At 43.2% G+C, this 72089-nt stretch overlaps 2 protein-coding genes, 1 long non-coding RNA gene and 1 pseudogene across 6 annotated transcripts; all 4 read left to right on the forward strand.

The window, feature by feature from the left end:
- The first annotated feature begins 2482 nt into the window (after positions 1 to 2482).
- Positions 2483 to 28700, forward strand: LOC310786413 (GRAM domain-containing protein 2B). 3 transcript variants are annotated; one of them, XM_083647620.1, is made up of 13 exons: positions 2483 to 2613; positions 18168 to 18347; positions 19332 to 19395; positions 20073 to 20145; positions 20581 to 20684; positions 20861 to 20959; positions 21189 to 21260; positions 21514 to 21582; positions 22101 to 22197; positions 22914 to 23003; positions 23692 to 23791; positions 24760 to 24867; positions 26412 to 28700. In XM_083647620.1, exons 1-13 carry the CDS (start codon positions 2522 to 2524, stop codon positions 26425 to 26427), a joined length of 1164 nt encoding a protein of 387 aa, XP_083503746.1. In that variant the 5' UTR covers positions 2483 to 2521; the 3' UTR covers positions 26428 to 28700. The 3 variants fall into 3 exon arrangements, with proteins under 3 accessions (XP_083503746.1, XP_083503747.1, XP_083503748.1); XM_083647621.1 differs by lacking the exon at positions 2483 to 2613 and adding an exon at positions 11456 to 11546; XM_083647622.1 differs by lacking the exon at positions 2483 to 2613 and adding an exon at positions 16780 to 16872.
- A 3223-nt stretch (positions 28701 to 31923) lies between these two features.
- LOC310786548 (limb region 1 protein homolog pseudogene) lies at positions 31924 to 33402 on the forward strand (annotated as a pseudogene). The gene has a single exon. The product of its transcript is annotated as a limb region 1 protein homolog pseudogene (transcript).
- A 5263-nt stretch (positions 33403 to 38665) lies between these two features.
- lim2.2 (lens intrinsic membrane protein 2.2) lies at positions 38666 to 41970 on the forward strand (the record flags this gene model as incomplete). The annotated part of the gene is made up of 4 exons (XM_083647752.1): positions 38666 to 38843; positions 39240 to 39380; positions 40463 to 40597; positions 41900 to 41970. The coding sequence occupies 4 exons, from the start codon at positions 38666 to 38668 to the stop codon at positions 41968 to 41970; spliced, it is 525 nt and encodes a 174-aa protein (XP_083503878.1).
- A 16748-nt stretch (positions 41971 to 58718) lies between these two features.
- LOC310785986 lies at positions 58719 to 61339 on the forward strand. Its single transcript, XR_014553202.1, has 3 exons — positions 58719 to 59131; positions 59781 to 59890; positions 60451 to 61339. It is a non-coding gene; the product is annotated as an uncharacterized lncRNA (long non-coding RNA).
- Positions 61340 to 72089: the final 10750 nt, after the last annotated feature.

Consider the following 72089-nt stretch of genomic DNA (forward strand, 5'->3'; position numbering starts at 1 on the left):
GTGGTGGTCCTCCATGCTTCAAAACATACAGCTTCAACTGCTTTGTCTGTCCTTTGTATGACACTTCCACTTTCAGTTTGCCTTCTGGCTTCACCTTTTCGCCTGTGTAGGTCTTGAGCCGTACTGATGTGTTTAACAACTGCAGCTTAGGGAACAGCTTTTTGTAGTCAGCTTGTGAAATGACAGATACAGCTGATCCTGTGTCGAGCTCCATTCTCAGTTTTACTCCAGACACCTCTGGGGTGAGCCAGATTATTTTCCTGTCTTCCTCTTCAGTTATGCTGTGTAACTCTAAAGAAGCCAGTCCGTTGTCAGACTCTGATTCTGATCCGCTCTTATCTTCGGCAACACAGTATGCATGTTTAGCTTTGTGCTTAAACTTTTTATCTTTGTATGGCTTCTCTTTTTGTTTTTGTCTGTCAGGCTTCTGTCTGCACACTCTCTCTATGTGTCCTGGCCTGTTACACCTTCTGCAGGTTTTGTCTTTAAACCAGCAGTCATTGGCATCATGCGAGGTTTTGCCACATCTGTAACATGCTTTGTGACCTTTAGCATCATTCATTGACATTTTATGTAAACCACTGTCCACACTCTTTTTCTGTAACTCCAAAGCGTCCCTGGATGCTGTTTCCATTGATACTGCAATGGCTAATGCCTTTTCCAACGTGAGATCTTTTTCTGATAGCAGCCTTTTTTGTGTGCTTTGACAATGCATGCCACATACCAGTCTATCACGCAGTGCATCAGAGAGTCCCGCTCTAAATTCACAGAACTGGGTGAGTTTGCGCAGCTCAGCAATGTATTCTGAGATACTTTCATCCTTTGACTGGTTCCTGTTGTGAAAACGAAATCTCTCTGCTATCACCAGGGGTTTGGGGCTCAGGTGGTTCTTTAATGTGTTCACAATGGCGGCAAATGTCTTTGTAGCAGGCTTTTCAGGAGCTAGCAAGTTGCGCAGCAGCTGGTACGTTTTAGCTCCCATTAAACTGAGAAGAGTGGGCACTCTCAATGCGTCATCTACGCTATTTGCAGCGAAATAGAGTTCAATTCTCTCAATATATGACTCCCAGTCTTCATGTGCACTGTCGAACTCTTCTACTTTTCCGACAAACGCCATCTTACGTCCAGGTTTGTTGTTAGCTCCGCTTGCTAGTTCCGGTTAGCAAGTAACGTTAACTCACTGTTTTGATTTGCGTGCGCGGCCGATCTGTCTCTCTTTCTTTTCCTCCGAGCTCCGCTGTCATCTCTCTCAACCGTCTGTGCAGCTGGTGACTTTATCTTGCGTCTCGGTTCGTGACTCTCGTCGCCAATTTGTTGTGTTTGTAACAACTACATAAATAAATAAGAGGCGGACTCGGAGCTTCAATTGACAGTCTTTACTTCTGGACGACGTACTGTTACAGAGCGCGGTATTCATCCGCGTAACACCTAGTGGCTATGTTGTGGAACACAGGGGGTGTATTACTACGCTAAATAATATAGGTCCATACACTACAGGACGAATCAGCGTGATGTCACTTGCCACCCAGAAATGCGGAACCCCGCAGCAGTTAATAGTATGAGTTGTGTCAAACAAACGTTAATATCTCAAAAACCATACATCACATCGCTTATATTTTGACATTCTGAGTGAGAGCAGAATTAGCTCAAGAGTTTGATGTATAATATATGCATGTCGTGTTAAAGTTGTGTGAACTGTCGCAGTTTTTAAAATGTAAACAGAGTCAAGCGGCTAGAGCAGACACTCACGCCTCGCGCCACTTGGGCTCCATAGGGTTCCATTGCCGTTGCCACCCAGTGGCGCGGTTTGTTTACCAAAATGCTGCTCAGCTGTTCCCTCATATAGGTTTATCAATGTTTTTGTTTTTATTATTATTATTAGGCTATTATTAATATTATTGCTGTTGTTGTTGTTGTTGTTGTTGTTGTTGTTATGATGATGATGATGATGATGATGATGATGATGGTGGTGGTGATTATGATTGTGGAACATTTGCTTGGGAAATAAATAACATTGTGTTTCCCTACTTACTTACACAGAATGTTTTGGAGCCAGATAGGGTAGAATGTGATGTCACACATGAACTAAAACATTGCTGTTAAACTAACATGTGTTTCCCCTCATGTTGTCCATACTACCACGTCACGTGTAAGAAGATTACCATGTAAATCATTTATTAAAACGACCTGCTAATAATAATACACGTCGTGCGTGCCCCACCCTCTGATATATAGCATGAATTGAACGGGCAACACATGGGTATCCCATATAAGGCAATGGGCGTTAACTGGAAGCAAAGTACCGCGTTCTGATTGGAGGAACAGTCTGACATGACCGCTTTTTTCTAAGTCGTCGCCGACGCTCATTGGTCGTCCGACTTGGTCCGATTTAGCTCATTATCCTAATCAGCCGTGGATGAAGCGAGTGGGGGAAAAGCAGAAGCCAAACAATCCAGAAGAAGAGACAGACAGACAGAGTTGGCGTGAATGATCGCACCGACCGCCACCGGCTGAGGGAAGAATGCTTGAAAACAAGAGAGAGAGGTTGAAAACCTTCCTCAGGAAGATTGACGAGAAGGCCATTGTCAGAATCAAGCACTTCATGAAAGAAAGGTAAGCTGCTGAATACAACGTTAGCGGAGCCGCTATCTGCCGGGGGAGCATCACCAGAAGGCTGGGTGCTAACAGCTAGCTAGCATTTCACTGCTATTAACCATCTCTCCGAGGGGGTTGAATTCGCGTATCTTATGCGAATGTGTGTCACCTAACCCAGAGCCAAGCAAATGGTTTTCTTTAGCTATATTTCATTTGAATAATACAATGTATGTGGAACATTGGGTGTTTCTCTGCGAGTCTGTTTAATGGGTGGATCTCTTTCCACAGTCTTATGATGGGGTGGATAGCTAGCATGTTAGCTGTGCTGTGCAGTGTGCAGCCCCTGCTGCTGTTTCAATCATGTTAGCATAAGCTATAGCATCGCCATTTATTTAGTTGTTAACGTTATGTCATCGTGGATAACAACCGAGAAAATGATGTTGCCTGCTGGATAGGTGTTATCAGACTGCTTGGAGGACAAGCTTCTTGTGGAGTAAAAGAAAGTGTCCTGCTGTAGGTTTGTTATTTTGAAATGCCAAACGCGAGGCTTCTTACTTTCTATACGTGTTTGTACCCCGGAAGATGTATAAATACAGAGAAGGGAGTTTGTTTGCAATGTTGTGTTCAGTAATGTTACTCTCTCAAAACCTGACCATACACATGATCTCTATGAAGTGCTATACATTTGTGTATGTGTAGTAGTTGGCTAATCTATTCCAGGGCAGGCAATGCAAATAAACAGCTTTACATGTCGTGTTGCACAACGTTGGAAAGCTAGTCCAGAGATCTGGTCCGTTCTAATCTCTCCTGCTCGGAAACCATGACTTCATCCAGCGGCCTATGTGGGTCAGCTCGACAGACACCACTGTTTGTTATGCCTTCATGATCATGGATGATCCAGCTCTGTGAAGATCCAGGGTGGACCAGCCTGGGAGTAGACTATACACAGACATGTACTTATCTCACTGATTCTCACACACCCTCTCTCTCTTGTCTACACACAACTCACTCATTCTCACACTGTCTGTCCTCAGAGAAATGCCTCACACTGACACTTGTCACTCAAGGGATGTGCCAAGGCTGTGTTGTCTCTGAACAGTCTATTTTTAACTCTCACGGGTTGAACACAGGTGGTACATGCCATTCTGTTATATAAATGCTCCCACTATCTCACTGTAGTACTCCCTTGTCCAGTAGCCAATAGAGTACAGTCCAGTAGGCATCGCCTTTCACTTTCCTCCACATAGATGGCAGTTCACTTGAAAACAAGCGCCCTGCCAATCAAACCTGGCCTGCTGTCCTTTTTACTGATAGGCTAGCCAGCTTTGCTATGTGTCACATTAGCCGTTTTCACACATGCGCTTTTTACTGCTAAATGACCGGAAAGCGGTCTAATGCCTTAATGTGTGAAAGTTGTTTTCCGGTATAAGCGTTCCCCCGTCATCGCGGACATTTCACCAGTTTCGAGCCAGTCAGAAGAGCGGTATGCCGCGATAAGGGACACAAGTTTGAAACGGGTCCAGTCATTTGCCGGTCCTTCTCTCATGGGCGAGGTGTACACACGTTGCTTAACGTTCACTTCCAGCGTGCATCATCTAATCATTCGCGCACATCAAAGCAAACTACTTCCACATTTTGCTTCGTGCATTTGCTTTCTCTACATACATACAAGCGTTGGGCAGCTTGCAAGCCGCTGCCATTCTCGCTGTGTCTGTCCTGTGTCGGGCTGCTGCGAAGTGCGGAGGACTGAAGGACTGGCCTCTCTCGAGCAGAGAGGGGAGGGGGGAAATCGGCTGTGTTTATTACGCTGGCTTGACGCTGCCTGGATACTACTCTGCACTGCAGCCCATGAGCGAATGTGAAGGATACAACATACTCTTAAGTCAAACGAGTGTGATTTATTGTGTGACAAGCGAACTTATTTCACCATCTGAGTTTTGCCGACCCCCAAAATAAGCCAAATTCCGTGATTCCGTCCGTGTTTTCTGCATTGCAGAAATCATATGGCCCTACTTACTGTAAGTCACAGGACCGGGTTCAATCCCCACTCCAGGCTATGTCAGTCGACAACCACATTCTTGACAGTGAACACGTTGCTAGCTCAATGCACGTCGCTCTGCCTAACGAGCATCAGTTAAAGTGTACACAGTGCAGGAAGAAGAACCAGATAGAGTGGGATGCTGATATATAGTTAAAGAGCTTTTAGCGTTGGAGGATCCTGAAATAGGCAGGGCGGGGCAGCTGTGCAGGCGTCCAGTTGGCTCTGGGAAGATGTTTGCAGGAAAGCGTCTCCCAGCCGGCGGTGGGCAGGGGGGGACGGTCCAGTGGCTTTAAATGATGAGATGAGCTGCAGGCTTAGAGGAGTAGCCCCAGTTAGACGGAGAACACCACATCTGCAGCGAGGCTTCTGGCTAAATGACGGGTTGTAGACTAAAGAGGAACACATACTGGTGCGTCCGCCTCGACTTGGAGCCTGGTCAGCGGCAACTAGTCCCACATAACTCGAACTAGGGGTGTCAAAAATAATCGATTATAAGATGCATCGCAATGCGGACGTGCACGATTCTGCATCGATTCACAAATATCAAAAATCGATTATTATTTATTTATTTATTTATTTTTAATAATCAAATAAAATAGAATGGAAGTACATGCAGTTGTTTATTTTAATTATGGATCATAATACAATGCAATTCCAAATGCACTTTTATTTTAAAAGTAGCCACACAGTGAGAAAAAAGAAAGTGAGAAAAAATAAATCATGTATTGCGGAAAAAAGTGATGCATCGATTTAAGATGCATCGAGATGCATCGATAATCGTAATCGAATCGTAGCCCTCTGAATCGTAATCGAATCGTGAGGCCAGTGAAGATTCACAGCCCTAACTCGAACGTCAGCTTGACGAGGGGTTGCTGGGGAGTCCCCCAACAAAATGAGTCAATTGTGTGATTTCACTAGGATTTCAATGACTAGAAGTTAGCCCAAGGAGAGAATGTAGTGCATATATACTTGGTAATAGCTTCACTCTTGTAGACTACCGTAACCGTCTTCTGCAGCAGGGCTTCTCGTTAAACGAGGGGTTGTAGACTACCTAACTGTCCTCTCAGGCTACTGCTAATGACCACTGCCAAGCCCTGGTGGTCACAGAGCCAAGAGAGAGGCTGTTTTCTTCTCAGCTGTTTCACCTTCAGCTCCTCACACAGGCCTGCGGAATTCCACCAGCATATTTCACATAACACAATCTCCTTCCAAACACACGGGCCTTTGTGAAAGTTTGTGTCAAAGCGAGAGTTAACGATAACGGGGACATTTATGGATAACGTTTGGTACCTTCCAATGCCGAGCTAAGGCAGCACACTGACTGTGCCTTCTCTGTTCATAATTCAAATCAGCTTTTTGAAGTGGATCTTGATTTTCAGATCAGCTTAGCCCTTTGGCACTGGCTTGGGTTTATTGCATCAATGAGAGCTACTCATTGCAGTGTCTGTATGTCTTCTTCACTTAGAAAAGGTTTGCAAAGTCGGTCTCTGCTACAGCATTTTGGTGAATTTTTTAAATATCCATACAAAGCCAATATACCCCCCCCCCCAATCCTTTCTTATATGAAATTGTGCCTTGGATGTTTTTCTTTTCCCCTACAGAGCCTAGCTCTTTGCGCTGTGTGAATATGCAGCAGTACCACCACGTCGATCCAAATCACACTGACTCCAGCAGGGTATGCAAGCAATATTTGAATGTATTGAACCTATACCTGCAAGGCAGTATTTCAATTGCAAATGGGACTGTACTCAGCTCCCAGGGGTGTCTGTGGCACACGTTCAGTATAGCGCAGTGTCTCTTCTCAGCAGTGTGAATGAGCTGCTGTCTGTCCTGAGGGCCAGACCTCAGCATGGCTGTACACTGTCCATTCAACACCACGAGGCCTGCTGTGTACAGAGCTTGTATACAGTAAGAGTCTACATTGACTTTGCACCAGCGTCAGGTGTCCCCCAGGCCCCCAGCCCGTGCTGCTGAAAGCACCATGAGACACAGCTAAGAAAGAGCCTCTCTGTCCCGGCTGGGCCCCGTTAGCATGGAGGAAGTGGAGGGAGAAGCTGCATGTACATAGACCACATGACTTCCCTCTCAAACACACACTTCTGTCTGTAACACACCCTTACTGTTCTGCTTCACACGCACAGACACACACACACACACACACACACACACACACACACACACACACACACACACAGCAGATTGAGCCCTGGCAGGATGCCACAGGCTGCTTGTTGTTATTTGGCCATGACCACTGGCCCGCTGCCCTGCCCTTCCTGACTGCTCTGCCACACACACACACGCACGCACACAACCAGTCCTTTTACGATTATTATTACTACTTATTTTTTCTAATTTGCTCAACATTGCTAATTGTTTGCTTTCTGATTTTAATTAGTACTTGGTGGTTTTGCAGCATGCCGTGTCTATACCCCCTTGAACAGTGGAATCACTTGAATTGATCTAGTGCACTTTGCACACGCTAGATGAGTGGTTCTCAAAGTGGGGTCCGGGGACCGCCTGGGTAGGGCTGCTTGCTATGCAAAAAATATCAATATAGAGCAAGAGAAAAGCCCCACTGCAGTCGTCATTGGAAGAAACCGATTTTGATTGGTGTGGCAGAATCAGCAGTTGACATGACAGCAATTGTCTACAGTTGCCCAGTAGGTGGTGCTGCAACACCATCTGGTTCTGCTTGTTCTCTGTTGGAACACTGGGAGTTTTCATGCATGATGTGAGACTCTTGTCAGCCCTCACATAGGAACCTTGTGCACATTTTGTTACGCCACTAATGTTGGCCGTGGGAATGTTTAGACGGACGCATTCCATGCAGAAGCAGTTTAGTCAGAGGGAGTTAGCCTTGGCGCAGTCAGAACAGCTGACGTATGGCTGACGTCTGCAGCGGACCTCCAGGGATCATCTGATCATCTCAGGCAGCTAATGAAACGACCAATAACTCTGTACCCCAAGAAGGAGCCCGTTCAGTTAGAACGTGCTGTTCTGTCACACCGTGGAGCCCGTTCAGTTAGAACGTGCTGTTCTGTCACACCGTGGAGCCCGTTCAGTTAGAACGTGCTATTCTGTCACACCGTGGAGCCTGGAAGATGCCCCCCACCCCCTTTTGCTCAAAACGTCTCTGCTTACAACCGGGGAATTCACACCCTTCACCATCCAAACCTGTGACTTCCACACTTGCATAATCCAAGCAACTTTGGCAGGCGGACGGCCATCTTTATAGAAGTCCAACGTAATGCAATTATTACACTTCAATTAAAAATTAGAAATAGAAATTTGGAATCCAGTAGGCACCGATGGTTGGATGGGAGAAAGTGTGTCCCTACCCTGTTTATAACCAATACGCATGCCCTCCAACAACCAACACTAGGGGTATCACGATACACTAATTTCACGAAACGATACGATACACGATATTGGGTTCACGATAACGATACGATACGATATTTTAACAATATATTTTTTAACAAAAGTTTTTTTTTTTTTTTTTTTTTTTTTAATCATTTATTTAACCATGTGAGTCCCGTTGAAATCGAAACCTCTTTTCAAGGGAGCCCTGGGAAAATACTGGAAAAATAGTCTTTCATTTGAAATACACAAAATACAAAACAAATGCTGTTTTTGGAAATTGTTATTATAATAACTAGAAAACAACATGGAAGATAATGCTTCTCTTGCAATAGAATGTGTCACACTGTCACAAACTAAATGTTTGTTGCATGGTGAAAGAAAAATAAAGTATACAATCTATTTCTTAAATAACTCATGCTCAATGGTCCCTAAACTTATGTAATCTTATGTACCCCTTGAGCTGTTTTGCCATGCCAGTAGTAGTCTGCCCCCTCACTCATGCGTGTTGATTCTGCTAAATTTGTTCTATTATTATTCAGGAGCAAAACAATTTTTTTTTTTTTTTTTTTTTTTACAATATCATTTTTTTCTGACGATACGCATATCGTGACGTTTCGATATCGCGATATATCGTGCGACGAAATATCGTGACAGCCCTAACCAACACTGACACCCCCCAACACCGACTTGCTTTAGCCAACACCGGCTCCATAACACCACAGAGAGACTCAGCCGTGTTCTGTCCAAAGTGATGTTAATAGCCGTTTTGTAAAGCTAATAGGGGTGCTCCGATCCGGCTAAGCCACGATCCGATCCGATTCCGATTCCTGGGGTCACAATCCGATTCCAGAATCGATTCTCGATCCCAACGATTCTCGATTCCAGAATCTAGAATCGATTCTCAATTATGTCGTTTTATATTGCAATAACACACAAAGGTAAATCTAAGACAAAAAATGACAAATGTATTAATGCTGAACTTCAAATTCAACTTCTGAAGTATTACAGTCAGGGCCTAAATTCATTTTGCAATATAAGTGCGTTAATTTAAGCGTAAGTATCAGTAAGTGGCACGAGATTCTCAAAGCCTGTGTTGAGGGTCATACGAACAAAAATGCACTCTTGAAGCTAAAAAAAAATCCAAAACCAACAAGTTAATTATTTACATTTTTACTTCAATGTAGAACAGTCATTTCTTACACATGAGATTACTTTTAGCCTTTTAGTCATCATAACGATTATTGAAAGTTATTCCATATTCCAGACTGAAATGTTATAACAGAAGTGGAGTATTGGCCAGAATGACATGAACATTTGGACACTTATTCAGTCGGTATCTTGCATGTTGCGTTCAGGTGCACTTTTTTTTTTTTTTACACAATACGAAGAATCGATTCTTGGGAGTTTGGAATCGATCCAGGAATCGTGGCATTAAGAATCGCGATCCTTTCAAGAATCGATTTTTTTGGAGCACCCCTAAAAGCTAACCCCACTGGTCTGCTCACATCTCAAAGCTCTCGCATTATACAACCACTGGTAACCGGTTTGATACCAGGAAGTGTATTTTAAATCCACAAGTGGTTTTCAGGAATCAAGAAGACAAACAACCAGCACGATAATTCACCTCTCACCTCCTTGTTTAGCCATAGCAATCATTGTGGTGGCCTTATCTGCAGATAACATGCAGAGTAAGAAGCACAGGGCAGAAGTGACCAGGTAGGGTGTGTGTACACAGGTAAATGCAGGTTTAATTTACACTATGAGGTGAATGAATAGCAGCCACCTTTTGCCCACTTGGCTACATTAGGATGCAGATGTTTGATTTGTTCACACTGTATTCACTAGTTATCGAAGTTATATTCAGGGTAGATCGGTCTTCGTTTGAGAAAGGATTCTTAATTGGTTCCCTGTGCCAGGCCTTACTGCATCTGACACTGCATGTCTTCAGAGTAACTGTCCTGTGCCAGGCCTTACTGCATCTGACACTGCATGTCTTCAGAGTAACTGTCCTGTGCCAGGCCTTACTGCATCTGACACTGCATGTCTTCAGAGTAACTGTCCCAGCCAAAAATAATTAAATGGCAAACTAAATTTAGATTTTCTTAAAGAGGTGACGAGAGTTGGCGTGCATGTGTGTGCATGCGTGGTGTGTCGTCTGTGACTAAAGACGGGGTTTGTCCGTCTGGTTTCATTTCCAACTGACCCCCGTAGCCTTTTGGAGAAGTCCTGCCCTCCTCCAGGCGTTACGTGACTTTGTCGTAAACGCCGGCTAAAATTAAGGCGAGATGTAAATGAGATGTTGTGGAATCTGGTGACTGTTGGAGATTTAGGAAGGAACCGTGACCAATGACCATGTGGTATCAGGAATAAGATGGGAGGCTGGGTTAAGTTAAGGATGAATCTCACCATTGGCCTATCGCTTATTCCATTAACCGCAAGAGAGCGGCTGCACTGAACCGTGTACGTTTAAGGTATTTAGCTGATGGTCTTGTCCAGAGCAACTTAGAGTGAGTGAGTAAGGATTTCTGTCATGCTCCAGGACTCTTGAAGAGGGGAACATGGCTGTAGCGGGGAACGACCCCGTGACCTTTTCGGTTCCCGTATGTTCTCTCTAACACAGTTATCCCTGCAACTCTGCCACAAGTGGTTTGCTATGAAAACACGGTGGTTGGTTAGACAGGAAAGGTATGGATTAAGATGACTAAATTGACAGTAAATACGTCACATGCGTGTCGTGTAGTTGGACTTTGTCTGATTGGCTTTCCTGGATGGTGAGGTCATGCGTACAGAAAAAGCACATGATGAACAGCGGCCCTCAACTAAGGCTTTTGAATGAAACGTCAAGGGGCTTCCTACATTTAAGACACATTGAATTAACCTATTGATTTCCTCTTGTTTTCATCCCCTCCCAAGCTTTCTGTCCCCACACCCCCACCATCCACTGTTTGTTCTCATGTATGCTGGACTGGCCCCCCTTAAATCCAGAGGATGAGCTAACCATTGACATGCACATTATAACAATTGCTTTGTAAGCCACTCCCCCTTTGCTATTGAGTCCATGCTTCTATTGAGTGGCGTTGTTGGGGGCTTTTTAACCTGAGAATACACCATCCACCTCCTACTGTTCTCTTACTGTCAGCCGTTTCCACAGTGACAGCAGCCCAGGGGACACACTGCCCTCCAGGAGGACAGAGCTTGAGGGGCATTTCGGGTTTGAAACCCAACCCTCTTTGTTTTCCTTTAGTGCTCTTTCTCACGCTATCTCCAGGGAACACGGTCCACAGCTCCGGATGTTTTCAAACACCGCAGTCAAACGGAACTTTGCACCCGTGGCGTCGTCCGTTACCCCGCGTCGCTCGGGGTCGAAGTGCAAACGGTACAACCTGTTCCATACTGACACACTGGGCTGTGCGGAGCAGTGTGTCGTCTGAGAGCTTTTCAGAGGACGTGGAGAAAACGCTCGGCTCGTCATGGAGAGAAGGAAAAGCTCGTTGAACCAGCAGGGTGCTGCTGCGGCAGATCCTCCGTACTCTGGGGGTCTGGGGAGGTAAGGCGAGAAAACCTATCCAGTTACTATGCCTGCCAATAATACTCAAAACGGTGTCTCAGCGAAGGCAGTGCTGACGTCATCTACATTTGTGAGTGAATTCAGGCCTATTGTTTAGCTGAAAAGAAAGAATCTGAAATATTCCAAGCTTTGAGTGAGCTCCTTCTGCTGACATAAGGCTTCTGAATGGATTCCAGTCTCGTATTTATATTTGTGCTAAAAGTTTGGCATTTGCTTTTTATGAGCAACAGCAAGTAGGCTATGCCTGCATGCTGCATCAAATTCACCCAATTTGTCATGTTTCCAAAGAAGCCTCTTTGAGCGCCTGGGAAAAGCCTATGTTTTGAGCTTGAGCTTGTTGCACAGAAATGCATCAAAGCATTATGTTGTGGTCAGTTAATTGGTTTGCTTTGGTAATTGGTTTCATGGAGCATATACATTTGGTCAAACACGTGAGGTTGATGCTCGCGTGTAGTAATAGCTTTTGCACACCAAGTCCGTATCTCCGTCCGAAATTGACGCACGAAAAAAAGAGCGAATACGACCTCATTTGTGTCGATCATCATTGACACACCGAGTCCGACAATTACGTCCGTCGTCCGTCATTTAAGTTTTCGGACGAGGTTCGATTTTCTGCGTTTTTCGCCTCAGTCAATAGATTTTTGCGAGCTGAGACCCGTCTGTGTTTTCAGATGACGGATTAAAAAACACGCATGCGAAAACAATCGGACCGTGTGTGCAAAGACCTTTACTGTCCCCATGACAACTCCATAGCCAGTCCAGATATACACGGTCCAATTTCAGTTGTGTTGGTACGCCTCTCTGGTGAGTCTATTGTGTTGTTGCACACTTGTTGTCTTTGGAAAACGGGCCTGGCATTGATTGTGTCAGGTGGTGAGACACGGCCCTCCACAATGGGAGTGGGTCAGAGTTTAAGGCCGCAGCCTGGGCAGTAACACAGTAACACACCCACTGCAGATTCACAATCAGGCCACCGCCACCTCCTGCTTTGCAAATGTGGAGTGATGTAGGGCGGCAACTAACGAGTGTTTTCATTGTCGATTAATCTTGGATATTTTATCAATTAATCGCTGAGTTGTTTGGTCAATAAGATGTCAGAAAGGGCTGGAAAAATATCACCAGTGTTTCCCAAAGCCCAAGATGACATCCTCAAATGGCTTGTTTTCTCCACAACCCAAAGATATTCAGTTTACGCTCATAGAGAAGTAAAGAAACCAGAAAGCGTTCACATTTAAGAAGCTGGAATCAGAGAATTTCAACTTTTTTTCTTTTCTTAAAAAATTACTCTTGACAATAAATCAATTATCAAAATAAGTGGCGATTTAATTTAGTAGTTGACAACTAATCGATTAATGGTTGCAACTCTAGAGCGATTATTAAGAAACATAACTTTTTATCCGGTATATACAGTAGAGGGTCATTTCAAAATCAGATTTTTCTCTTCTAGCAGTTTGTAACCGTTGCATGCTGTTGGCACCAGGCTACATGCTAACCTGTTTACTGCCCACACACATTTCTGCCCTTGATTCTTCAGCCTTGAACGCTGTTTTATAGCAGGTTCGATCCCTTCACCAGATTAACATACATTTTGCTCAACTTGCTACGGAAGTCTTCTTGCCACAGTCTTATTGCACCAACATGGAAGTTATATTGCAAGAAAGTCTTTCCTGGAACGTGCAATAAACCGCAGAACTGAGCAGCTGGCTGGCTGCCAAACTCTGTGTGTGTGTGTGTGTACATTTTGTCCCCATGTTCAGCTTGTGCCTCGCCAACTTTTCTGTTTTGTCAGTCCTTTCACAACTTTCATAACTCACTGGGCCTGTTGTAACATCCTCATATCTGCCTTTTTCAATAAAGACATGAACATGACTCTGTGCTCTTAGGTGAGATCTATAGAACCGTTCTGTGGCTGTTCTATGGGCTATCAGAGAATTAGCAGGACTTACACTGCAGTGACATTATTCCCAAAATGTATTTTACTAAACTGAAAAATGTCAGATCATAGGAGCAACCTTATGTAAGAAAATAATAATGATAATAATAATAATAATAACAACAACAAATATTCAAATGCCCAACCTTAATTTTATTTTTATTTTATTTTATTATTATTTTTGCACAACATACCCTACGAACAAACATGTCTAGGTGATCTTTGTTGTTATCATTTTGCCTCCAAGTAATCTAAATGTCACAGGAAGTGCTTCAACATGACCTAGTTAATGCTTAGGTTGGTCATGAACAATAACAGGAAGTCATTGTGAAATTCAAACAGATCAAAGGGCTTTGAAATGAGTGTCCATTTCCCTGTCACTTTAACCCCCCCGCCTTGTAGAAGAAACCAGGGCAGAACATTTAGAATACCGTAAATTCCGGACTATAAGGCGCACCGGTGTATAAGCCGCACCTTCAAAGTTGACTATTTTTTTCTTATATAAGCCGCACCGGACTATAAGCCGCGGGTGTTTTAATGGTATTTTTTGTTTTTTTTACAGTGCACACAGTGTCCGCGGTGTGGTGAAAAGAGGGCAAGAGAGGAAATTAAAACAGAAGTGGATTTATAGTTAGAAAGAGTGCTAAAGAAGAGAGAATTCCGTTTTTTATTTTTTTATTTTAGTTACTCACAGTACTATTGACCAGTCCAACTCAAAAGATATTTGGCAGTTTCACTTTGAGCTCTTGTTCCGCCGCTGTCCATCAATGGTTATGACGAGTCTCGCTGGGTACAGTACGCCAAAGCGATATCCATTGACTTTAACCTTTTCGATGATGCTGTTGTATGTTGCGCGTTTCTGTTGCACCAACGCGGAGAGGTCCTGCCGGACGAAAAAGCGCGTACCCTCCCAGGTGAGGGGCTTCTTCCCCGCAGCCTGGAGGATGAGTTGACGGTCGGGCCAGCGGAGTAGGCAGATGAAGATGGCCCTCGGTGGCAGGCCGGGGTCTGGACGTGGCCGAGGCGCCCGGTGTGCCCTGTCCACCTCTGGTGGTTTCTCGCCTTCCTTCACGTCCAGGATGTAACACAGGATTTTGCCACGAAAGCGTCCATGTCACCAATCTCAGCTCCCTCTTTTACATTGATCAGGCGAATGTTATTTCTTTTACTCCTGCTGATTAAGTCATCAACCTGCGTGTGCAGCGTTTCGATGTTTTTGCATTTTATCCACTTTCGGACTCACTGTGTTGTTTTTGTCCTCCAGTGCGCTGATGCGCTTTTCCGCATTAGAAACTCTGTTCACGGTTGCATTATTTTCTTTAGTGAGTGAGTGGATGGACTTCTGCACGTTTTCAAACTTGTTTTCAAGCTGCTCAAACCTCTGAGCGATGTCGGACTTAATCGATAGTGTTTCACGGAGTAAAAGTTTAGCCCAAGCCGTGTATCTCCAGCCTCCAGCAGGTGAGTCATTTCCTCATTCATGGCGTGATTGCTTCGTCTTTTTCTTTCTGCTTACCTGTGTTGTGTTATGTTATGTTATGTTATGTTGTTAAAAGAGGGCAAGAGAGGAAATTAAAACAGAAGTGGATTTATAGTTAGAAAGAGTGCTAAAAAAGAGAGATTTTTTTTTTTTTTGGGGAAAAAATCCATAGATAAGCCGCACCGTTATATAAGCCGCAGGGGCCAAAAAAGGCCAAAAAACGGGAAAAAAGCCGCGGCTTATAGTCCGGAATTTACGGTAGATCATTTACGTTGCCAGATACAGCTGATGGTTTCCAGCCAAAAGATGCCCAAGCAACTGCAGGTCTATGGAAGCAAGTGACTGTCCACCCCCCCCCCCAAGAGCGTTTCTCCCCCACACACTTTGCCAGCAGTACCTTGCCTACTTCTGTCCATGGTTCACGGTGGCTGCTTTGCCCACAGAAGTCCTCAGACAGACAACTCCATTTTGGAATACAATAGGACTTGTGATTAGGGCTGGTTACCTGCCAGCCTGTCTGGACTCTGGAGAAGATCATCTTACAAGCTGGTGTCAATTTGCCACCAGATGAATATTTGAAAGCAGGCCAGCTCACGTCTGGTCTGTCTAAAACCTGCTTTAAGATTGTAAAACCTCGTGAGGATATTCCAGCAGGCCGGCCGTTAAACCGTATTAAAAGGCTTTTACAAGTAGCCTTTGCTGTTAGGAGCTTAAGTGCTGCTGGCCACTGTTTGACCATCACAGTACGACTTAATGAGAGGCTAGGTAACTGAACTGACAGGTCTGCTTCATGCTTTTTTTTTAAACTGACCTTTGCCCCAATTTTCCAGTTGACCTTTCGTAGGAATCCTTCAGAATCACCGGCGGTTACTGTTGAGTAATAGAACCAATCCTTGTTCATTGTGGGAGTCTTTTTCTAGCTCAAATAGCTTGAAGTACTCGATCAAGTCATAACTCCAATCAAGTCCGCTAGGTCTTAAACTAATCAGTTAAGGCTTGCTAGGCCTGGACTACACCAAAATGTCCAAATTGCTCTTATGTGTATATATCCCTTTCCATATATGTTTTAATATTGTGCTGTCAGACATTTTTTTCCCAGTAGTTGGGAGTTCTCATCTTCTCGTAACTAAGCGATTCCTGACTAAGCTAAAGGAAGATTTGTTTTCCCTGTGTGTGTGTGTGTGTGGGGGGGGGGTTCTGTTGTTGTCTCCTCGTCTCGTTGGTTTAGCCTGAAGGGGAGAGTGGTGTCCAATGTACCATTCCTTGAGCAGGCCAGACGGGCCGGTCTGAGCACTTCTCCGGTGTCTTCCTCCACACATCTGGTAGAACATCTCTGGTCCTTCATGACCACGTAGAACAAATCCCAACAAGACAGGATCTGTATTGTGTGATCATTCTCCAGCGGGACATTTTCCTTCAACTTGTCGGCACCTGAGCTTCGTTGCAGACTCACTCTGTGTGTGTGTGTGTGTGTGTGTGTGCGTGCGTGCGTGCGTGTGTGTGTGTTCTTGCATGCCTGTTTGGCTGGGGGAGTGGCAGAGTGTGACGTCACTCACTACGGAGTGTCACACCATTCTCACACAGAGCCGCTTCCTCTGAAACGGCAGCATTCAGACGACAGCAGCTTTCTCTTGACAGGATGTGTCCGTCTTAACCAGCGCACAACATCCATCCATTACAACTCTGTGTTGTTTCCTTCATCAGCTTGTGTTGGGATCGTATCTTTCTTCTCTCTCTCCTGCGTTTTAGAGACGAGCCATGATGGCATGATGAGCCCAGTGATTGCAGCCTAAGTGGATTTTGTGCGTTTTGTTTTTTTTTAAAGGAAAGGAAATGCCTACTGTAAGTAGGTACATGAGTTTTCGCTCGTCAAAGAGATTTAATTTTAACCGGTAAGTTGGGTCTTTTATTTTGCTGGAGGTTTTCATGGGATTTGAGGCTTAACGTTTTGTCTTTGTTATTCCACCTTTTTGAAATGTCGTCTGGTTTTTGTTTACTTGAGTCGGAGGTTTTGGGACAACTGTCGGTTTGGTCTGCTTTGTCTCGTCTTGTCACCACTGGCATCATTTTCAAGTTGACATTAACATCATTGGCCTTTCTCCAGTGCCTCCTTCAGTGACTGGGTTTGGTGCCCGGTCAAGGACGGGCCAAACGGCAGTTGAAGGACACATTGGCTGTTATGAAACCTGTGACCTTCCATTTACACGATGCCGTATTAAAACACTAAAGTTTGTTCAGCAGCTTATTAAAAACCGGCGTGATTGTTCGGGCATGTCATTTTACAGCATGATCAGCTCATAAAGCAGCCAGGAGGAGGTGTCATTTTACGACCATGGTTTGACGTGTGAGCATTGACGCAACGTTTTGGTCAAACTTCCTGATGGGAAAACGGGTAGCCCTATCTAACATAACACAAAGATAAGCCCACGCTGCTCTGCCAGAGCTCCATCCAGCCATCACACAGCCTGTATTACCAGAGGAGAAATAAAAGGACAAATAAATTCATTATACCTCCGTTGATCATTTACAAAACATGACATTCTTTTTTTTTATTTGTTTTTGTCTACAGGTTGAGTACATGCCAAAGTGGTTTGCAGAGAAGAATAATCATTTTAAAAAGGCACATTTGGCTGTTGTTGTTGTTGTTGTTGTTGTTGATTTCCCATTCTGGCTTTCACACTGATGTTTGTAATACATTTCCATCATTAGCCGACATATGGCTCCTATTCGTAATCTGATTGGAAGTATCAGCAAGTTTCTTTGTGAAAGCAATCTTTTCGATTGCTTGGCAGTCAGTGGGCACATTAAGAACATGTTCTTGCAGGAACAAGGCGTTGTGGGGATAGGGTGTGTTCTGCTATTCTTAGCTGCCAGTCAGAATGTCCTGTGAGTTTGATTAATACCGAGGTGATGGTGCAATACCAGTCCTGAATCTAAAACATATTTGATCAGAAGTTACTTTCTTGGATGTGACTTTTTGTTCTCATAAGAATCAGTAGTTGCATTAGTCGTATATATAGTGGCGTGGTGGTGAAATTGCAAGCAGATCTGTGTTGCTGCATGTGCTCGTGTTGTCTGTGGACCTGCACTTGTAAACGCTGCCAAGACACATTCCTGCACGTTGATTGTACACGCCTGACTTACACGCCTGACTTGAAGGTCTGCTTCTTCTTCTCTTGTGTTGCAGCAGCTACCCAGCAGAGAGCGGTGGCGGCGGCCTGCCGGCCAAAGTGAAGAAGAGCAAGAGCAGCATCAGCAATGGCAGCCTGAAGAAGAAGGTGGAGCCCAGGAAAGCCCTCAGCCTGGACGAGGCCCAGCTGGAGATACAGCAGCAGCACAAAACCCTCACCAGACAAGTGTCCCTCAGGTAGGACCCCCTGGAAAACACATCTCGAGGCGTCTGCAGCTTCTGAAAGTCAGTAAAAACCTGATCCTACAGTCATTTTACTAACTGAAACCTGCAGACACCCTAAAGCCCCCCTCCAGTAACTTAACTTTGTGCTCAAGTTCAAAAATCTTAAGTTCATTGCTAAAATGGGACATTTACATATGACTATTAGTGGAACTATAGTCATATATACGTATGTTATTTGATTCTGACTGAGGACGAGCTAGCATGTTAACTAGCTAGCTAGCTGTTGGCTACGTTAGATTAGCCTGCTGCTGCTATGTTGGGCTCAAAACGCCTCTTGACATGACTGAAACACTAGCTCGTTAACAATTACGAGTCACGCCGATTTCAACGGTGCCACCCGTTTTGAAATCCGTTCCCCCGGTTGTTGAGAACTCTGCAAAGTAGCGCGGCTATGTCTTTCGGCTAAGCTGCGGAGGGGCGTCTCTGAATAGCATTTCCAGCTGGCGTAGCACAGAATCAGATGATGTGCGAGTATATAGCAGGCGCTCACACAGTGTTTTAGAAAGAACATAGGCTCATTTCACAGCAACCTTTTGAGGTGGTAAAGCAGGAAATAACGCAGGTCTAATCATTAGCATTAATGGGGGCACCACCTGGCACTGGAACACCTAAACAGAATGGAAGCTTTACTTCCTGCTTTTACCACCTCAAAAGGGTTGCTGTGAAATGGGTCCATTAACCGTTAAACTGGCTAGAGGGGGCTTAAGTCTTGATAGATGTGGGGGGGAATATTGTTGCTCAGTCCCAAAACACATACGCTTCCATATTTTATGTTTAGGGCAAAGTCTAAGAGGTACTCGCTTGTTTACTCTTGCTGAAAGCACATAGCACTGAAGGGGGAAGTCCTTTAGTGTCTTTGTGTTGATCTCCTGGCACCGACCTGCTGAAACCACAGACCTTCTTGAAACTGACAGCTTGGCTCTTTGGTCCCTGCAGGTCACAGACGTTTGACGTGGACAGCAGAGGCTTGGAGAGGACGGAGGGCACCGGCGCACAAAGTGTAAGTCCACCATAACTGACTTTAACACGCTTAAAAAAAAACATCTGTCATCTTTAGCACATGCGTGTGTCCGTTTGTGATACTATTCACCTCAATATATAATGTTTTTGACCAAAACGTGTGCGGTTTCAATTTCAAACTACGGTAGACGCATGGATGTGTTGAAAATCACACATTTTTAAGAGTTGATCTTGAACCAAGGCAGCCCAATACTGCCTAAAGTTTCTGATTTGTGAAGATACAAATGGGAGCGCTGCATTGGGTCAAGACATCAATATAGGTTAGCAGAGTAAAAAATCAGGTGCTCTTCCAGGATGGGGCATATATAGATACAAGATAAAAAAGAGGTAGCTGTCCAATGTGGTTGCAGGAAATTCCCCAGGTGTTGAAGGCAGCAAAAGGAGACATCCGAGGCACTCTGAATTATATTAAAAATCCCTTATTCTAGCAGGGATACCAAGCGTTTTGACTCAAAGAGTCTTCATCAGGGGATGTCTCCTTTTGCTGCCTTCAACACCTGGGGAATTTCCTGCAACCACATTGGACAGCTACCTCTTTTTTATCGTGTTACTGCCAAAAGTTTATTTCAAATTCCTACCTAATTTCTTCTTTCTTGTTTCTGAATATTAATTTTAATAATATTAATTTCCATGGCATATTTTATCTTCTGTTTTCAGAGTTTCACAAAGCACAACAAGACATTCCACAAGCTTTTTCCAGACATTCCAGAGAGTGAGGACTTGTTACATGGTAGGTGAACACGCGCACACACATGTAGTAATTGCATGGCTATCGTGTGGGTCCCTAGTGTCATTTTTCGTATACTGCGCATTTATACTTTCAGAGCTTCTTTAGCTGTGTTCAAAATGGGTGTTGTCCAGAAATAGGCTGGTTTTGCCAGCTTTCTTTCTTTTTTTGTTTTTTTTAAATTGGTCTTAAGTGTAAAAAGTTTTGAAAATCTAAAATATGGCTTTAGGAAATCTGCAGATATATTCTTTTGTTTAGATTCCTCAAAACAAGTTCATAATATTTACAGCCCGCAAATGGATCACAAACCGATCATAGAACATATTTCCCAGGTTCTGTTTGTTGACCCCCTTCGCACACACTTGACACACCCACAGCTCTGAAGCTACTGGGCTAGTATGTCACTTTAACGGTGCCTGTGCTCCCCTGCTTTCCCAGCATACATCTGTGCCCTGCAGAAGGAAGTGCCCTATCATGGCCGGCTGTACATCACAGACAGCCACGCCTGTTTCTACTCCTCGGTTCTGCTCAAGGACACTAAGGTAGGCGACAACCTACCGCATTCCTAAATTTGGAAATGTCAGCAATTTTTCTCAAGCTGCACTTAAGCGGATTAGGATCCAGGATCGAAAAAATAAATTCCGCCAAAGCTAAGCTAAAATGAAGAATGTTTGTCCAAAACAACAGCAGATTGACACGTCTTCCGTGTGTGTCACAGGTGGTGATCCTCATCTCCAGCATCCACATAGTGAAGAAGCAGAACACGGCGTTGCTGGTGCCCAACGCTCTGTCCATCCGCACCACAGACGGAGACAAGGTCAGTTAATCTTAATACACCGCTGATAAGGCTGGCATGAAGTAGTCTCTCAATACAGACTCTTTAGCTTGCTCTTTACCACTTTACCACCACTCTTTACCACACACTTTGGCTCTCACATAACCACTTGGAACTCTTTTTGCAATCTGATCAGTGAGTGAGTGAAGGTTTGCCAGCCAGCCAGTCAGACAGCAGCTAACGTGTCTTGTTTTGTGTGTATTTTTTTCAGTTCCTGTTTGTTTCTCTGCGGAATAGAGAGTCGTGTTATCAACTGCTGCGATCAGTGTGTCCTCAACTAGAGGTGAGTTAGGCCACAAGATGGCGCCTTGCACAGGGTTCCTGTGCAGGTCTGGGACTTTTTTTGATAATTTCAAAGTATTGGAACAGAATATTAAAAGCATCGATAAGCTTAAGAATATAATGAGAATTTCTTATTAGTTTCAGAGCATTCACATTCTGAAAAGTTAAGATTTTCTCTAGTGGAATTTGATTATGCTAAATCAGAATGTTTTCTTCCATACAATCAATGAAAGTATTTCTCTCTGGTCGTACAGGATGGCAGCACCAACAGCAGCCCCATCTTCTCCTCAGCCGAAAACAGCTTTGATAAGAGCAAAGTAGTGGTGAGAAACCTTTCCTGTATATTACAATGATATGTTGTGATTGATCACGGACATCACAGTCCTTAATAATTCTCTCTCTCTCTCTCTCTCTGTGTCTCTCTCTCTCTCTGTCTGTCTCTCTCTCTGTCTCTCTCTCTCTCTCTCTCTCTCTCTGTCTCTCTCTGTCTCTCTGTCTCTCTGTCTCTCACTCTCTCTCTCTCTCTGTCTGAATTTGGCTTTTACTAGTTTTCCAGATAACTTATAAAATAATTGCATGTAGTTCTTGTTTTTACAAACCTGTCTTCTTGTCATGCCAACCGGTGATTTCTCTCACTTGAAGTTGCACATAAACTTTTTTTTTTGTGGCTGGTAACTTAGCAGTGTACTCCACCAGCCGACTTTGTCAGCCAGTTTTCAATGAAAGTGTGCATATGGCTGAATGTTTGGGATGTACCTGCCCTGCCATTGTGATGAGTGGACAAAACAGCTTAGTTCCCTCCCCTGTATAAGTGTCTGAAGTTGTTTCTGATGGTCAACAGAACTCCAGCCAGTCCAGTCTGGATGACAGCTTTGACCATTACGATGGTCCCGACCCACGATCTCTGCTGGACTCTCCTCTGCACAGGCCACACAGAGGTGAGAGGTCACCAGGAGCTTCTCCTCCTACGTTTGACATTACACTGACCTTTTAGTTGACACAGTAGAGGAGAATAAGATTACATTCCCAGCTAATCAGCATTACAATCAATAAATAGTGAGGAGCAGAAGGGGTCAGAGATACAATTCATGTCATCGATATGATCTATGTCCCTAGTAGAATGATCAGGTGTGACAGAAGTGTTGGAGAAAGAAAGACGAACCAGCGCGTAAGGGAGCACCCTAGGGTGCTAGGGGATAGGAGGTCAAGTGGTTGATGGTCAAAGCTACAATGTCCTGATGACAGATACACACACACACACACACACACACACACACACACACACACACACACCTGGCGTAGAGTAGGTGAAACATTTCTAGACATTAGTACCTCTTGTAATATTTGTAATGAAACAAGTGCTGTTATTAACCCATTGATACCTGATGCAGCATTTGCGTGTATATCCCTCATTTGTGTGCGTATCCCTTTAAGACCGTGGTCTTAAAGGGATACACACACAAATTAACACTGCAGCCCAGCGTAGACAGATCTAAAGGGTTTACAGTGTTTTTAGCAGCCAAGCGTAGACGGATAAAAAGGGTTTACAGTGCTTTGGTCTATCTATCTATCTATCGCCGTGTGTCCCCGTTGCTGTCCCAGCAAGCAGACGTGCAAAGTCCAGTGCTCACACGGATGTTCTTTCCTCCTGCAGAGACGGTGCCTCATGGAAATGACTCCTCTTTCAGGAGCCTGCACACACAGAGCAGTGACAGCTCGTCCTCAGAGGAGCTCTCAGTATCAGGTAATACACACACACACACACACACACACACACACACACACAGAGCAGTGACAGCTCGTCTTCAGAGGAGCTCTCAGTATCAGGTAACACACACACACACACACACACATACACACACACACACACACACACACACACACACAGAGCAGTGACAGCTCGTCCTCAGAGGAGCTGTCAGTATCAGGTAACACACACACACACAAACAGACGCACACAAAGACGCACAGAGCCCTGCAGCAAATTACCACCAGCTAGTAGCAAAATGCTGCCAGTTTGTGGCTGTGGCTGGTAGAGGAGAGAACCAACTCTTAATTTGGAGGCTCTATTCTGGTAATGTTGTTTAAATGGCTGGTGCATTTGCAGATGCTGAGACAGACAGACACATTTCAGACCTTAAGACGCGTAGATGAAAATATGAAGTTGGAATATGTCTATGCTGGAAATCCTACATAGTTGCAAAGAAATCCACCCATCCACTGTTTTTACGAGGTGATATGGGTAACGCTGATGGCTCACCTGCTTAGATCATTTCATTTAAGGAGTAAGTGTCTCCAGTGTCAAGCTAAGAATTTGTTTGCACATTTCTTTTGCATTTCATCTAGCAACCATCCACTAAACATGCAACATAATGTAGATGTTATTAATGCTGACATTCATGTCATGTTGACCCTTCCTCTTCCTGGCCCAGGTGGATCGTGGGTATGGAGTGTGACAGAGAAGGCCAGATCCCTGCTGGTTCAGAGAGAGGCCAGCACCCTCAACACCCTCCTCTTCATATACTTGATTTTGTGAGTAGCTCTCCTCTCCTCCCTCTTAATCCCATGCTGAGTGTTCCACTCAGGAAGTGTTCCACTCAGGAAGTCACCATCCTTAAAGGGGAGGGTTCACCATCCTTAAAGGGGAGGGTTCAGGAATTTTACAAGCCTATCTCAGTAATTACTAAGCCATCGCTCTCTTGAGGACATTCAAAAAGTTTTTACACCTGCTTTTTATTTTTGAGAAGTTGGCCAAAGCCTGCTGAGGTTTGTTAGCAGTTAGGGCAAGACAGTTACTCCTTAGTAGTATGCTGATTTTTTGCTTCTTTTGTTACTACCCCAATTTCTTAAAAACAAAAATCCTAGTGCGATAACTTTTTGAGTGTTGTGAACAAATTTGTGATTATGCTGAAGCTTCCCTTTTTTTATGGTCTTGTACTGGCCTCAAAGTGAAAGCTGCCTCATGCTGCTGCTGATATGATATACTGTAGCTCATATGATATATCTGTTACTGTAGGACTGGGTATCAGAGCAGTACTAGGTGCTATCTATCACTATTTATTTTGAAGTGATGAAAAGCTTCCAAAAGTTAATTTCTTCAAATTAAAACTCAGGTTTTCTTGTTTATGGGAATTTGTGCACATTTTAAGCAGACGAAATGCACCAATTTTGCTTCATGATATGTGCCATCATTCAATAAAGCTTTAATTGAAATGCTTCCTATGATGCCCGGCTCTGTAGTCATCTTATCTGGTCATAGTGGCCGGTTCAGATTATGTAAGAAGTGAATGTGCTGAAATGAGATGAAGGGGAAATAGCGATACATTGTTAGCAATGTATCGATTCATACAAACTGCAGCGTCAAACTCCCCGGCTGTTCTGAATGTTCTGTTCTCTTTGAAGATAACCAGACGCTCTAGGAAATATGGCCTGTGGGAGGAGCACGGCTGGGTGTTGAAAAGGCAGCGAGTGTGACCCGGGGTGTGTTTTGTCTGTTGCAGGGTGGTGCTGCTGCTGCTGTCTTCAGGGTACATCGGCATGCGCATTGTGGCTCTGGAAGAGCAGCTGACGTCCCTGGGTGCCCTGCCTGAGTTCGCCCTACAGAGCGGGTAAACAAAAACTACTTTGCTCCGTCCTTCTCCTCATCTCTCTGAGGCCATGTCTACATCAGGCCGTTTTGTATGGATTGGCACTTCTTTTGCACCTGTTGTCCACACCTCTCCTATTGTTTTGAGCCCCAAAGAGCGGGAGTGTGCGAGTGTGGATAGGCAGTCCGAAGACAATGCAAAGAACCTACTTGGTACTTCTTGTTTTTTTTGGCCAGGAAAGTGAAACTTAAGGAAATCACACACCCGTCTCTCTCTCTCTCTCTCTCTCTCTCTCTCTCTCACTCTCACTCTCACTCTCACTCTCACTCTCACTCTCACTCTCTCTCTCACTCTCTCTCTCTCTCTCTCTCTCTCTCTCTCTCTGTGTGTGGTCAGGAAAGTGAAACTTAAAGTTGAACTGAACCCGTTCGTCGCGTGCGTCTGAGTCCGTTTCAGACTGAAAACATAATTTGTCTGAGATGACAGGTTGAGAGGCGGGTCTTAGTATCATGTCGAGTGGGATTCAGCGTGTTGAGGCGCTCCCCTCGGGAAGAGCCTGCTGACGCGAGGTTAGTGGCTGAGTGGAGCTCAGCGAGCCGCAGGCAGCCAGCTGCCTTTGTGTTGCCGAGCGGAGAGTGCAGCCCGTCGGCCTGGAATCTCCGAGGGGCGACCCCTGACAACCAGCCTGTCATGCCTTTATCGCTATAAATGTAAATACGTTATTCCTGGAATGCGCGTTTTAATGAGCCAGTTACATTTCTTTGCATTCTTAGACATTACCGTTTTTGTTTTTGTTCATGTTTCATACAATTGGCCAAGTTAGTAGTTAATTTATGGGATAGGAATTCCGCCAGATGAGAGGCACTAGGCGCCATTTTCTCTTTCTTTTGGAAGAGAAAATTATCCTGAAATGAAGATTTGATTGACAGCTGCCATGTCGTGATATGATTGGTTGAAATGGGGTAGAAATTTGATAGTACTAGGTGACGTCAGCGTGTTATCAATGAAATCTTGAAAAATGAACTTTTGAAGTGTGGAAAAACTAAAGAAATTCGATTTTTGTGATTTTTTTGCATACATGATTAAATAGGTGCACTGCATACCCAGGTATTTGAACTAAAAGAAAAGTCATTTTTGGATTCAGCTCGACTAAGGAAATGTGGAAAAGAGTTTATTCTGCTCTGTTCATGCAGTTTCTTTCTCTCTCACTCACATGGCTGTCATATTTTGCACTATACCACAGTACAGAATGCATCATTTCAAATTCCTTCTGGGTCTTATTTTGAATAAATTAAAGGGTTTGCAAAGCTATTCATTGCAGGAATATCACTAACGTTATGTATTGGTGATGTATTGTTTTGATTGGATGTGACTGTCATTTCACACTCTAGCTATCTAGGAGATGATAGCTATTCCCTTTATGTGATGAGCACACTCGCACAATTGGCTTTGTTTTGAGGAAACAGGCCTTCGTAGGTGCAGCGTGCCATGACACTAAACAAGTAGGACGTGTTTGTTGTTGTCATGCCATACTCAACTGCTTCTGTCTCTTTTCTTTGTCTTAGGTACCAAGACACATAGCCCTCATTGGCTGAAGGAGAGACTGGCTGACTGATGATTGGAGGATGTTTTTGGCCTCTTCCCAGCAGAGCCCAACAGGAGAATGTGAATCTGCTCAGATTGTGCTCCTCACGGCCCAGAGGAAGAGCGGCCAAACCTGTGCAATTTCAGAGACGTCTGGCTGACTTGAGACAGTGGGCCAACTTGAAGGGCTATACCGCCTCCTTCTCGTGCAGTAGACCAAGGACATGCCACGACTTAGTCGCACAGAGCCAAGCCAACACACACACACACACACACACTGCCTGGTTGCAGTGTGGTTCAAACCAAAGCCAAACGGCCCACGCTGGCCAAGTTGAGGGGCAGTTGTCTTGACAAAAATGTCCCACAGCTGTGAACTTGTGTTATCATCTACCTTCATACATATTCTCCTTCTCCTGAACAGGGCTATACCAATCAACATTAGCCCTGCTCTAGTGCTTTTCTTGACTGCACCACCACAGCGGAGACATAGCGCTATGCATAGCCAAAGATGCACAGTGCACGTCTTTTGCACGAGTGCACAGACATGACCCGTAATGCTATTCTGTCTCCTATTTACCCTCCCAACCACCTGCCGCATTTTATCAGGGTTATATGCACATCTGTATTTTGATCTTTCCACTCGGGTACTTCTCTTTGATCGGTTCCAATCTTCGTACTCAGCAGCTGTGGGTTGAAAGATAGCTGAAATCTAAAATTCGGATCAGCCCGCAGAGGCGGCCATGTTGTACTTGATACTCTCCTGTCTCATCCTCTCTCGCTCTTTCTCTTCTCCAATCATCACTGATTGCAGTATTAATTCCCCGGCATTCAGCATGATTTAAACCTGTTTAATGATCAGTGCTCGGTGGTAATTTTCCCTCCAGTCGCAACTGGATCAATGCACAAATATCGAGTATAAGGCTGTCATCTGCTAGGCGCTAATTGTTTTTCTATCTGCAGATTTTCTATTACTTTGGTCTAAAGTAGATTTGCTATATGGATACTCTGGTTCAGATATCTTGTCAATGTACGGTCTACCAGGAAAAGAAATGTTGACGATGTTGTGTTAAAGCAAACTAAGTACTCTTGTCCTTGACCGGCCTCTCAAGGAACAAGTGATATTTCTAGCTGTTTCCGGTGATTTCAAGTCGCACCAACCAGTGTTTGTAATGTTCATGCATGTGTCTAGAACATCGACACTTGACATCTGATATATGCACACACATTCTAGTCACCTTATGAGAACCTTTTACGGCTATTAACTAAAAACCACACTGTTACTGTAAGGTCCAAGTTTCAACCGCAACAAAACAGTGGTCCAAAAAAAGAAATTTCAATATGCAACAAATTATTATGCATGGCAAAAAAAGTAGTAATATTGTAGATTTATTTTTGTTGTGTTTTTAAAATGGAGTTTGTTTGTGGGGAGGAAATGATGTAAAAGAAAAAAGTGAAAGTAAAAACTCGAGCGAGCGCACTTTAAAAAGATGTGATGTGCCTGACTCTCACAATCCAAACGCATCACATTTGGATCGAGAAGGAGGGGCAAAGCCGGCGTTCTGTGGTATCTGAAGGTGCTAAGACCTTTATTTTTTATTCTTCTCACTCAGGGGTGGTGGGCGTTACCCGCCACGTGGTTTTAGGTTCACGACTCACGCTCTTTCCTTTTGTCATTTCAAAGTCTAGTGCTCGGCGTGATGTTCACAGACATCTTTGGAGTTTCTCAAAGGTCCCTCCATTTTCCATTGAGAATCACAAACCTGACTTTAAACTTTTGTCAGTCTCGGTGATTGATGTGACTGAATTCAGCTTTCTCAGAATGCTTGTTTCTCCCCCTCTCATGGTCTCACTAACCTAACATGTCCACACTGCATCTCAATGACTTAACATCACCCTTGTTGTGGAACTTCTCCTGGTCCGTTTTAACAAGGTGTAGCAAGTGTTATGCTACCATTTCAGGGGAGCAGCATTCAAATTTTAAGCCAAGGTTTTTGTCAACACACCATACACAGTACTGTCAGTTGTTCTAATCCCCCAACAGGGGGCAGCGCACACAAACCCACTGTCCTCGAAAGGACTCGATGCAAGAATCTCAATGATGAGGGCAGTATTTGTGTGGTTTTGCACTATTCAAAGTGTTGTAAATAATTTTTGTATCAATTGTTAATGTCCTTAATTCAACTATGGTCCTATATATTTATTTGCATTCTGTGTAATTCAAAGTAGTCTCTGTGAGATGGCTTTGCTATTGTTTAAAAATAAATCAAACTGTTGCAAGGAGTAAATTATGCTTTTCTTGTTTTCTGTGTTGTTGCCGTGTTTGTAATTAGGTTCCTACACCAAGTATATCAAGTTAAATAGTTGCACAGGTTCTCTGGAAAAGTGTAAAAAAAGAAATCCCAATACACAACCTACATCATGTAGCCTAGCTATAGACCTACATTAATTGTACACACTGAGATTTTGAGATTTGTTTTGTGGTTTGTCTTCAGTGCTATGTGGCCTAGCCCAGCCACCATATCAGCACAAATGCGGAGAACCAACTCATTGTCAAAGTCGGTCATCTGTAATTTTGGAATGGGGAAAAAAGGAATCCTATTGTTACAGCATTTCCAGTGTAGATTATCCATGGTTGGGCTAAAGCCTACTGCGAATGTGAGTGTAGACAGATTGGGGAAATCCTTTAGACTCAACAAGGAATCAAAAAGTCAAACGAAACTTATCGTCCAAAAAAGCCTCCTTTTACTCTTCTATTGTGTTGTGCCTCCTGTATGTGGAGTAAGACCACCATCTAGTGGAGAATCTCAAATGTACAAAAATTGAGATTTTAATTATTTTTAATCCAGCTCAGTGCCCCTAACCTGATGTTGCCAGATGGTTGTCATGTGATCGTGAGCTCATGATCTTGTTCAAATCCAGCTGCTTCGCAAGGTTACAGTGCCCCCCACAGGCTTTTAAATGCAGATGCAGATCTCAGCACAATTAGTGAGTGGTTTAGTCAGTTATTTCATTTACTGGAAATTATTATTATATATAATTATTATGAATAGAATATAGCTTACTAATGACTTTTTTAACTGAGGCTTCACAATTTCCACTGTTATCTCCACACCTCCACAAATATCTCCTGAAATGGATGTCCATGGACGTGGTACACAAAGCAATGGGGGGTCTATCCAGGGGTGTAGTGGTCAGTACAGGGTCAGCCCTATGTTCCCTCAGCCCTGTGAATGTTTTTCCAAATGATGCCCTATGTTCCCTCGGCATCAGGGTTAGAACATAGATATATCTAAGGGTTAGAAGGTAGGGTTAGGTACACACAATTTATTTTCCCATGATGGCAAAGGCATGATCCACCTTACTCTGCCTCTGATTGGGTTAGTTTAGGCATGAGGAGTGATGATTGGTTAGGTTTAGGCATGGGGAGTGATGATTGGTTAGGTTTAGGCATGGGGAGTGATGATTGGTTAGGTTTAGGCATGGGGAGTGATGATTAGTTAGGTTTAGGCATAAGGAGTGATAATTGATTCAAGGAACACTCAGCCGATTTTCAACCAGCTTTATATCATTACAAAATCAGTAGTATATTCGAAAACGGCATTCATTTAGTTTGATAGTTATTTATTGAGAGTTGATTTGAGTTAAGTTGTGGACCAGTGATGTCATTCATGCACAAATGAGGGTAAAATATCAGGGTAAACCAATCAGAGGCAGAGTAGGGTGGGTCATGCCTTTGCTATTGTGGGAAAAGAAATATCGCTTTAGGTACTGATCTGAGGGAACATTATGTTTGAGGGAATATAGGCCTGAGAGAACATAGGGCTGAGGGAACATAGCCACGCTCCTGCTACTGTATTTACCTTATGATTCAATACAATTTGAGTTGCGTTACAGATTATTGTGGTGATTTGGTTGAATAATGTGCTACCTTGTCCTCAGCCACCTCAAAGAAACTGGATGCCCTTGGAAAGGAGAGGGAATAGGGTTACCACCTTTCATGCAGAAAAATAAGAGATGCCCCCCGCACCAGGGGCCCTACTCCTCGGGACCACCACCACCACAGGGCCGAGGGTGGGGTGCGGTGCCTGTGGTAGTAAATCATAACTTAAATCATTGTATCAAGAAAGCATTTAGACTATCTAAATTTTAGAGAGTCAGCATAACTTAGCAGTGGGGCAGTGGCGTGCCTGACCAAGTTGGTGCCCTAGGCAAGATTTTTTGCTGGTGACCCCCCCCCCCCCCCCCCCCTCCCCCAAAGAAAATATAATAAAAATTATATCGCAGCTAATTCCAGCACTGCAGTGCAGGCTCAGAATTGCCCTTCCCCAGTGCGGGCAGCGCCGAAGAAAATTTGACGTTTTTTGGACTTTCATCCATGTTTAGAAGAATATTTAATTTTAAATTAACATTAGGATTATACTGTTGTGATGTCATTATTCAGTATCTTCTCCTTTTCTCACTCACTTTCATGTAAGCACCTGCTCTCCCTTTAGTCGTTTTACACTACAACAGACAGCAACACAGGCATAAACACTGAACTTATTATTATTATTATGGAAAACCAGATTATGATGAAAATCAAACACTTTTGAAGAGAGGGCGTATGAAATAAGATTAGAGATGGGAAGCACAAACTGTTTTTTAATGCATCTTGTTGGTGGTATAAACACAAGACAGCCAAATCCAACAATTTCGAAATTCCCATTTCTTGCCACCAGGGGGTGCTGCAGCACCCTCAGCACCCACCTTCCAGCTCCCTTCTCCCACTCTGGGAAAAAGCTCCGAGCAGGTAGAAGGGGGCGTGGCCGCGCAGGGGGTGGGGTGGTATGGATTAGGGACCATGGTGAAAGTGCTTGACTTAAGATGTTGTTCTGCTTATTTTACTACTATTGTAAAATAATAGTAGGCCTATTATCATGAAAAAGTATTTATAAAAAAAAAAAAAGATTACCCTCTCTGGCGCCCCTAACGGCTCAAGCGCCCCTAGCATTTGCCTAGTTCGCCTAATGGACGGCATGCCACTGCAGTGGGGACACTGGAGTTGTTACTGCCATTTGTACGAGCTCCTACTACTATAATTGGAGAGCTGTGTGTGCATCCGTTCATCCGTCCGGAGTTGCAAGGTGCACCGTTGCCCGATCAAAAAAAAACTTTTCAGTGGTCTGGCATGAATCTGGTGCGGAGGGTGCAGGTGGGGGGATGCTACAGTCATATTTTTAGACCAATCACAGCTCACGCTGCTATGACACCATCTTACATAGACCAATCACAGCTCATGGTGCTATGACATCACTGATTAGGTCATAAATCGCTGCTGATGTCATACAGTTCTACATCACTGATGACATCACTGGTGACATCACAATTGCTTGAGTGACATCAGGCCACTTTGTTTTTAGAATTTGAGCGTGTGAAGCTCGGGTTCATCATCTCCAGAGTCTCCACCCTCGAATTGAGCGCACGTAGCACGCACAATTCTATTCCATATGAAGAATGGAAGAAGACGATGTTACTATCAGAGAGCAGAATTTCCACAGCCAAGTTCGAGAGTACATAATTTGCCTCCTACTGTTTGCCATACTCTACATGGTGTCATACTGCATAATAACCAGATACAAGAGGAAAGGTGATGACCAGGAGGAAGAAGATGCTGTCGTCAATAGAATATCGTTGTACCTGTGCACCTTCACCCTGGCAGTGTCGGGTGGTGCCGTCTTCCTCCTGCCCATCTCTATCATTAATAACGAGATCCTCCTCTCCTTCCCCAAAAATTATTACATTCAGTGGCTCAATGGCTCCCTCATCCACGGGCTGTGGAACCTTGTGTCGCTGTTCTCCAACCTCTGCCTCTTTGTCCTGATGCCCTTCGCCTATTTCTTCTTGGAGTCTGAGGGATTCGCTGGGTCAAAAAATGGAATCCGGGCACGTATCCGAGAGACCTTTGTGATGCTCTTTCTTCTGGCTTTGCTCATCCTGAGCATAGTGTGGGTGGCATCAGCACTCATTGACAATGATGCAGCCAGTACGGAGTCACTCTATGATCTCTGGGACTTCTACCTACCGTACCTCTACTCCTGTATATCTCTGATGGGGGGGCTGCTTTTGCTAATGTGTACTCCTGTGGGACTCTCTAGGATGTTCACTGTCATGGGCCGGTTACTAGTGAAGCCAACAATCCTGGAGGACCTGGATGAGCAGATTTACTGCATCCATTTGCAAGAGGAGGTCCTTCAAAGGAGCTTACATGGATCATCCTCACACGCTTTTACTCTGGGAGGCTCTGTTCACCAACTGAACAAAGAACTGGACAACATTCGGAGTCAGAGAAATGAATTGGAGAGGAGGAAGAAAGCATCAGGATGGGAGAAGAACTTGTTGTATCCCATAGTGATGCTGATACTGCTCACAGGAACGATAATCTCAGTTCTGATGGTGGTATTGAATATTCTCTACCTTCTAGTGGATGAGTCTGCCATGCCCAATGGATCTGCAGATCGAGGCATTGGGAACACCTCGTTGTCCACATTGGGCGTGGCCCGGGCAGCGCTGGAGATCATTCTCATGTTCTACTTGATGGTATCCTCGGTCGTGGGCTTCTACAGCGTGCGTGTCTTTAAGGGCCTCACACCCAGGAAGGACGACACAACCATGACAACGATCATCGGTTGCTGTGTGTCACTCTTGGTGCTGAGTTCAGCCCTGCCAGTGATGTCGAGAACACTGGGGATCACCAGGTTTGATCTCCTGGGAGACTTTGGGAGATTTAATTGGCTGGGCAACTTCTACATTGTCCTTTCATACAACATGCTGTTTGCAGTTGTGACAACACTCTGTCTTGTGAGAAAATTCACCTCAGCGGTTCGAGAAGAGCTCCTAAAGGCCTTAGGTCTGGAAAAGGTGCAACTGCCAAACAGCCCCACGGACCCGAAGTCTGAGAATCTCTTGGCCAACGGGCATCAGAAAACTCTGTGAAAGATCTACTACACACTCTGGTAGATATCAACACACACACACACACACACACACACACACACACACACACACACACACACACACACACACACACAGAGATAGATCAACACACACCAGTGTCTGACGGATGCTTCATGACGACCTGTTATTCTTCTACAGCCTCTTCGCGACCTTGCCAATGCACTGACTAGACAAAAGCTAGGCGGTTCAGCAGGTGAAACGATGAACATTCCGCGGTGGCCGAAGAGCTACTTCTGTTTTCTGTCCGTCTTGCTGTTCACGTCTTACTGTACATCAAAGTACAAACAGATGGTTACTTTCCAATTTGTGCAATTAAAAATATATATTTCGTTACACGGTATTACTAAAAGCTGCAGCAGATGTTTGATGTGGTGGTGTCTGTAGGAATGGACACAACAATGAAATTCACAACCTGGAATATTTACATTACTTTGAACTGACGGAAGAATAGGATTATTATTGTTGGCTACTTGTACCTCTGAGAACTGAAAGCACTCTGCGATGCATTCTATAAATATGTTTCTCTAGTGTTCATACTTTTATGAGCAACAGCTTTTATGAACACATTGTAGCCTTACTATAAACTGCCCTTAAAAACAACATTGATGACATGCTCTCTGCCCTTTTTGATCCCATGAGTACACGTTATGTTTGTCAATGTAAAAGATAACTGCAAGTCGAGAAAGTCGCAGTTTGTGGTCAAACTGTGGCTCTATAAGTTATAAATCAGAAAGACTACGCACAACCAGTCGCATAAGTGACGTCTCTCCCGCCAGTCCATGTTGTTGATGGTGTGACGTATAATGTGCGACACGAGATGTAGTTGATTCACAAAACTAAACCTTACGTTTCAGTTTCAGGACAAACTGTGACTTTCTTGACATGCATAGTTGTCTTTTAAATTGACCAAATTTAACATGTGTACTCCCGTGGCACAATTAAAACGGGATGAAAAAAGCATTGTCTCTCATCGTTCATCACCATTCATATTCATACGCTGGTGCCCAGAGAAAGAGCAGGAAGTGACGTTCACTTTGGCTCTCTATAAACACCCTTGAATTTGTCCATCTGTCTCTCAGTCTGTCTCTGCTTGAGTCCAAGTCCAATCCAAACAATTGAAATGATGTAGTTTATGTGTTTATATGTGGGATCAGAAGTGGTCACTCGAGAGTCATGTGGAGAGCAGCCAGGTGCGTGAAGAGCTGGACAGTGTGGTTGAATATGGTTCAACCCCGTCGCTGGCGCAACTCAACCATTGAGGGGGTCGTGACCTTTGACACGAAAGAGTCCCATGACACACTTGCATGGTGCCAGGCCTGATCAGCTATACCAGGGATACTCAACTCGCTTTGCCCGGGGGCCACTTTCGTGAAATGATAGGAGGCCAGGGGCCAGTTAATAAACAAACAATATAATTTTATTTGTAGCGGATTGCAGGTTTTTGGGGTGTCAGCCGGAGTTTAGTCTGACAATGTTGTGCACACTGGATAGTTAGTTAAGTTAGTTAGGTTAAGTACATACATAAGTGCCTGGGTAGCGAGCAGACAGCGGTATTTGACAATTTAGCTGGAGCTCAGTCAAACTTTATTTCACGTTAGTTTTTTATTGTGAATTAGATTCTAATTCACAATGAAAACTAACGTGAAATTATTAGAAAATGGTCGGGGGGCCACTCTGCACCCTGTCGCGGGCCGCATCTGGCCCCCGGGCCGCAATTTGAGTATCACTGAGCTATACCTTCGAGGAAAGATGGAGAGGAGTGAGAAAATAGAGGAGATGAGAAGAATCTCAGTCAAGCAGGAGATACAGAGAGTTAGTGAAAGAGGATGGGAGGGCAGGAGAGTATGGGGGTGACACAGGGATGCAGAGCAAGGGAACTAGAGAGCGAGGGGGGATTATTCACATGTTGCGCTCGATGATTCCCACTATTGTCAGATGGACAATGACAGGCAGGGCTACAGGGCTTAAAAAGGATAGGCACACTCTGACAGCCAGAGACCCTGGAGGGATCAAGAGAGCAACACTAACCAACACAGAGGTACCAGAAAAGAAAACAACTTTCTTATTTCTTTGGACTTGAAAAAGAGCTTCCAAAACTGTGGTTACTATATCGCCAAGAAGATACAATTTGGTTAGCAGTGTGGTATGTTTTTGCTGAGTTTTAAGAGGCATGCAGCAGCTAAAAACATGCTTTTGAAGAACATGCAGAACTAACCTTACCAAGGGAATGAATAGATGAAGGTTGGAAAGCCATTTATTTGGTGTCTGGGCGAATGATATCTTTCGAGATTACAAACTAGGCCTAGGTCAAGTGCTCTGTTGATTGTGTTTTATGGATGGACATTAGTCTGTGAATTCTCTCCTCAAACACTATTTAGAAGGCAATGATGACTCATAACTATAATCATTTGCATTTGCGAAGTGGTCTGGCGATGTCAGGCTAAGATGTTTGTATATCTTGACAAAAATGTCTGAGTTGAGATGTTGAGATGCTTTTGGATTTAGGGTTTTGTGAGAGCTGTGGTGACACACGAGTTGAAATCATTGTATGAGACGATCACATGGCCTAACTGCCCGGGTGAGACGATCACATAGCCTAACTGCCTGGGTGAGACGATCACATAGCCTAACTGCCCGGGTGAGACGATCACATAGCCTAACTGCCCGGGTGAGATGATCACATGGCCTAACTGCCCGGGTGAGATGATCACATGGCCTAACTGCCCGGGTGAGACGATCACATAGCCTAACTGCCCGGGTGAGATGATCACATGGCCTAACTGCCCGGGTGAGATGATCACATGGCCTAACTGCCCGGGTGAGACGATCACATAGCCTAACTGCCCGGGTGAGATGATCACATGGCCTAACTGCCCGGGTGAGATGATCACATGGCCTAACTGCCCGGGTGAGATGATCACATAGCCTAACTGCCCGGGTGAGACGATCACATAGCCTAACTGCCTGGGTGAGACGATCACATAGCCTAACTGCCTGGGTGAGACGATCACATAGCCTAACTGCCCGGGTGAGACGATCACATGGCCTAACTGCCCGGGTGAGACGATCACATAGCCTAACTGCCCGGGTGAGACGATCACATAGCCTAACTGCCCGGGTGAGACGATCACATAGCCTAACTGCCCGGGTGAGACGATCACATAGCCTAACTGCCCGGGTGAGATGATCACATAGCCTAACTGCCCGGGTGAGAGAGCAACAATGCTGACAGTTGTATTGCTCAGCATTAGAAGATTAGTGTGTGATGCACAGGGGGAATTTGTGGTGAACAATGACTCTGAATTGCCTGATCAGCACTTCCATTGTCAAACAGCTGTTTTGGGTCAAGTGCTTTGTTGATAGTGTTTTATGGATGGCTCTCAGGTTCTGATCTGATTTGGGGACATTTGTACATTAGTTTCTGAATTCTAATCCTCAACAATAGACTATTCAGAAGGCAAAAGAAGTAGTAGAAGAGGCCTCATGATGACTCTAACAATGGTGTGATGTACTTTCATGCCAGCAATTATATTGTAAGAGTGAGCATCAGTATTCCCACTGGTTTTAGAGAACATTATACATTTGGCAATGTGGACTCTATCTGTTTCTTTGTTTCAAGAATTTTGGCCGGCCACAGCTATGCCGTTTTACGTGCGATCGGGCTGAAACTTTCAGGAAGTGTAAAGAGCACCCGTGCGGGTGACCTGGCGGGGCCGGATTTTAAAATTAGGACAGATAATTGCCCTAAGGCTGATTGCCCTAAGGCTGAGGCTATAGTTCAGTGATGATATCATCAGTGTTGAGGCCATCAGTGATGTCATCAGTCTGAGGCTATATAAGTGATGGGAATATAAGTAGGTAGAATCGGGGAGGAACCAGACGGAGACGATGGCTTCTGCCCCTGGGCTATGCGGGTGACCTGACGGAGTTTTTAATTAGGTGATTCCTCTAATTGTCATCAGTGATGTCATCCGGGATGTCATAGAGCAGGCGAGGCCATGACGTGCAGTGGTCATCAGTGATGTCATAAGAGCATGGCGCCGCGCAGCGGCCGAGCTGCGTATGCGAGCTGCAGGGCCAGCTCGGCGAGCTGCATGGCGGGCGAGCCCGCAACCCATGTTAAGGGCTTGCCCAGGGGGCAGAGCGGGTTTCCATCCACCGACCTCCCGCTTCCAAAGTGCACGCGCTAACCACTACTCCAAGAGAGCTAAGCTCCCTTGGCAGAGCTGGTTAACAGGTCTTTATGGGGAGTGAGTTTAACCAACCTATTCCAGTCGAGACTCATGAGGACTCAGTCATTCGGTTATACTGGGACCTTCCATCACAGATGTTTGGTTGACTAACATGTCCAGGAGGCTCCACATAAAATGTTGACATCTCATAGCCTTCCACCTCTTGCAGACGGCAGGGTATAGGAGAGAGGGTAGTCTAGCATTAGGCTAGTGCATGAGACTGGCCATGACTTATCAATTGGCTCTCCTGGTTTGATGGATGTTTTTGTTCAAAAGTACCCGATGGATACTCTTGTGCAAATCACATTACAGTACTGCATGCATTTTTTGTTTAGAATCGGCGGTATTCTTTGCTCAGCAGTGCACACCAGATTTTTTTTTTTAAATATATTTTCAGAAAATATTGAACCAATTTTACAATAAGAGATCGTTTGAATGGTTTGACTGAAATCAATGTAAAGAACAATATGCAAATATTAGGTTTGTCTAATAAGAATTAATTAGTTAGTAGAATTAGAGTTAGTAGAATTCATTAATAAGAAACAAATATGTTTTCTTAAGTCTGTGTAGCCTATGGTCTCTGCAGGACATCTCTGCAGCTATATTTCACTTTTGTATTGTACACAATTGTATTTTGACACATTTCACCTTTAACAAATAGTTCCCTCGGTTCAGTTCAGTTCATTTATGTTTTTTTTATAGCACCTTATCACACAAGCATGTCCCAAAGGGCTTTACATACTGTAGCATCATCACAGTATCTATACACAACATACATCATATACAGTACTACATATTTTGACTAGATACTACTAGACATTTTAACTAGATTTTCCCATTTGAACATTTCAGTAGGGCATATTGTGATTTTAATAAAAATGTTGATCAATTGTTCAGCCCGAATCGCCACTATTAAGTGTAATTGATCTGTCTTTTTCCCCTTCCACCCTCTCTTCCCCAAACAGCTGTCAAGTGTTAAGGAGGACAGTGCTACCCCCAGCTTCTCCTCGATGCTGTACACTTTAGCAGGAGGAGGCACACTCTGTGGTGTGGCCGCCCTCGTGCTCCTCATCGTTTCCACAGCAACAGACTTCTGGATGCAGTACCGCTACTCGGGCAGCTCAGCCAATCAGGGACTCTGGAGGTTCTGCATCAACCACAAATGCCACGCCCACACCATGACTGTAGGTGAGGACCATAGACATATATATAAATGGGACAAAACTAGGGTTCCACCAATATGGGCTTTTGAAGGCAAATATCAATACCAGTACAGTATGTTTTGGTATCAATAGGCAAAAAGAGGAATACAGCTCATTGTTTGTGGTTAAGAACGCTGATCTCCCCAGAAGAACAGTAAGGTACACTTCTTTGTTGAAGAAGTTAAAAGCCTTTCATTTAAATTATGGCTTCAACTACAATCTTCATCAGACCGAGGGGCGCAAGGTGCTGCGCCCCTTTCAGCGGTCTGTGTCTGTCTGAATCCCCCATTTTTGTTCTTTGAAGCATAAATGCAATTTTTTTTAATCGCAATTTCCAGATAAAGCTTCACAAATCCTCACTGACCTAACTCTCTGTGCACAGCTTTCTGGGACGCGACCCGGGCCTTCATGTTGCTGGCGGTGCTGAGCTGCTTCGCTGGCGTGGTGCTGGGCCTGAGTGCCTTCGCCAACGGTACCAAGAACAGGAGGGTCCGCACCGGCGGCATCGCCCTCGTCCTCTCAGGTAACACAGTGGGAAAACACAGCGAGGACATTGGTGGCTTAATTTGAACATTGATACTGCATACAACAACAACAAACATAGCATTGCCTCTGTGTGAGTGTGTTTACAGCCTCATACAATCCATTGCCATATGGATATCTGGATAGGATGGACTGAACAACAATTATTTGTAATGTTATAGTTTTCTAGAATTTTTGTGTGCAATTCCAAAACTTTCCAGACCTGCGTGGGAACACTAGGGTTCCTTGAGGACTAAATATTGACTCCGTTGATGTGGGTTAACTGCCTGCAGTCAGTCCCTCCAGGGTTTTTTGTGATTGTTGTGATCAAAAATGTTTGATTTCCCCCCAGATTGGTAGAGGGGGAGGTGCAACGACTGGGACAGCTGGGGAAATTGGCCAAGTACAATTGGGGATCAAATTAGAGAGAAAAAATGCTTGGGCCCATACAGTGACGCTAGGTCAATTAATGCCAAACGTTGGTGCAGTTGGAGGCATGTCCAAGTCTGAAATGAAATATGAAATCTAACTTAATGCAATTATCCCTATTTGACCTGTTCTGTGCCCGAGATGAGATTGTAACTAATCCAGTCCTTTTTACCAGTTTAACTATCTGTAATCTGACGGCAAAAACTCTTTTGGCACGAAACCTGCCTCACCAGTGGCACTGGCAACTTTTCTAAAAAATTGCAATGCCATTTGCAAAGTTTTATGTGATTTGTTGAGGTAAAATTGCAGGAACTGGCAAAAATTGCAAGTTGAGGGAATTGTTGTGGGCATTTTGAAAGATAATATTGTGGAGATTGGTTGAATTTGCATTAATTATTGCGATTGCAAAAATAGCAATTTCCTGGCGGGAATGTTCAGTTCAATCAATAGGGAAATTAAAGGTTCCTTCCAAAATTGTATCCTACACTGTACAGTATATATTTTATATGCAATGGCAATAGTATGTCATCTGCTCTCTTCGCTGAAAGAATGGAGCAGGAGGACTCAGACATGTGTTTTCTTCTTTGCAGTTCGTTCCTCATGTAGACTATCTGAGCTGCGTTCTTCCATGTTTTACATTTTGCCCGTCCTCAGGTTTCCTGGCTCTCCTGGCCCTGGCCATTTACACCGGAGTGACAGTCACTTTCTTTGGTAAACGCTTCTTGGACTGGCGTTTTTCCTGGTCCTACATCATCGGCTGGGTGGCCATCATCTTGGCTTTCATTGCAGGTATATCAAAAACAACCCTTTTCTATGTTTTCTCCCTTGCTTTTTTCCTTCACCCAGCACTATTCCACCACCAACACAGGAATAGGAACTGTGGTTCTGCTCTTTGCTCCTTAGTATTGGTTGCGCATTAGAATGATAATCTGGGCATTAAAAATCACAGTGAAACCACATTGAGAGCATTTTGCTTCCTAATGTGAATATTACTTCCTGTTGAAAACGGATGTTGGGGAGGGACATACATACGGCGGGGACCGGTCATTCAAAAATGTAAACCAATGGGATATGAGTTAGGGAGACAAAGTAAGTACAGTTCAAAAATGCAGATAATTCTATCCTCAAAAACATAACTCTTAATCAAAAAGTTGAAAGCAAAAGATTCATAAACACACTTTGCTTTTCTTTTCTTTACAGCAATCATTTGCCAGATTTGATCTGATCTTCTCTATTGCGGCGCAGGGCAATTAACGACAGAAGTTGGCACATTTTGATGCGTGTCCAAGTCGTTTCCTAATTTGACGGCAGATTTGCCCCTTTGAACTACGCATAAAGCTGAAAGGCCTTGGAATTCGAAACATTGCTATTTTAACAGCGGGTCATCAGCTTTTGTCTGGACTAATTGTTTGCAGCCAAGCAAAGAACAGACTGCATCAACCTAATATACAGTAGCCTATATATGGAAATAAACCACAGAGTACCTCAAAACTTCATCTCTGGGAGAGAGAGAGAGAGAGAGAGAGAGAGAGATGGGAAGAAGAAAGGTTAGCAGGCAAGAGAGAGAGAGAGAGAGAGAGAGAGAGAATTAAAGAGGATTAAGAGAGGATTAAATCAGCATGTTTGTGTCACTTACATGTAATAAAGGTTTTTCAATAAACAATTGATTGCTTCACTGAATATGATGAAAAACCTTGAATTGGATAATTGCGTTGCGTAAGAAAATCGAAGAGGAGTGTATCATATCTAGATCTTCCTCCCAAACTTCATCAGGAAACTGTGAATCTCCATCCCACTGATTCCATTGCAAAGTCAAGGGTTCCAATTCCAAATTAATTGTGAGTTTAGCAAGGAATACGTAATCCCAATAATCCCTTTGAAACATGGATTAAGCTCCAAAATAGACCCCTCGAACGCTGACTCTCTATGACCTTCCTTCCTTTACTGGGAATGAAACTTCTTTGTACTTGGTGATGAAAGTAATTCTGATTGTTGTGTGTGTGTGTGTGTGTGTGTGTGTGTGTGTGTGTGTTTGTTTGTTTGTTTTGTTTTGGGTTTTTTTTTAACAAAAAGTTATTTTCTCTTCTTCAGGCGTGTTTCAGCTATGTGCTTTCCAGAGGACCATTGCAGAACCTGCACCTCCAAACGTCCCTGACAGCTGAATGAGTGTACACACTACTGATGTCACTGCAGCTTTGGAAAGTACCTACTGTAGAGTAGAATAAATAGTTGACTCTCTGGTGTGGTTTCTTTGCAACTCTGATTTACTACAAATATTTGTATCTGCATCATACAAGTACATTTTCATCTGATTTTAGTTACCAATATTAAAAATCTCAAGTGCAATGAACACATAAAAACAACAAAGGCTTACTCCAAAATGAAACATTCGACAAATGTGACACAAAATGATTGCTGCTATAAATGTAAAACTCACCATAGTAAATTATTACTGAATTTATTTATCTTGAACCCAATACTCACAAAAGGAGCAATACAGTTGTTTTGCCAGGCTAACATTTTTGCCCAAGATATTTGTGGGTCATCTCCACTTTGTGCAGTTCATTACTTAACATATGAATACATTAATACAATACCTCCCTGGTCGAGATCAGAAGACAGGTCCTGTGATTGGTATTGCAACTTGCTTGCCCCAAACGCAGAAATGTAGTAGCAATACCATTCCGGAAGTGTGGGGGGCCATTAGTGAGTAAACAGTGAGTCGTATTTCCGGGTTGCTCCAGATGAATAATTTTTGTCTTTTCAAAGACAGAAAAGTGGATTTTATACAACAATTTGGAAGCAGCAACTATATTTTTTTTTTATAAGAAGAGGATGTTAGGCGTCGGAGAGCGTCTTCACTTCAAGTTTCTGGCTCAGGTAAGAGTTGGTTAATACCAACCGTGATGTGACCTAGACGCGAGAGCGGCGCGGCGGTTTGATTGGAAATGCGTCGTGGGTCCCCGGGCATTAATGCTCAGTATGAGCGAGAAGCGCCGGCTAGCAGGGTAACTAACGCATCCACTCTCTCACAGTAGTATTGCAGTGATCGTTAAAAACATGTCTACATTACAAATGAACTGTCAATGAGAATGAGCACAGAAGAGCCCTTGGTTGAAGCACAGAGAGCGAGCTGGCCAGTGACACACCACATCTAGCCGAGGGCTGCAGGCAACAAGTAAGCCCACCTAAACCATCAAACATGTTTCCTGTAGCCCCCTCTCTAACTATTGCCTGCCTCCAAGTCCAAGACTGTATTTTTGCTGTGGTTACCAAATGTTTAGTTGGAACACGTTTAGTAGTGCATCCAGGTGGTGGACCTTCTGACATATGGCTACATGATAGAGCATTCTGTTCTATCATGCATATCAGGGGTGGGGAATTATTTTTCCTGTGGGGCCAAGCCAACAAAATAATTATTGTCATGCCATAACCTCTAATTTTCTAACTAGATTCAATTATAGAAAATATACTGTGCAGTGTGCACATATTCCAAACAGCAAATTTAGGTAATCTCATTCTATTTTTCTAGCTTTATAAGTAAAATGGTGTAGTGTGTCTTAGACCAGTGGTTCTCAACTGGTGTAGCCTCAGGACCCACTATTTTCCTTGTCATGAAGTCGCGTGTGTGTGTGCGTGTGTGTGTGTGCACTATACAGTGAGCTACAACTACAAGTTAGTAATTTTCGTCATAGAATGGAGGCCAATGGTATCGCTGTCTGTCAATGAAAATAGACGGATGGCACTTCTTTCTAAACATGGCCGCTGCGCGCATTGATCTCACACAGCGCCTCAAAGCCTATGCTCGAAGCACCATGGAAACCACTGTAAACAGCGCACTGCGCCTGCGTATCAGTAGTCGAGGATAAAAGTTTTGGACGACAACAAAGAGTTAGCCCAGGTGATAGTTTTGCGAGAACAATGCCTTACACGTGTATTGTCGAAGGTTGCGGCAATAAAGCGAAGAAATGGTCAATTGTGAAGTTTCACGTTCTTCCAACAACTAATGCAGACCGGCTGAAGGAATGGCTCGCTATTCTCAAAATCGATCCCAACACAACTAAGGACAGCCTACGGAGGATGCACGTTTGCTCAGACCATTTTCTCCCAGAAGACTACACTGAAAAAACCGACCGTAAAGGAGAAAAGTATAGTGTTTTGAAGTATACTGCCATCCCGTCAGTCATCACATTGAGAGCGGACGTGGTAAGTGTTATTACTGTTATTGATTGCATTTCTAACGGCTATCTACAATCTCAAAGCGCTTCACACACGGGGGGGAAGGGTCAACTCAACCCCCAACGATGGTTGAGTCTTTTTACTTAGTACACAAAAGCTTTGCACTGCAGTATTAGTCCCAATGAATAAGGCAGTAGCCTTTGCCCAGTAACGTATGAGGGGCTTGAGTAGTCTACACCTGGACAAGCAGGAAGAATAAGACTATCTGACATTATTGTGAATCAAATAACTTTATGGTGAAAAGTGTTTGCCCTGGTCAGCTAGTTAGTAGTTATCGCTGTGTCCTTTGTTTTCGTTTACATTTGGTTTCCATGGTGCCTGAGGCGCTGTGTGAGATCAGTGCCCCTCCGCCGTGTTAAGTAGTCCCGTCTGGCTATTTTCCTTCTAAGACACCGCTACGTGCATTTTGGATTGATATTTCATCGTGAGGTGACTCCCCGAAGCACAACATGTATTTTAGCGCCGTGAGATGTGTGTTTTAGCGGATTTTTAACAGCGATACCATTGGCCTCCATTCTAAGACGAAAATTACTAACTTGGAGATGTAGCTCACTGAATAGTGCATGGACAATGCCGGTAAAGGCAGGGGGTTTATTGGCGATGTGGGGGGATGTGGGAAATGAGCTAAACTTCAAAAAAAGTGGTGTATCCCTTTAAACTGGTCATAACTTTTAATTAAACGGGCCATGCTAATCCAGTTTCAATCATCTGAATTGAACTAAAATTAAATATGAAATGAAAAGGCAGACTTCTCTTGAATTACAGGCAGAGCATATGCTTCAGCTTGTTAAACAAGTAAAACTGGTCAGGCTAATCCAGTTTCAATAATCTGAATTTAACTCAAATGAAATATGATTTTTTTTTTTTTTTTGGCCAATGTCCGCGACCCAATCAAAACGCGACCCACCTTTGGGTCGCGACCCACCAGTTGAGAAACGCTGTCTTAGACCTCTTGGGCCAGACAGAACCATCATGATGACAGCCACTTGTGGCCCCGGGCCGCATAATGCACAGGTCCGATGTATATCATTCCATCATTCTTGCAGACTGAGGAAAAAAAAGTCAAATGGTGTGTGTGTGTGTGTGTGTGTGTGTGTGTGCAGGGCCCGAAATTAACTTTTTGACCCACCGGCCAGTGGCGGGTAGATGGAAGGAAAAAATCTACCCGCCAAGCATATTTGTTACCGGCCAAAAAAAATAAACGCATTTTTGTGTCACATATCCATATATATATACATTTTCTTCAGTACATTTCAAGTAGATAAGGTATTACGTTGAAGAATACACACTTAAATAAGAGGCCAGAGTAAAATTTGAAGCAAATTATTTTAATATATTGATTGATGATTGATTAATCAATACATGTCAAGTCAATCTTGAGCTTAAATTGTAACCTAATGTTAAACATCATCAGACTCCTCACTCTCTACCCTCTTTGCAGGATTTAACAGAACAGAAGTAAATTTGAAGGTTTTGTAAACATAACTCCTCGACTCCTCACCCTCTCTCTACTTCTCCTCTTTGCAGCCAAATATGACACTGGCTCTGTTCATGGTCACGAACGGCTTCCAGCTTCATTGATTTACTACCGATGACAAACGTGTTGTTTCTTTCTTTCTTTTTGGCATACTTGTGGCACACGGAACAACTCATCACTACAGCCCCAGCATCATACTGTAGCCAGTCTCTTGAAACACCGCTATCCCCAAACTTCCACTCCTCTCGAAACTTTATTTTGTTAGATAGCCCAGCTCTCGCTGCCACTTCATCCTTTTCGTCGGAGAAAGCCGCGGTGGGTTTTCTTTTTAGCGGCCGGCTTACTCCCTCGATATGGTTCCACATTGTAACCCATTTAACGTTAAATCAAGCTAACGTTAGCTACAGTATAGCAGGTGGACCGGCGTAATGTTAGCTCCCTGCAGTGCAAGCAGGCGCTGCAGAATGCAGATGGCCATGGCCAGGCAGTCAGCACAGAAGAGTAGCGGATGTGACGTTCGTAAACAAGCCAAAAATGAGGCCGGAGAGGACGCGCAAGGAGAGTTTGCATGCTGCAATAAAGGCGACTGTCGTAAGACCAAAACACACCGCAGTTTTAATTATTTTACACGACTATTTTGTTACCCGCCACGTGGCGGACAGCCCTTTTATGTCACTCGCCAAAGCGGAAATATGCCCGCCATTGGCGGGTGGCGGGCTCTAATTTCGGGCCCTGTGTGTGTGTGTGTGTGTGTGTGTGTGCGCGGACACGCGCGCGTGTATGTTTGTGACTGTGCACCCGTCCTGCGTGTGTGTGAGAGAGAGAGAGAGATACAGAGAGTTTTTAGCATCAGCCCATTCTTGTGAGTATTCCTATAGTGTTATTGTAGAGCACTTGTGTATATAATAATTGATGTACTGTATTCTTTGGACCCAAGGAAGACTAGCTGGTGCCACAGGCATCAGCTAATGGGGATCCTTTTAAATAAATAAAATAAATCACACCACTTGTATCTTGTTTTTTGTTGTTTGTTTGAGGATAAACCCCTTCATTTTCGAAGGGGCCCTCTGGCACAAAACATAGAAGTTAAAGTCCCTGGAAACCAAAATCCACAAACACGTTCTAACTATGTTATTTAGGGTCTTATGTGAGTAATTGTGTGGCTCAGAAATTATGATACATTACTTTCAACCCAAAGCCTTAAAATCGACACTTTTCTACAAGGTCTGGATGTCCACTTCCTCATTGAAGAGAGCAGTGCGCGAGGTGCTAAAATGCAGGAGCTTATGACGTCATAAGCTCTATATAACCTTTGTACACGCGCGCAACCCGCCCTCCTTTTGTCAGTTCTTTGCCCCCACAGCGCTCGCTCACGGCTCGTGCACACCATGAAATGCTCGGCGGCATGCCTCCTGTGAAAGCCTCTTTGACGCTGCATCTTGATAGGCTGTCTTGCTCTATTTCCGCGTCTGATTGGTCCATTTCAACCTCGCGCCCGCTGCCGCAGGAACCGCCCAGCGTTTTGCTGTCGCAGACTAGAGGCGGCTTGTCTCCTAGCGGCTTCACGCTCGCGGGGCGGGACTAGGGCGGGACCTTTCGTTAAGCTACCCAATGACAGCTCTTCCTACACATTTCCTCCCCCCACCCTTCTGTGTACATCTACCTGAAAACGTTTCTACAGCTCCAAGCTGGAAGCTGGTTTCCACGCCCACAAAAAGCTGCGACACAGCAGAAAAGCAATTTTGCCATTGTAGGTGTGCACGAGCCGTCAGTGTCTGTCTGTCTCCCTCCCTCCCACTCTGTGTGCTGTGTGTCGAGTGCTATGCTGCCTGCTCTCTCTCTCTCTCTCTCTCTCTCTCTCTCTCTCGGGACTAGTGAGAGAGAGAGAGAGAGCAGGCAGCATAGCGCTTGACACACAGCCTGGTGATGCGAGGTCACTCACACACACACACACACACACACACACAGTAGCGCTGTGCACTCGCAGCGGCAGAGCAGAGATCTCTTCCTCTCAGTACGCTATGCACGGAGCAACGCGCGAACACACACACACACACACACACACACACACACACACACACACACACACGTTCAAATTTGGCTGGTGGCTTATTAACATATGTTCCTGTGATGTGATGATCTCAAAATGCTAAATAATAAAGAAATATTTCTGGTTTCCAGGGACTTTAACAACATACATAAGTAATACTACTACTACTACTAATAATAATAATGATAATGATGATGATGATAATAATAAATTAAACAATCCAGGACACAAAACAATCAACATACTGTAAAACCTCAAATAGACGCTGGTGCCATATAGACGCTGGGTCTGGCTACATGTTCTGGTAAATAAACGGCGGTCTCAATTAGACGCTGGATATTTTTTTTACTACGGTATGTTTTTGTGTTGCGCTCAGACTGAATTCACAGACACTTACGGTAATGACGTTGACAGTCAGTCTGGTTTAGTAGGCGAGAGGAGAGATTTGAGTAGGCTACTTTCTCCCCCCTGTCAAACAGTTTTACGCTTTGTTTCTACATAACCAACATGTTTCAAGCATGCATACTGCATTGTTTGATGCTACGGACTGCAGAACATAAACATTCAAAACTCAGCCGCGGAGTCAACGTGTTAGACTGGAGAAGCTGTCTGGTTTCCATAATGACAACATGGACAAAAAATGCAAGTCCCGCCAGTGTTTCCCATACATAAAGGAATTTGTGGCGGGCCGCCACAATAATATTTGGACCGCCACAATAAGATGTTGACAATTTTTTTTTTTTTTTTTTTTTTTTTTACACAGTGCACCTGAACGCAACATGCAAGATATCCGCTGAATAAGTGTCCAATAAATGTTCATGTCATTCTGGCCAATACTTCTGTTATAGCATTTCAGTCTGGAATATGGAATATCTTTCAATAATCTATGATTTAGCTGCTAAATTGTCAAATACCGCCATCTGCTCGCTACCCAGGCACTTATGTATGTACTTAACCTAACTAACTTAACCTAACTAACTATCCGGTGTGCACAACACTGTCAGCCTAAACTCCGGCTGACACCCCAAAAACCTACAATCCGCTACAGAAAAATGTATATTGTTTGTTTATTAACTGGCCCCTCGCCTTCTATCATTTCACGAAAGTGGCAAAGCAAGTTGAGTATCCCTGACCTATAGGGAGAAATTTAGTTTGTCATTGTAAACCCACAGCACAGTAATGATGACATGTTCTTCATAGATCTAGCCTTTTAATTTTGCTCTTAAGCTTTCTCAAAGTACACCAAATTCATGCATTTTACTTTAAAATGTTTAAAAAAAATCTTGCGGGGGGGCATGACCCCGCACCCCCCTAGGGGGTCTGCGGTCCCCCACCACAAATTCTCAAAATCCTGTGGGAAACACTGCCCGCGGTGGAGAAATTATAACGTTAGTTGGGCATTGTAAAAGAGCATTCCTGTCAGCAGAACAGCGATCATAAAGGCAGTATGGATTATACAGGACATGTATTGGAAATATTTAATAAGTCTGCTTGTTGCACAACACTGTATTGTCTGATAGAAGTGCTGACCAGCTGGTTACTGAGCTAACGTTAGCTGCTGCTAAATGCTAATGTTACAGGTGATGAGTCTCAACCAGCTCTCAGTATATTGTATGTATTTTTTATCCAAGTACTATTCATACTGGTTTAAATACACAATTTGATACTATTTCCAATCTTTGCTGAGCAAGACTTTTGTGCAAAAATAATTAAACGTGGTTCCCAAATAGACGCCGGTCCCAAAAAGACAGCAGGTCTGGCTACACATTTTGGTAACACCCAGGCCACTATTTGAAGTTTTACAGTAGTAACATTTACAAGGACATACACACAAGGGCTCTCACACCATCCCAAACCACACCTGCTATCTGTTACAAATGTCATGTGTACAAAGAATAAACGAGAAATAAAATAAATGAATAATAACTGTGTCAGAGTACTGAGTCTACATAAACTACAAATTAAGGTAAATACAATCAAAAGCCAGGACAAGTCTATTTAAGGTAAACAAGCAAAGAAGTCTTGAAGTTATGGAAATAAGTAATCGATCTGAATGAGTTAGGCAAATTATTTCAGTCTAATGGTGCTTTAAACTTAAACGTTTGTCTCCAAATGTCTTTAAATATTCTAGGCACAATAAAGAAAGGTTGGTGAATGTGTCTAAGTGAATCATCTAAATGGAACTAAAAGCTGTTTTAGGTATAAAGGATATACGAGCAACTTTTTCGATTGTTATTAAACAGTATAAATTTAATATCAATGCATCACATCTTACCCCTAATAGTCGACGAGACCAACGCAGAGTAGTCTCGCTTGAACCCCGAGTGAATCGGCCAGTGTTAGTCTGTCTGTAGCCAGGGCAGATCAGGAAGTGAAATGAAACGGTTTGCAGCAGCCACTTCGGCCATAACCACAAAATAACTTCCAAAAAACCTGTTCGAATATAACGAGAGATGTTCCCGAGAGTATGCGTGGCGTTCACAATGTTTATGCTATGTTGCTAGGCAGCGCGAACGGCGTAGGCAGGCAGCTGCGTTTCACTTCCGGGTTTCACTTCCGCGTTTCACTTCCGGGTTACCCGGTCCGGTCTCTCTAGAGAGCCCCCTGTTGACGCGAGTTTAGACAGACATAGACTTAATAATCACCTAAGGGAGCAATCTCAGATACACACGGCTTTGGTCTCAGCTACTATTATAGGTAAGATGTGATGCATCAATATTGTAATTATACTGTTTAATAACAATCGAAAAAGTTGCTCGTAGCTGCTTTAAAGTAAACTTCAAAACAAAGAGTAACCAATGAAAATGTCTCCCAGAGTGAAGTCCAGTTAAATGTATCATACATGAAACTAGGGATGTTCATCAGTTATCGAAAATCGATAATTGATCGTTAACTCATTCACCGCCAGTTTAGGACTGCCAATATTTAGCACAGGCCAAAGATTTTCATAATTGTTGGTCATCTTTCAAGACCCACAATAAATTATCTATTAGCACCAGAGTGATTTGCAATACCTCAAAATGAAGATGTACGTCTCTGGGTTCACCAGGAAAAAAAAAGTGAGCTTTTAGCATGTTCTGTACTCTACTTATAGCCATTTATATACACCCTGTTTTCACCCAAAACGTCTCTCTGAGAAAAGAAATTGCAGAAAATGGCATTTATGTACACAGCACACAATATCAGGCAGAACTCGCTCTCAATTCTTTTATTTTGAACTGTATTGACATCAGACATGTAAATATTATTCATTATGACACAAATGACAAAATAAATAAATATATATATATATATATATATATATGAAGTGCTTTTTTTACATTCAACAATACAGTTTGCTCAGTGTGAGTGAGTGTACAGACAGACACACAGACAGACAGACAGACAGACAGACAGACAGACAGACACACACAGACACAGACACACACACACACGCACATACACACACACACACACACACACACACACACACACACACACACACACACACACACACACACACACAGAGAGAGAGAGAGTTCTCTCCACAGCTGCTGCTAGATCGCACCTCCTTCCCCCTCCTTCCCCATCAGCGTTTTGCCTCCTCTGCTGCATGCAGCCTCCTCTGCTGCTCGTTTTCCTCCTCTCGCTGGGACGAATGCTGCGACACGACACAGGAACGGGTCCGCGGCTTGGCTTTGGGACCAGGCGCTGCTGGAACCGGATCGATCATGTTCGTCACGGGTTTGACTAGGCAATCCAGGTTCGCCCTGCAGCAAGGCAGCAGTGCAGCGCGCCGAGAGGCGTTTCAATGGCGTTTTTTCCTCTGTACAAGGAAGCGCGTTTCTCTGTTTTTCCACCTTTCCTCCTTCTTTCTCGTTTCAAACAACAGCTGCGGTATGTGTTTGATAACGTGCTGTCGGCTTGACTTTGAGGTTAGGGACCCGTGTCTGTGTCACAGGCTGGGTAAGTGTTTGAAATAAGCGCTGCAGTAATAAAACCAAAAACACGTCAAACACATCATTGGCGGGGAGGGCTATTTCTGATAACACGTCAAAGACGTCATTGGCGGTGAATGAGTTAAGGAATGGAATCGATCATGTGGAATTTTTATCGATTTTCTTCTTCTTCTTCTTCTTCTTCTTCTTCTTCTTCTTCTTCTTCTTCTTCTTCTTCTTCTTCTTCTTCTTATTTTTTTTTTTTTGGACTAGGTTTGGGTGGAATTCGTTCCTCCTCGCCCCACTCCATTGCACAGCCGACTAACGTGAGGTGGAGCTTCATATAGTCTCTAGTTTTCTGGCTGGGCACGGGCCTTTGTGCCAACAAAACTGTTTTAAACATGGGGAATTCACACCGGCATGCGCCGGGGACAGCAGTGTTGGAGAGGAGACACATTGAAATAAAGAGTTAATTGAGGAGAACACATTGTCTTTCGTATTTTCTGCCATAGGCATTCATTTTGTAAAAAAATAAAAATAAAAATAAAATATATATATATTATTATTAATATGATCGATAATCGATAATTGATCGTTAATTTTCCCCGATTTTCGATTATGGAAATTTTTCAAAATGAACATCCCTACATGAAACAATGATGTGTTTGGTAAGGACACTTAATCTACAAATATTCTTGTAAACTACATTGAAAGGCATCAGAGATGTTCTAATATATATGAGCATATATCACCATAATCAATAATGGGAAAGAAAAGCTGTTGAACCATTTGTTTTCTAACTTTGAGAGTAAAATGATTAATTGACTGATATAGTTAGTTATATATATATTTATACAACAGGTAGTTCCGGCCGAGCTATTTGATTGGACAAGAGGGATCCTACCAGTGCCGATATTTCACGATAACGCACTAGCGCTTCACTGTGTGTAGATCACTCCGCTTCACAGCTGCTCTAATCAACAAAACGCTTCACAGCTGCTCTAATCAACAAAACGCTTCAAGCAATATCACACGAGAGGGAGTGCTGTTGTCTAAAATGTTTCACAGCTGCTCTAATCAACAAAAACAAACACCAGCCACGTTACATTGAACGTCATTCACAAAGCGTAACACAGTTACCGACATTTATTTCCTAACATAACTAACTAACATGCCATCACCAGACTCTTATTTCACTGGCTGTACAATAAATGGAAACTTGCAAATCAATGTGTATGATAAAAAGTAGGCAGCCTGCAGTTAATTAGGCTACATTTTTGGCAACTGGTAGCAGAAAGCTGGGGGGACTATTTTTGTTGGCGGTGGAATAAATAGAGAAATCATATATTTTCTCAGCTTTTTGTCATTTTTTTAATCAGCTTTGTTTAATAGAACTGTTGTATAAAAGCAATATCACACTCGAGGTCATGCTGTTGTTGTCTAATGATGTTGGCTAATTACAATTAAGCAATATCACACAAGAGGGAGTGCTGTTGTTGGCTAATATCGTCACTGCTGTGATTCGGTCGTAGGTAATCACATCAGTGACGATATTAGCCAACAACAGCACTCCCTCTCGTGTGATATGGCTTAATTATAATTAGCATTGGAAACAAGGGAGACCCCCCCCCCCCCCACACGCACACACACGCACGCACGCACGCACACACACACACACAAAATACTACAGTAGATTAATAATGAATCATGATGTGTGCAGTGCAGGGCACTGCTATACTGTTTGACTCTCTGGAAAGAAATACACTTCAACATTTTCAGAGCGGCTGTTGTAAATCTTGTTTCTCTGAGCGAAGCTTTGGCTGATCTCCACAAATGTTTTGTTTTTGGTCTCAGGGAGGACGATGAACAGGTACAGAGCTCCAGTCGAACACATCACCACAAACACCAGGAAGACATAGTTCTGAAGAGCCTCCTGCATAAACACAAGAGAATGAATGGTGAGTACATCAGCCATACCCATGAGCTCATCACTTTATACTTCCCAGTCTCCTTTTTCCTTCTGCACATCATTGCTACTGCATACAGATTTCCTTTCGCCTTGGTGTGAACGTAGAGTTACTGCCATTCTCTTCCCAAACTCCTGTCTCTGACCGATCCATTCATGTTTGTGTCAGACCTCCATATAAGATTCATTGAGACTTCACTTCACCACATTAGGATTACTTGTCCCACGATCACATTCTTGGGCTGCTATCAGCCTCAATTCCTCTCTGCTGCCTGACTTTTCTCCACAATATGGCAGTAGCAAGCAGTAACAAGTTCAACTGCCCTCTGCTGGTCATGCCAGAGTAGCCTGCAGGGGCTAGAATGGGCCGAATCAGGGGGTTCATGCTTTGCCGATAGGTGAACCTTTAGCCCAAACACAAAACTTAGAAAATAAGGCGATATCTTTTTTCATAAAAAATGCGACCTAATGCAGCTTTAAATAAAAAGGGCAGAAATAAGACATCATGATGAGGTGCCAACATTGTCTGCAACAGAGGTTTACAACGTTTGCATTTTGGAGGTGGTTGAGAACAAAGATGTTTGAGAACCACTCATTTAAATACAGTCATTAGTGGTTATATTTCAGCTCATGTACAGTCTCCGGTCCATACCATGGCAGTAGAATAGACCTTCATTAATATAGTTGACTTGACACACCTGGATGAAAGGGAACACCAGGCCCACTGTGAAGTTGCACAGCCAAAATACACTTCCTCCAATCAAGAAGGCTGCAGGTCGGTAGGATTGTTCAAACAGTTCACTGGTCAGAATGTAAGTAGTCCCAGCTGGAAGACAAGTCAAACATGTCATTTCATACTGTAGCATTCCCACTTGGAACAACCATGCTAAAAGTTGATGCACTCATGATACTGTAAGGCACATTTTGGTCAATAATGACACAAGGCACAGACACTGGCGCTATATCATGACGCTGTGGCTCTAAGGCGTGTCTAACGCAATCATTATCCGTATGAAGAGGCGATGTCGCACGCCGGCGCAGTTGTAAAGAAGGTTGATGGATATTTACAAAACAACAACAACACACACACACACACACACACACACACACACACACACACACACACACACACACACACACACACGTGGTGGGGGCTTGGTTTCACTATGGCCAATTACAGGAGCAGATTTCTATCCCTTTAAAATACCAATGCGCACTGTTTCCCAAAACTCACAATTTCCCAATGTCAATTTGAACGGATGCGCAAGGAGCACTACTATGGAATTAAATAAGGGCCAAATATATTTTGAGCTTGAGAAACATTGTTTGTAAACTTTGAACTTGAACTTTGAACTTGTATGTCTGTAAATAAAACTTGTACCTGTAGAAATATCTTGTCCATCTGAGAGAAAGTTTTGTGCATCTGCAACCCATTTTTGTATCGGCAGCCCATTTTTGTATCTGTAGACATATCTTGTGCATCTGGGAATAAGTTTTGTACACACGGATAGAATTTGTGCGTCTTCAAAAATATTTTTTACAAGTACAAAAATTTCCTACGTTCGTGTGCGACCTTGAATGCAGCACTTGCAAATTTCCTACGTTCGTGTGCGACCCTGAAAGCACCACGGACAAACTCATATTGCGAGCATGGATGTTTGTTTACGAGTACAGATTTTCTTTACGAGTACGAATTCTGCCACCCACCGGGTGTCAACTTGGGGCCATAAATCTGAGCGGACTGGCCAATCAGGTTAGACCCAGTCCCCTCCCACTGAATATCGGATCGTATCGAATAAAACAATTGACAATTGACCAGAAACTCAACCAGAAACTTCTTCCGCCTTAAACAAACAGACAAACGACAAACAGAGCTTTGGTAGTTTGGAAGGAATACGAGCTTCAGGTAAGTGGCCACTTGAAGTAAATCGACATAAAGTAGAAGTTTTGTTGGTTTTATGAGACATTTAACTGCACGACCAGGGAGCCATTTCATAGCATGTTACTACACAGGCTTTCCCAGTGAGCTAACTGACGCTAGCTAGGTTAGCTAATGTTAGCTAGCTGCTTCATTCAATTTCCCAAAATAAACTAAATCGCTATTTAACCCGCTAGCGTAAGGGGTAATTTGACTCTAACGTTACAGCTCACGTAAGCTATAAAGACTGTGTCCAGTCTTAGTACAGTTAATTTAGTAGCTGGCTAACGTATCCTGGCTAGCTGGGGACTGCCCCCTAGTCCGATACCTCACGAGTCCGACACCTCATGGTTTTGGGTTAGGGTCTGGGGGAGGTTAGGTTTAGGCGTGGGGGTGGGAGAGGTTAGGTTTTGGGTTAGGGTCTGGGGGAGGTTAGGTTTAGGCGTGGGGGTGGGAGAGGTTAGGTTTTGGGTTAGGGTCTGGGGGAAGTTAGCCTCTTTTTTCGGACTCGTGAGGTGTCGGACTCGTGAGGTATCGGACTCGTGCCATGGCACCGGCTAGTATGTCAATGAATCATTACATTTTATTATTTAACGCTATATAGCGTTACTGTAGGTCTGCTGTTGTACTGGGTCAGGCGATTGGCTGGTATTAGTAGCGTTATGAGTGAGGTACTTCACACAGCCTCACAAACTAGTGTCACGAACTAACGTTAAATCTGCAAGTACAAAGGGCACGTTTGTATAATAGTAATAGTAATAATAGAATAACAGTCATTATATTGAACGTGACATGACGGCCTATGTGACGTTATTGTAAGACCCTGGAGCATTAGCTATCGGATAGCTATGAACGTTACTACTCCAAACAATCAATCAATCAAATGTATATGAATATGGCGTTACTGTAGGGCTACTGTTGTACGGGTCAGCCGAGTAACGTTAAAGCAATGAATACATATTCATGCCTTAAAATCGTGAAATAGTCTAAATTAACGTTAGCGTCCTTGGGCTAGCCAAACTCAATTCAAATGCATGCCGTTTTGCTGCGGTTCAAAAGTGACAATAACAGGCGTTTCAGGTTATAATAGTAATTTTATTCCCTCAGAGTAACTGCTCAGTGTATTCAATGCATGTCGAATTGAAGAGTGGCGCCATGTAATCCACTTTATTATGCTTAAAAATTGCGATCCATAACCCAACTAAGGTCAGCGTCACTGATTTGCATTAGCTGCATATTTCCTGTGTAAACGTTATCATCAGAGTATAATATAATGATGGCATGCTGATACCTGTTACAGTAAAGTCTGTCACGTGACATGTTTATAGCTGTGCTGTGTCTGTATAGTTCTGTATAGCTCTAATGTAGTCATGTGTACAGCACTGCAGATTGTAGCTTGCTATCTAACCTAGAGCAGAGGTTTTCAGAGTCCAATGGCCACAGGCAGGAATGATTTCCTGTGCCTCTCCTTGCATCTAGGTGGGATCAGCCTCTCACTGAACGTACTCCTGTGTTTGACTAGCACGCCGTGGAGTGGGTGCGAGTCATTGCTCATGATGGAGCGTAGCCTGGACAAAGTCATCTTCTCCGACACCGCAGTCAGAGAGCCCAGATCCAGCCCCACAATGTCCCTGACACAGAGAACCGTGGAAACCCCGTTCTTAAAGGTGAGTGTTGTTGTGACTTGCCTTGTTATTTGCAGCTGGTCTGTCCTCCATCAAGTTGTCAGTGGTTAATGGTGTGTACACTGGCCTGGCCTGGGTACCATGATGGGAGGCCAGCTTGGTGAGTAGCCTAGGCCTACAATATTTGACAATTTTTTGTTTCTCATCTGATTTCTATTTTATTCTTCTTTTTAATGTTTTGTGTTTCAGAGTCAGAGTCAGTTTATTTACCATTTGCAGTCGAAACTACATTGGAATTGGGGTGCAAGAGCTTAAAACATAGACACAAATATGACAAGTTATGACAACATAACATAGCATATAAATAGACAGACAGTAAAAAGGTTTAAAAAGTAAATAAGATAAAATAAGAGAATAAAACAATAAAATAATAAAAGGAGACAGGTACATCTGTTGATAAAGGCCTGAGTCATCCAGCTCACTTATTAAAGTGCAGGAGCAAACAAAGTGCACAGTCAGACATAAAGTGCACAGTAGTAAAGTGCCTAAGCAAGGATTAATTGCATGAGAAGACCAGTATAAGACATCTTATACAAAAGAAAATAACAGAAAAAATAAAGGTCTAGGTGTGTCTAGGTGGTCTAGACAACAGAGATCTACCGTTTAGATTTGTGATCGTTCAAACTACGCACAGCACTCGGGTAAAAGCTTCTCGCAAAGCGAGTGGTGGAGCATTTAATGGAGCGGTAGCGTCTACCCAAAGGGAGTAACTCAAAAAGACTGGCGGCCGGGTGACCTGCAGGGTCCCTGATAATGCTGGAGGCCCGGGACAGAAGTCTGGAGCTATAGAGCTCTTCTAGTGCCGGCAGGTTGACACCAGTTATCTTGCGGGCAAGGCGCACTACCCTATTTAAAGATTTTCGCTCCTTAACAGTAAGGTTACCAAACCATACAGTGAAGGAACTAGTGAGAATGCTCTCAATAATACAGCGATAAAAGTTGACAAGGATCTGGCTGTTGTGGGTGAACTCCTTAAGTCTTCTTAAGAAGAAAAGACGTTGCTGAGACTTTTTAACAATCGCTTTGGTATTTGAGTGCCAGCTAAGATCATCCGAGATAGTGACACCTAGAAATTTGATACTTTTTACCATCTCAACCTCTGTACCATTGATTATTATAGGATGGTGAGGTGCCTTTTTACAGCGGAAGTCAATGACAAGCTCTTTTGTCTTGGAGGCATTGAGAATTAGAAATTGAGAATTAGAAATTGAGAATTTCTTTGTATTCCCTCATACATAGCTTACATTTCCTCATATTGTTATTTTTCCTCCCTGTAAATCACAACCTTTCTTTTGGATGAATATCATGTAGATAAATATGGGGTAGGGTCGATAGTATAGATACAGTCTAGTATAGATACGAGACTAGATGGTGGGGGAAAACCATTTTAGCCCCATGGCCCATGGCTGTATTTTAATGGTGTTGTTTCTGTTGCCATGGCAGCAGTCTGTCCACTAATGGGAATGTAATGGCTTAAGTGTTATAAGAAGGCAGTATGTTGCCAATACAACATTGAGATTCCAAAGAGCTATAAAACAAGCCGGTGGTGTAGGATTGCATGGAGGCTGTTCCTTCTGATATCTAGTCTATCACAGTTAATGCGATATCTCCATCCTCAGACCTTTCCTTCTATTCCTCTGTCTCCAGGTCGCGGCAGCCGCGGAGTTCCTGAAGCAGTTGAAGCCGTACGTGGAGGAGGGCATCATCCGAGCCTTCCACTGCGCCACCGTGACGTGTTCAATGCTCACGCAATCCATTAGTTAGAAAAAATATCAAACAAAATTATTACTACTTTGTCTCTTGAAGTGTTAATATCAACAATTTAATTTTTCATTATGTAAGGATGGATTCTTTTGAATGAGTTTCAGACAGTAGCATTCTTTCTACAAAATTATGACTGACCCATAGAATTGGTCAACTAATACTCATACTATAACTAATAACAATAACTAGCATAGCAATAAGATTTTGACAGGGTTGCAATTATTGAACTGTTTTGGTCAATTCAGTAGGAATCAGCTGACCTAGGAGTTCCTGGTTGAAAATTACACCCAGCCGAGGGAGTACACAGGTGAGTGATCAGGGACAGGGAGAGACAATTTTATTGAAGCAGGCACAAGTATGTAAGACAATAAACATTTTAAATTTAAAGCATAGGCCTACAATGTTTTAGTTGAACTATGAAGCTTTTGCACACACACAAAAAGTTTTTATTTTTATTTTCCTGAACACTTTTCGTGGACCCCCTGGCAAAGTGCCACGGACCCCCATTTGAGTCTGGTCTAACTGTCTCTCTCTCTGCCACGCCGACATTGTCCATCTAGTGCAGGATTGTCCAAACTTTTTTGAATTGGGGGTGAGGCGGCCGTGCAGGTGCTTCTCACCTCATATGGGTGTTATTAAAAAATATAAATAAAAATCACATACAATTGTACTTTGTTTGCCATCTGAAAACAGTAGTTCTGCATGTGCTGTTCCTACCTGGTGCTTCTACAAACTGTATGATAGTGCTGTCATTGTTAGGTGAAGGAAACAAATGCAAATTGAACTTGCTTGATTAACCAATAAAAAAATCTGTCCACGGGCCACAATTGGCCCCAGGGCCGGACTTTGGACATGCCTGGTCCTGAATAAATGCATCAGGGATAGGTTCTAGTCTTGTTTTGCATGCAAGAAGGTAGTAAGAGCAAACTGTTAAATCATTTTCTCATGTGTTACAGCCATCCTCAACCAGATACAACCCTGTCTGGCACTGGCCAGGAGTCACATCTGACAGCAGAAGACACAGAGGACAGCAGGACAGAAACAACAAGCCACTCTACCAGAGTCGGTAATAAGGCAATACAAGTACACAGGCAATATTATGTTGAAGCTCTTGTTTTGTTACACATTTTTCCTGTCCTTGGAAAATAATAATTCAGCTGAAATTAATATTGATATGAAACAAACTTTTTTTTTTTTACTTGACAGCATTAATGAATACTAAAATTATATCTAATCATGATGATCTACCCGCAAATTATTCTTCAGCTACATTACTTGATCTTGGCCTGTGTTCACAGGGTACCTACACAGGTGTGGAAAGTCTGGAAACGCATTAAAAATGAATCTAATAATTTACAGGTCTTGAATATTTTGGGAATTTAAATGTTATAATGTTGTATAACAATGTTGTATTACATAATGTTATGTTGTGGAGCAGGGTAGGAAAAATACACTTTTAAGGGCTTTTTTTTGCCCTTGTGAGATATGTTTGGGGCATTGTGGATCATTTCCACAGCATGCATGGCCAATATTCAATAGGTAGTGACTCCCATCACTAAGCTTTCTGTTTAGTAATATGCTGTGGGTTCAAAACAAACTGTTTATATTTAATTTCTGCCCTTATAGATCCTTCAGGCATCTCTCCCTCATCTCTCCTCCCGTAACATCTCCACCAGTCTCAGTCCCGGGGCTGATCGGGATATCAGCCAGTGGAGTGCTCACCGCATCAGCCTATGTGGATGAAGATCACAGCTGGTGTGCAGCTCCTCGACGCAGCTGAACACCACAAATATATGTAGATGGGGAGATAACAGGAGAGAGTGAAAGCTATTACCAAGTATATGCACTACATTCTATTGGGCTAACTTCTAGTCATTGAAACTCACACCAGAAACACTGTGTTTTGTCCACGCCTCGCTCTGTTTTGCCCGGTGCTGCCCTGTCCCGCTCACACCTTGCTCACACCTTACCCACTTCATGCCTGGCTGCTCGAGTGCAGCACGCTGCATGCTTGAAAAACAGTGAATAGTAGTAGAATAGTAGAATCTTAAAGTATAGTACAACAGTATGTATTGGGTGCATCAAACATTTGATATTTGTGATCATGCTGCTTTAATAAACAAGGGAAGATTGAGAACAGTAATTTGGTGGGCAATCCCGGCAGTGCAATGTATTGCGGGATCAAGACAAGTTCTATGAAGTGTAAAGTAATATATACATTTATTCCTAAAATATAATCAAAACATTTACACTATGAACACTACATCTGTATACATAGCAATTTACTATTGAAAAATGTTTTTTGGGGTGGGGGGGACATTGTTTGTCCTTGTGATTGTAATTGTGGATAAAAACTATTAAACATTGTTTACCAAGTAAAGCCTTTTAAATGTTGTAGTTTCATCTTTGGTGATCATTTGCACTCATGAGATGATAAGGATGTTTAAAAATATGTGTTTGCCAATTTGTTATTGTTTAGCCATAAGTGTTTTCCAGATGTCTTTCAGAAAAAGAAAGCGACAGCTCCAGAAAGTTGACTGGAGTGTGGCCGCTCACAGACTGGTTCCCATGAATGCAGGCCAACCCAACAGACTCTTGGGTTATGCAGGAATGCTTACTGTATAGTTTCACTAACTTCCTGGATGCCTAGGGGATAATGATTATTTGATCTCAACAACTGAGACAAGATGGCTAGTCTAGACTATACAAAATGCACCATTGCTGATGAGTAAAATAATATTTTCAGTTGAAAGTCAACATTAAATAAACAAATAAAACATTAACAACAAGTTGCTTCAGATATCAACTTAATATAATATATACTGTCAAAAGTCCTGGAGAGAATTCTGCTGGACAGAGTTAAGGAGTTAATCTACTCCACAGACAAGCAGTTTGGTTTTAAAGCAAATGGCACACTGACCTCTGTATGCCTTAAAGGAAATTGTAAACAAATACAGATGGCAAAACCTCTAATTTCTTTTATGTTTTATTGATGCTTCTAAAGCCTTTGACCGTCAACCATAAAAAAAACTCATGCTATGTCAAAGAGGTTTGCCCAGCTATATTGTTAGGATTCTGGCCTTTTGGTATGCCCATCAGACTATGCAAGTTAAATGGAGCAACATATCAACCCTTTTTGGGGTTAGTAATGGGGTCCATCAAGGTGGAATCTTATCCCTTCCCAGTTCTTTTTAATCTGTATGTTGATGATTTGTCCAAGCAACTGAATGGTTGTAACACTGGGTGCCTTATTGGTAATACCCTAGTGAACCATTTAATGTACACAGATGATCTTGTTGTTCTGAGCCCAAGTAGTGCTGGTCTCCAGCAGCTCCTCACAATATGTACTGAATATGGTTTGGTACATGATATCAAATACAATGCCAGTAAGTGTTGTCTTAATTTGCAGGACCAAAGAGGACAAATGCTTGACATTTCCTGTTTTTAAATTGTCTGATAATAACCTTACTGTTTGTGATAATGTTAAATATCTAGGTCATTTTATTTCAGAGCAATTGTCAGATGAAGTTTAACATGTGTACAGATGGAGTGAAGGTGTCTCTGTTTAGAGCATACTGCACACCACTCTACACTGCTCACCTGTGGTCAGATTATAGGAGTCGGAGGTCAAGCATGCACAGACTTGAAGTGGCATATAATGCCATGAGAATATTGCTCAGGAGACCTAGATGGAGCTCTGCAAGTGAGATGTTTGTCACGGCATGTGTTAACACCTTCCAGGCACTGTTGAGGAATCTGATGTACTGTATAAATATCTGTCGACTGAATGTCTCACATAATGTCATTATCAACATACAAGGGAGATGGGTGGGGGGAGGGATGCGGTTGGGATTTATTTGTTTATTTTGTCTTGTTTTATTTTACGCAATGTGCGTGTGCTCAAGCAGAGATGTTTATGGATCTGTAATATTGTCAACGAATGAGCAACTGTACGAAAAATAAAATAAATCTTGAAAAAAAAAATGTCATTATCAAGCTGTTGCTAAGTCCCTACTGTAGTGATGTCAGATATCAGTCACCTCTGGTATGTCGCTCTTATGAACACTGCACTATTTATTTGACTATTGCTTTTTTCCTACAGTCTGTAGGGATTCTTCTTGTTTTTCAAATTCAGTGTTTACATGTGTTTCAGTATGTACAAAATATGATTATCATCAAAACTTGCTTTTATACAGATCATATCGACATAGGTAAATATCTGTTATCAGCCATAACGGCAATGTTAATGTTGGTTATCGGTATTGGCCAAAATTTTCATATTGGTGCTCACTTGCATAATGTGAAAATGAATGTTATTGACCCAGTGTGTAGCCAGTGTACCCAGTTAGTGAGTGAATGTCCAAACAATGATGTATCTTTGAGGTTTTCATTTATTGTAGAATGATGTTGCAGACAGAAATAGATTTCCTTGATGCAATTAACATGATCGTGAAGTGATCCACATGATTTGCTGTTTAACAGAGTGGCTTGACAATTATTCTCTACACTTAGGCTAAGACCTATGTTAAAATTCCCATTCACCTGTGAGCTTGACACCTGAGATCAGCATTACCTCATAGAAGACTAGGTACATACTACCATCTAGTGGTCAAAATGTTTTTCAGCCAAAGACCACTTACAAGATGGAACATATACCGGGGACCCCCTCATTCTGATTTGTGATTTTGGGCTAAGCTTTATTGTTTCCACGGTAACGTGCTTTACTTTTAAATTGATAGGTTTGTTAGATTAGAATGTAATCCATGAACCATTTTAGATTCAAAGGATAAAATATTTTCATTGAACTATGAAGATTTTGCAAAAAAAAGATTTCATTTTTATTTTCTTGAAAACTTTTCGCGGAACCCCAGGCAAGTGCCAGGGGGTCCCCGGAGCCCGATACCACTGGTGTAAAATACCACCCATGATTCAAATCCTACAAATAAGAACAGAAATGGACAATGACAACAGGAGAGACTACATAACATTTCACTCGGACTAAAACGTCCAAAAAATTCAGATTTAAAGAAAATATTTTTTGAATGTTTTTTTTTTGAGAGACTTGACTTGGACTTGCCCCTCAAAGACTTGAGACTTGACTTGGACTTGAGCTCAAAGACTTGAGACTTGACTTAGACTTGCAAAAAATGACTTGAGTATCTCTGATCAAGCATGCCTCACCAAACGTTAAAACGGAACCATAAATGCAGTTATTGCAGAAATAAACTCATTAACAATTAAACAAGAACATATATGCATCTCCTTACGACAGTCCATAACCCGGGTCAACATCAACACTCGCGATAGCGGCAAGGATTTCCTCTTCAAATCTTTCGTAGTCTTTGTAACGTTCTGGGAGTTTAAGCAGGTTGAAGCAGGTTGAAGACTTTGGGTATGCGAAGCCATCCTGCGGAGTCGGCACTGGGAAGCACATTCCAGCCCACCCAGAACTGCACAAGTTTCCCAAGCAGGTTTGGACAGTGGACAGGCAGGTCTATCTGGATCAGGTCCCGGAGGTATTCTTTGGAAACAACCAGCTTTGGTGTGCTGTTCTTCTCCCATTGATTTCATTGTCGATGAGGGTGACCAGCTGGGAAAGGCCTTCAAGTACCTTAAATAAAGTTTATATTTGTCACTAAAAGTCAACATAGTCATTCATTCATTCATTCACAGGCCTCAATTGTCAAAGCAGAGTAAGATAATTTTAGAGCATAAAACAATTGTATTCATATTTCAAACAACAGGATTGTTATTTTATCTATTTCGGCTTAGGGCTGCAAAGTTTAAAATGATAATAGTGATTAACACGTTCACTGCCATTGACTCGATTTTTTTTTTTTTGACGGTGCTACGTGGATCAATGTTCCCCGCGTCTCCTATGGAGATATTGGAAGTATTGAATGTGTATAATCTATTTTACCGACCAGCTAGGTGGCGACGGTCCTCTCCCGACAGAGAGAAAGTCAACCAAAAGCAGCCGCCTCCCGCGGCTGCTTCCTCCATTCTCAAGGAAATGGCTTGGCGATTTTACAGTCAGAAACGAACGAGCCTCATTCTCATACTGTAGGCGGGGACGCTTTCGCGCTGCTGCGGTGGGGGGTTCCAGAAATGGACTGGGTGGGCAGCATAAAGCCTAGAGTCGCACGGGGCTTCATCGGGGCTCTCAAACCCAAGAGACGAGTGAGACCTATCCACACTTGCTGCCAGGGAGGGAGGCTGCTCAAACTCGCTGCCAGGGAGGGAGGCTGCTCAAACTCGCAGCAGCAGCAGCAGAGCACTCGCTTGTGACAAACGCAGGCTGAAAGCCACTAGACACGCCCACGGAGGGAGGAGTTGAAGGAGAGGGCGTTCGGAACTATATTGTTTAGATGTCTGATCTCTCACTGATGTCAAAAATAAATGGTTAAAGTGACTGTTCTGCCTGTTTGATTGAATTTCACAAAACTGTGATTATCTCAGCTTTCACTCTCAGACGCTAAAACCATGCTGTACTCAACGGCTAATATCTACATAACTACTAACTCTACAAACTAACTCTTTTAGACAGAGAAAGCACACATTCTATTAGTACTTTTGTGAACTTTGTGTTGACAAACTCCAAGCAGAAAAGAATCCTCGGCTCTTGTAAAATGAGCCAGAATCCTCAAAAAACGGCTTGGCAAAAGCTACCTACAGCAAAAAAAAAATGGCTGGCAGTCAATGTGTTAATATAACACCCTCTGACACTGACTACTGTCAGTACAATGTTACACCAAAAAAAGAAACAATCTTCTGCAGTTGTAGAGTGGATGAAGTTATGGCCCTCTGCCGCCTGTCCTCCCCCCTCTCTCCTGTCTACAACTTTCCTACGTAATAAAGGCCAAAAAAAGACACCTACAGTTCTCCACTCTCTCCATAGCTCCTCATCAAACAACGCATCACCTTCAAAGCCCACCACAGCCTGGCGCCCCCCTTATCTGACTAACCTCCTCCTCTCCCATCGCCCCACCCAAACCCTCCGATCCTCATCCACTGTTTCGCTCACTGTTCCTCCATACAAATTCCACAGCTTTGGAGATCGAGCATTCTCGAGAGCAGCACCACGACTTTGGAACTCTCTTCACAAGCCTGTCAGAGACTCACCCTCACTCTCCACTTTCAAATCCCGACTCAAGACCTACCTGTTCTCCCAAGCGTACAACCTCCCCTACCCTTAACCACATCTTCCGCCCATGTCACGCCCCCTCAACTCCCCTCCACCCGATTAGTTGTGTTATTTGTATGTTTGTTTTTTTCTGTTTACTGTGGACTCGAGATTGTCAGCGTCTTTGAGTCATTGAAAAGCAGCTATACAAAATACATTTAATTGTTATTATTCGATAAAGGTGAAAATATGCCCCAGACATAATCCATGAAATGAATAAAGAAGAACGAGTCCATTTACATACAAGGGCAGTTAAGGAATAGCACCGCTTTCAAATGGTTAGAATAAGTATTGTGACTTCTGCCTTTTAATTCAACATACTCTTGCTTGGGAATGTGCATTCGATTGTCTGACAATGCCACTTTGTGTCCATGTCAGCGAGGTTGCTGAGATATCAAGGCACATGGAAGAAAGAGCAGTGAACTTACCTCCTGTGGGAAGTCTAAGCGAGCAGAGAGTGAGTTTATTAGAGTCATTTCACTCCGGCAGATAAACTCAACATAGTCCACGTCCAAGGGCTGTCGCTGACAGGCCTGCTCCAATCTAGAGCGCAGTCTGTTTAACACAAGACTTCCCACCATCACCTGTCAAAGAGATCATGAAATATGCTTTATATAAAAGCATCAGGCCTTATTGGAAAATACGTTGAATACATATAAACAGTCCAGGATGCTATCAGGTGCTATAAAAACACAAACACTACAGCAACCTAGCCTACACCAAACAAGCAAAACATGTGTGAATCAAATTGATTTACAATTGCACAAGTGGAAATGAGACGTTAAAACACAAGTTAAATCACAAGTCACAACCCAAAGTCACAGCTTGTGGTGGGAGTCGGACATCAACATTAAAGCCCCACTATTTGGGGAAACTGCACCCTCACCTACATGCTACTCTTCTCATTCAGGTATCAGCCTTGTAGTAAGTAACTTAAGTAACCTTGGAGTAACCAGCCAATTGTGCAAAGTGTTTCTTTTCTACCTCCAAATAATTATTCTGTTATATACGGTATATAAATTCAGGTCCATGAGTGAAAAAGTTGCAACTTCTATTTTTCAGAAAAGTATTTAAATGTCCTCAATGGAGACTGACAATTGAACGAATGTCTAATGGAATGGACACTGTTATGGGCAAGCCTGGGTCTCACACAATATAGTGTTGCTTGTAACACATATATGCTTGCCTATTAGTAAGGTAGCCTACAAATGGCGAAAAAAAATAAAAAATTATTGAAAATAATTTAGGCTAAGCTGAGCACAGGCAAGGACAGTTGCAACTATTTTGCCTGAACAAAATAGAATATGGTTTTGATGTATTGAAAATCATACTGTCAGTATTTTTAAATACATGGTATACCGTAATACCTTAGTACCGACCAAAGCCTAATCGAAAGTATCATAAGTCACGGGTGGAATGGTGGATAAACATTGCATTTCCTTTAAAGCCCTTTCTAATAAATGCCCTCCGTTAGTTTGGTAGTGCAAATATAATATTTTTAGTACAAAGGGGTTAAGAAATGCTTTCATCAGCTCAGCATTAACATGACACGGCTCTGAGAGATGAGGGAATGAAATAAAGCAGATATCCGAAAGTACAAACCAAAACACATGAGATAAACTAAACCTCAAACTACAGAAATTCAGTTAGATGCTACAAATGAGCTACACCACAGAGAGTTTTTTTTTTAAAATATGCTCTCTCCGCCTTCTCCACTCTCAAGCACAGAGACATGAGTGCTCGCAGCACAGCATAATGGGGCTTCAACAGAGAAATAACGCAATGCACTTTCTTGTACAGCAAGAAGTTGGTGTGCTGCACAGCTGATACAGATTCTGTTGATAGAAATAAGCATTTTCTGATAACCCACCTGAGATTCAGCAGAAGTGCCTGGGGGGTCGATGGTCGAGGGAGGCGCACACACAATTTCTCCGTTGTCCTAGTGAAGTAAAAAGCAAACCATTATTTGATATTGCAAATTTAATTCTCAACCATATTCAGTCAGTCACTGGATCATGTGACTGTGAATAATATGACCTGTCTCCCAAGTAAAAAGCTGCAGGCTGACAGGTTTTCCGACCAAATACTTGAGGTTAGTTCAAGTGAGGCTGCTACCGAGCGGGGTAGCTTCAGAGTGTAACTTACCATGGTAACTGACCTGGAGTTCATCTAATTGAACTTCTTGGAATCTAAAATCCCAGATTTCTCTAGTCTAAACTATGGGTTGGGAAAATTCCAGTGTTGGGCAGTAGCTAGCAACAAATAGTGAAGCTACTAGCTTGCTACATCAGCATGCTACATTTATCTGGGGATAGCTTAAATGTAGTGAAGCTATTTTTAATGTAGAGTAGCTGGTAGCTTAGCTCACCATATTGTCAAAGTAGCTTGCCCAACACTAATAAATCTAGAAATAGGTTCAATTGAAAGTGTTTTCCCTCACACACACACACACACACACACACACACACACACACACACACACACACACACACACACACACACAATGTAAAGTAGCAAGCTACTTTTATTTTGGCATGGAGCCTGTAGCTGAGCGTGCTATATAATGAAAAAACATTGCATGGATGCAACTGGGACGTATCCTCAGTGATGTACCCTGGGGTCATTGGATGTTTCGGGTCTCGCAACATCATACACCCTCGCCCAGGTGACCCAGCCGGGGCTGGCCAAGCCCCAACTTAGGTCCCAGTAGCTACCCACGGTCAGCCCTCTAGGAAGGGTCGAAGGTGGTCACGCGGTCAGGGCCACTCAATCCGCTGCTCCGGAACTACTCTGCCGGGACCGGGGGGGGAAGGGCTCTGGTACGTAGAGGGACCGGGCTCTGTGGGTTGCCACCCGGCCGGGCTCCTCCCTCGTCTCACCAGGTCTAGGACCTGTGCGCTGCACCAGACTCCCCCGCTCCAAACATCTCATTCCGACTACATTTTACTGGGGATAGCTTCAAAGTAGTGAAGCTATATTTTAATGTAGAGTAGCTGGTAGCTTAGCTTACTACATTTTCAAAGTTGCTTGCCCAACACTGCAAAAATCTGTGTAGTCATTTAACCTGCTTTCTGGAATGCATCCTTTGGGAGACATATTACTGCTAATACAGTATATCAGGCATTGAGGCTAATCAAACCCTAAATAAATCTAGAAGCTGATGGCAGATTAAACAAAGGTCCTCCCATCATGAAAACAGATTTTGTTTGCAAAGGAAGGATTGACATTTGACAGGGTTGATGGTACAGGTAGCCATGGTCACACCAGGATTAATGAGAATTGCTGGGTTTCATTAGTTGTTGTGGACTTCCCCCTCAGCCCCTTGGTGGTGAACTCTGGCCCATGAATTCATGCTTTATCGGTGTATAATGACAGAGTATTAAATTCTCAATTACCATTGCTGGGAAGAGCACGACAAGATTGAGGGTAGAATCAACAGGATAACCTGGGCTGGTAGGCAAAGAGAGAAAGAGAGAGAGGAAGAGGGAAAGACGGAGAGCAAATGGATGAAAAAGTCCCAGGTTATTAGAGAAAAGGTCAGTCACAGCAGCTAATTTATAAGAGCAAGACATATAAATCAACGATTGCCCGGAGATCATACCAACTACTTGCTGATAAATGTTGACATTTTGAATGTATTTAGAGCTTGTAAATCAATATCTGATACCAGACACCAGTTTAGCTTTGGCAACACTGGGCAGGTTGTTTAAAACAGTCATGTTCAATTGCAAGACATAGAAAAAGAAAATAGTATTGAAATAGTATTGTGTACATAGCATGTACAATGGTTTCCAAGCACATAATAATTCTGATTACAGCAATGCAACACAGGCTGATGTCCTGGCACATGGTTTGGGTGTGACACCTTTGTTGCCTCTGACTGATGTTTAGATGCTCAATCAATACAGCTTGCTGCAGTCAACTTCTATAAGCTTGCTTACAGATGTATTCATTTTGTCCAGTAGTATGTATTACTACTCCAGACAGCTAGCCTCCATTCCAAGTCCAGCCATAACGTTACATATCTCTGGACAGATAAACAATCACTGTCCAGTTAATCAGCTAGCTAGACAGGTACATTAAAAATACATGTCATGGAAGTTGCCACCTATTCACATATCATACGGCTAACCTCGGTAACGCTACGTAAACAACCTGACTGACAAAGACGCAATGAAACTGACAGACAGATATTGAAAGGACGATACCAAGGAAACACAACTGCAACTCAAGACAGCTTTATACCTCAAAACGCTCACTAAGCATAGACATTCTCAGCAATAATGTCATGCTAACACTAAACACGTTAAAGCGATGAATCATCACTCATAACGCTACTAATACCAGCCAATCTCTGACCCAGTACAACAGTAGCCCTACAGTAACGCCATATTCATATAAATTTGATTGATTGATTGTTTGGAGTAGTAACGTTCATAGCTATCCGATAGCTAAAGCTCCAGGGTCTTACAATAACGTCACATAGGCCGTCATGTCACGTTCAATATAATGACTGTTATTCTATTATTACTATTACTATTACTATTATACAAACGTGCCCTTTGTACTTGATTTAACGTTAGTTCGTGAAGCTAGTTTGTGAGGCTGTGTGAAGTACCTCACTCATAACGCTACTAATACCAGCCAATCGCCTGACCCAGTACAACAGCAGACCTACAGTAACGCTATATAGCGTTAAATAATAAAATGTAGGCTAATGATTCATTGACATACTTTTGATAGCCCCGGTCGTGGCTTCAGCCTGTGCTGGAACATTGGCAGCAATGAAAGCTAACGCTAGCTAGCCCGGATACGTTAGCCAGCTACTAAATTAACTGTACTAAGACTGGACACGGTCTTTATAGCTTACGTGAGCTGTAACGTTAGTCAAATTACCCCTTACGCTAGCGGGTTAAATAGCGATTTAGTTTATTTGGGGAAATTGAATGAAGCAGCTAGCTAACATTAGCTAACCTAGCTAGCGTCAGTTAGCTCACTGGGAGAGCCTGTGTACTAACATGGGGATCATGTCTATCGTAACATGCTATGAAATGGCTCCCTGGTCGTGCAGTTAAATGTCTCATAAAACCAACAAAACTTATATTTTATGTCGATTTACTTAAAGTGGCCACTTACCTGAAGGTCGTATTCTTTCCAAACTACCAAACTACACTGCTCTGTTTGTCTGTAAGGCGGAAGAAGTTTCTGGTCAATTGTCAATTGTTTTATTCGATACGATCCGATATTCAGTGGGAGGGGACTGGGTCTAACCTGATTGGCCAGTCCGCTCAGATTTATGGCCCCAAGTTGACATGGTTGGGTGGCAGAATTCGTACTCGTAAAGAAAATCTGTACTTGTAAACAGACATCCATGCTCGCAATATGAGTTTGTCCGTGGTGCTTTCAGGGTCGCACACGAACGTAGGAAATTTGCAAGTGCTGCATTCAAGGTCGCACACGAACGTAGGAATTTTTTGTACTTGTAAAAAATATTTTTGAAGACGCACAAATTCTATCCGTGTGTACAAAACTTATTCCCAGATGCACAAGATATGTCTACAGATACAAAAATGGGTTGCCGATACAAAAATGGGTTGCAGATGCACAAAACTTTCTCTCAGATGGACAAGATATTTTTACAGGTACAAGTTTTATTTACAGACATACAAGTTCAAAGTTCAAGTTCAAAGTTTACAAACAATGTTTCTCAAGCTCAAAATACATATGGCACTTTATTGATTCCATACACTTCTCACAGGAGGAAACGGACCTGACCTGCTCGCCAGTTGGTATTTTCAAAACTGTGCAATAAAAACATGAACAATTTCAATTATGTGTCATTTATGTTTGTCATGCACCTAAATATACCCACTAGACTAGGGAACCAGCTCCATGGCCAAACATTCCCCGATCTCCCATGCGCCCCGGGCCCCTCCAACCTCTCCAATCAGCACATGCAGCCAGTGTTGACTCTTTTCCAAGGAAATTAGCTATTGGCTGCTCAGAAAGTCGCAAGATGACATCATATGCTTCCAATTTGCATATCCAATTATGCACGCCGTAACTGTTGTGATATTAATTG

Source organism: Poromitra crassiceps, assembly GCF_964638095.1.
Source record: "Poromitra crassiceps genome assembly, chromosome: 12".
NCBI lineage: Eukaryota > Metazoa > Chordata > Actinopteri > Beryciformes > Melamphaidae > Poromitra > Poromitra crassiceps.

Excerpts from the sequence above, each read along its gene's own strand:
- LOC310786413 (XM_083647620.1), top strand. The coding sequence starts at position 2,522 with ATGCTTGAAAACAAGAGAGAGAGGTTGAAAACCTTCCTCAGGAAGATT. Across the intron at positions 18,348-19,331 it reads ACCAGACAAGTGTCCCTCAG|GTCACAGACGTTTGACGTGG; the intron begins GTAGGACCCCCT and ends TGGTCCCTGCAG. Across the intron at positions 21,583-22,100 it reads TTGATAAGAGCAAAGTAGTG|AACTCCAGCCAGTCCAGTCT; the intron begins GTGAGAAACCTT and ends GATGGTCAACAG.